This window comes from Lissotriton vulgaris, chromosome 7 (genome assembly GCF_964263255.1).
Source record: "Lissotriton vulgaris chromosome 7, aLisVul1.2, whole genome shotgun sequence".
Taxonomy (NCBI): domain Eukaryota; kingdom Metazoa; phylum Chordata; class Amphibia; order Caudata; family Salamandridae; genus Lissotriton; species Lissotriton vulgaris.
This window is the reverse complement of record NC_141695.1, coordinates 16,978,834-17,050,922: the sequence shown is the minus strand read 5'-3', so window position 1 is coordinate 17,050,922 and position 72,089 is coordinate 16,978,834. Positions and strand designations below refer to the sequence as shown.

Genomic DNA, 72,089 nt, shown 5'->3' with positions numbered 1-72,089 from the left:
AGGGTCGGCCGAGGACAAGGGGAGAGGTCTCCAGGGAGAGCCGTCTCCAGCGATCGTACAGACGAGTAACTTCCCCCCCACAGATGTACACCACACAAAGATAAGGTTCAACGTTCTTTATAAGCAATCTTTAAGTACGGTGGAATGGTACAAGGAGGTCTGGACTCAGGGGTCCCCTCGATTCTAGTCTCTTGGTTTGGGAAAATGGGTAGCGGGACAGTCTTGTTACCAATCTGGTAGATGCGTTGATAAGATGGATAGCTCGCAATCCTCGAGCTCGGCGTTCTAGATGATCGGGCCGTGGCGGAGCCAGCAGGTCCCGAGATGATCGATGATAGCGACGGTCCGCGGCGGAGCCAGCAGGTCCCGGTGAAGGTGGTAGTTACAAACGGTCCGCGGCCACGCCAGCAGGTCCCGACGAGGATGAAGGTTTCAGAAGGTTGCGGCAGCGCCAGCAGGCAAGACAGTAGTTCGCAAGGCAGGGCTACGGCAGCGCCAGTAGTCCGTCAAGGATGAGTTCTTCACTGCGTCTCTCGACTCCAGGATACAACTGCCTTCCTGCTCTGGAGCTGCCCCAGTTATAGGTCTGGCGCCCTTTGATGTCCGGACCCTCGCACTTGGAGGTCGGGAGGTCCAGGATGAGGGAGTCCAGACACCCAGCAGGGGGGTGGAGCCAGCGCCTGGGGGAGCTGGGGGCGATCGGCACCTGGCGGGGGAGAGCCATCGACACTTCTTTCTCCCATTGACCTGCCAAGTGGTCCGTTCACCTCCTGGGTGGGTGGTGGTGCCGGGATGTCGGGGCCTGGCCAGGCCCAGGGTTAGGGTCGACCGGAGGCCACGCGGCCTTGTGGTGCAGTGTCCAAGATGGCGCCCAGGCCGGGCGAGGGGGCCAGTAGTGATTCGGGCCCATGATGCAGAGATGTCCGGGGGCAGGGGTCCCGTATGAGACGGGGAGCGGGTGGTTTCTGTGGGTAACACCTGGAGGGCCGGGCTCGGGCCTTGTCATGCGGGGAGGGAGCAAGCCCTTCACGTGGCCTGTCCAACATCATCCATCCTTAACCCTGCCATCAGACACCCATTATGCCTCCTCGCTTGGCGCCCCTTATCGCTATCCTAGTATGTACGTCTTTGCGCCTCCCATAGTCCCTCCGCACCTTCCTTACCTAATCTCCTGTTCTTATATTTAAGAGTTGACATCGCCCTCTTGCATACCCCTCCCGATCCCTTGAAACCGCACTTAACGTCTAGACGTAGACCCCCCCACCCTTGACTTCGGTCAACCGATCCGTCTTTCCAACCCGCTCCTCAGCATTCCTTCCCTTGACCCCCGCAGTCCGAGACCCCACTATTGCCCGTCCTGCGCCCCTCCACCTCTTGTCACCTCCCGAGCCCTCCCTTCCAAAACAGGGCCCCCACTGCTTGCATAGCTCCCCCTCGCCGACGAATTAGTACTTATCATCCTACCTCCAGCAAACCTGACACCCTCCGTGTCTCGCATGCCCAACCGGCATCTACATTTCCCCCACCCGCCCTGTGGCAGAGCACACCCCTACTCCCGGACCTCCCTGATATCGAGCCCTCCGTGCCGTTCTCTATTTACGTCCCCTCATTGTTGAGGGCCACTGCTCGCGCGGCACCCCGCGACCTCACCCTGTGCCGGCTGTTCTGCCCACACGCCCTCACCCGCCCCCCCACCAATCCTCCCTCCCCACTGTCCTGCCAACCCACCCTCCTGCTACCGACCCCAACCCCGCACCCACTGCCTCCCCTGCGCCCCCAACACTCTACCGCAGGCACCCTTTCCCCGCGCGCCACTCCCTGCGCACATGGCCCGAGGCCCGCCTCTTCCACATTTCACCCTTTTCTCATTCGCTCGACCTCACCCCCTCTGCTGTTATTATTGTTGCCTGAGCACCATGGCACCCCTGCCCATTCCGGCGCACGCCCCTGTCCCACACGACGCCCATTCGACCACATCTGTGTGCGAATCCTTTTGACACCATTACTTGGTACTACGCGATGGCCTTGCCCGCGCGCGGCACGAGCCACTCGGACAGTACCCCATTCCAGCCACAAAGAGCCTTGCATTTGCCCAACCAGGAACCAACCCCCAGAATAGCCCAGGACTGCCCCCCGCCCGCTCTTAACATTTCACTTGCATTACACCCTCTACCCCCTCTTCTTGCACCTCGCTCTCCGCACTCCCAGCCACCGCCACCCAGCCCCCCTGCTGCCCAGTGCCCTTCTCCCACCCATTCTCTCCTACCCCCCCCCAAGCCCACCCCTCCCCCACCTCACCTCGCACTATGTTGACGCCGCACCTCTTCTCCTGCCAAAATTCCCCAGAGAAAGAGGGCCTTGTGCCCGGTGCCACCCCTTAAATAGCCCCTATCTCCCTACCACATTCCTACCTTAAATTTATGGCTGAGCTGGCCCAGCCCCAATGCTTGGTGGGCCCGCTCTTTCACTTTCCCTGCCTTTGCTCCCCTTATCTCCCGCCAATCATTGGGTGCTCGGGCTCTGCCTCCCGGGGGTGGCCTCCACTGAGACCCCCGGTCCAGCCACTGGTCGTAATATCAATACATCTAAGTCACGTAAATACAAAACATGTTGCATTACAAATGCTATAGGTGTCACATTTGCGAAAGTTATAACTATTGGCATTGTAATGACAAAGCTATTAATTTAGCTATTTTCAAAACCAACACATAAATAAAAAAATTGTCATTTACAATACCAATAGCTCAAACTTTCCTAATGCGAGACCTATTGCATTGCAAATGCTTGTTTTCAATTCCCTTGGCAAAACACAATTGTCTCCAGTAAAAGACAGTGTTAGCCAAAGCTGTCAGACACATTGCAATCTGATGTACGCTGCACAGCCATGCAAGTAAACTAAATATTGTATAAAACAACAGTAATGGTTAATTATAAAAGCATGCAGCTTGATGTCCGAGCACTCAGAGCCCCTCTCCCCCACCAGCTCTTATCCTACCAGCTCCAGGATTCTAGTCCCTGTGCACATATCTCATTTGTGCTTCTGTTTGCTGGCTCCACTGCGAAAGCTCTGAGCAAGCAGAGAGGTGTGAAAAAGCACAGCATCGGTTGGGGACTAGTGTTTCAGTCTACCATGCAGGCACCAAGGGGTATGTGTGCAAGTTCTGAGGAGAGCCCCAGAGCTTTCTGTCTCTTACCTGAAATGGAAGTTAGGTGCAGGGGGGCTTTTGTCGGCTGGCAGATTCACTCAAAAATTACTTCTAAATAATCGGAATCACAGGTAGATCTGCGCATCTCCTATCTATAAGAGGCGCCAAGTGAAATAATTGACCTGCACAGTAATTAAACAGCTACGCGGCCTTTCATTGTATGCATGCACGCTTCAATCCTGCATGGATTACACGCGAAGCTTTGTTCCAGTAAAAACCTTAGCTAGACCTGAGCGTGCACCTCCGAATATGGTATTCGGGTGAGCACAGTTACGTGTTCTGTTTGCTGCCCTCGGTCATCAGCCAGGACTGGCGCTGCTGCCAGCATGCCCTCCAAATACTTTACTCTAACAGTCGCACATTCTCCCATCGCCGCTCTGCTGCTGCTGGCTGGCTCGGATACTACCATCCCGGTGTCCACAGGGTCGCACAAGCTGCGGCGCCACTTGTCTTGGCGGGTGTGGCATAGACAAATAATGTCCTATTACTTACCAGTAATCTTCATTACTCCGGGTCCCGTAGTCCTCAACACCTTCATACTAAACAAGTGGAGATAACCATCTCCCGACAGAAAAAAAAACAAGAGGAATGCTGGGACACTAATACTGCCCCTCCCCCCGGGAGTACATAAGCAGTACTTACCCAGCAGACCTCCTGTACTAACAGGCCCAGACAGGAAGGCTGGCCGCCCGGGAGGGAGGGAGGGGCGTATGAAGGTGTCGAGGACTACGGGACCCGGAGTAATGAAGATTACCGGTAAGTAATAGGACATTACCCCCAGGTCCCTCCGTCCTCGACACCTTCATACTAAACAAGTGGAGAATAGCAAAGCAGAAACCCGGCCTTCTGCACGCACAAGCACACCCAGGAAACCACAACAAAAGCAGCCACCCAAGGGAGCACAGAGAAGGAGGAAAGGAAGACCGCAGGAAACAACCGGCCCGCAACCCAGAACAGGACACCAGGGACAAGGGCCGGAGAGAAAGAAAAACCCCGGGCTCCAAATAAAGGAGGCTGCCAACCCGAGCAACCGGCAACCGAGACCCGGACCAGAACAACAAGACCAGCCAAAACAACCCACCGGAGAAGACCGCCCAGGCCAAAACCAGCAGGAAGGCACACAGGGCCAGGCAGACCCACCAGGAAGACGAGACAACCCGGAAGAAAAGGCCAACAGAGCGCAGGCACAAGCACCCAGCCCAAAAAGGAAGGAGAAGAACAGGCCAGAAACACGGCCAAACTCCCAAAAAGAAAGGACCCGAGCACAAGAGACCCGAGGAGGAAACCCCGCCATGGAGGCCCGGGAAGCAACAAGCACCCAGGAGCCGAACAGGACCGAGAACCCGACCCAAAAGACAGGGACGGAGAAGAACCCCAGAACCCAGCCGAAAGCCCACCAAACAAGGAGAGGCCAACAAGACCGGAAACCAGCAACAAAGAAAAACCCAACCAGGTCGGGAACAGAGAAAGTGACCACAAGCCCAGAGAACCCCAACCCCAAATGGAAGGAACACAAGGCAGGAGGGGAGCATAGAGCAACTGGGAAACCCCAGCAGCCGCCCAACGAGGCACAGAGGGCAGCACAAAGAAGGCGCCCAAAAGACACAGGACCGCCCAGGAACCCCACACCCAGGCCAGGCAAGCAGCAAGGGCAGGAGCAGCGGGAAAAGGAAAGCCCAGGGAGCACAGCACCCAGACCACAACCACAAGGCCCCAACCCAGCAATGCCGGAGAGGAGCCAAGCAAACCGCAAAAAAAGAGGCCAACAAACCCCAACAGAACCGGGAAGCCAGGACCAGAGCCAAGCAACCCGACCACGCAGGAGGAACAGCAGGCCCAAGCAAACCCCAGAAGAAGAGCAGAGGACCAAGCAGCAGGAAACCACAGACAACCCGCAGCCAGGAGGGAGGGACACGCAGAGGCACGAGCACCACAGAACAGCACCCCAACCACAGAAGGAGGGGCAACCAAACAGACCCACACCGGGAACAAGGCCCGGGAAAGCAAGGGAGGAAGGAGCGAGCCAGGACCACAGAACCAGGAAGAACCCGGAAAAAGCCGGCAACAACCCCCAGAGCAGGCAAAAAAGGGTCAGCACAGTCAGAAAACCCAGAAGGCACAGCCCGAAGCCACACACAGACAGCAAGAAGCCGGCAGAACCGCAGCCACAGAACCCGACACAGGCCCACAACACCGGGAAAACAAGCCCGGGAAGAGAACCAACAGCAGGAGAAGGCCGAGAAGGAACCACCAGGAAGCGGCCCCAACTCAGAACACCCAGCCAGGGCCCAAAGAGACACCAGTAGGGAAGCAGAGCCCAAAAAGGAGCCCAACAAGCAGGAGCGGCACGCCCCAGCCAATAACACAGCCAGGCACCCACCAAGGGAACCAGACGAGACCAGAACAACTCAGGGAGCAAACACCCCCAACAGGAGACGGACTCGGAATCCAACAGCCCCCAGCAGCCCCAGAAGGCCAGGCAAGGACCAACCCGGCCCGACCAAGCACAACACAGAGCAGACAGCGGAGCACGGGGACAGCACACCAACCCGGAGAACAGGAGGCACGACAGGAACTGACAGCAGCCCGGAGGCCCCAGTCAGGAACAAACCAGGCAGGCACCCCGGCAGAAACAGGAGGGACAGACAGCCAAAAGCCAGTCCAGGGGGAGCCAGCGCATAAGCTGCCAGGCCAAGCACACAGAAAAGCCCCCGGACAACACCAGAAGCCCCAAGCGGGAGCAAGGGAAGCCTACACCAACAGGAAGACCCAGGCAGGCACCACAAACAGGCACCAAGCAGGGAACAGACGAGAACAGGAGCCGGCAGGGCCAAAGCAGAACCGCCGAACCCAAGGCAGCACAAGCCACCCAAGCGCAGGCAGAGGGGGCAGACCACCCCAAAGAGCCCCCGGCAAGACACAGGCAAGCAACCATGAGCGGAACCAGGCACAGCCAAGGGACGGGAGGAACAGGACCAGGAACCAGGAGCCCCCAAGGCGACCAACCACACAGAAGCCAGGAAGCGAAGAACCAGGACACCCAAGCAGAGCAGAGGCACAACAGCCAGCCCGCAGCGGAGGCAAGGCCACAGAGGGAGAACAGCAGGGCAGGCCAACCAGAACCAGGGGAGCCCACAGGACCCCACCCCCGCATCGGCCCAAAGGTCAGGAGCACCGACCCACCACCAGGCGGGGCAGGCAGCCCGAAGAAGAGGGGGAACAGAGCGCACCCCCCACAGGCCATCGCTGAAGAAGACAGCAAGGCGCAAGCAAGCACGCAGGAAAACCCCAACAACACAGGGAACACCAGGAGCAAGCAAAGGCAGAGCCAGCGAAAAGGAACCCGCCACCACAGAGGCAACCGGAACCCACGCCAACCAGAGGCAAGCCACAAACAGAAAGGGCGAACGCCCACAGAGCCGCCAAGAGCAAGGGCACATCCAGAAGAAGAGAACCAAAGGGAGCAGATCCTCAGAACGCCCACCACCCACAACCGCAAGAACCGGGGCGGGCTAGCGGCAAGGGCCGAGACCAGGAACAAGCCACACAGGAGGCAAGCAGCGGGGACTCCAGAGACAGCAGCAGGACACCCCAAAAAGCAAAACGGGACGTAGCACAGCACAGAACACAAGTCCCCAACAAACCCCGGCACCCCCAGGAGGCACCGACCCAGGGACAAGACACACGCCAAAAGGCACACCTGACAACACCCCAGGACCGGCACCAGCAGGCGAACAGAGGACCCACCAACACCGGGAGCTCAGCGCCTTGCAGCACCTAGAAGAAAAAAGTGGGGGTGAAAACAGCCAGAGCGGGGGCCAACAACACAACAAGGCCCCCACCGCAAATGTGAGAAAAACACATACACATGCAGCAAAGTAACAAGACACCCCAGCACCCCATGCCACAGAAGCATGCCACATAGACAAGCCAAAAAATGGAAGGCAACCTAGGGTTCGCAAAACGACGAAAACCCAACCCCCGGCTCGTGAAAAAAACTCAGGGCACATGCAAACGCAGCACAGGCCACCGGAGAAGCCTCAGTGAAAAGACAGCAACTGTCAGAAAAAAGGACGAGCCAGGCAAAGGCGGGGGCATAGAAGGAGACCAGAAGGCACAGCCACACCGAAGGACAAGCCCACTGGAGTCCGGCGCCCAAAACCACTCGGCCCGTCAAGGACACCAAACCGAGGGAACAGGCACAAAGCCTCAGGAATCGCCAACTACTCCGACAGAAAGTGAAAAACACTAGCACACCAGCAAAGCGGGGAAAAGAGTAGCCAACAGAGGGCAGGGAACAGGAACACAAGGAACGTCCCACACACAGCGCCCATGTATCCACAGGGACTGAAGAAACACAGCCCCGGACACCAGGCACAAACCCCCCATCGAGACATTAGGAATGAAGCAGAGGACACCAGAGGCGGCCCCCGAACCAGACATCAGAGGCCCCCTCATGCCTACAACAGGAACATTCCAGCGCCGCCAGCGGCGTGGCGAGGGAATCCCACACTCCAGAATACAGCAGAGGCAGAGCGGGTGACCCCGCAGCCCCCCCCCCATCCACCGGGGCAGGCAGAGAAACGGCACAAGCAGAGTGCCACAGAAGCGAGGCCAGACGCCCGCTGCCATCAGCACCGGCCACCTGAAACAGAAAGAAAATGGGCAGCAAACACAGGCAGGCAGAAGAAAAAAGGGGATCCCGAAATCGGGACTCACCAGGAGTGGGGGCCAACTCCAGGAACAAGGCCCCCACAGCACCGCCGAGCAGAAGACCATCATGCCAGTGGACCCGAACATCAGTCTTCACAGATCAGCAGCCCCTGTGGAACAGAAGCACGAGTGCAAACATCCTGCCCTCTGGACACCCCGGCACAAATCCCAGCGCAGCTATGCACAGGCCGACAGCAAGGGAGAAGAAAACGTTCCCGAAAATCGGGACTCACCCGGAGTGGGGGCCAACCCCAGGAACAAGGCCCCCACACCACCGTCGATCCAGGATCCACCAGGAGCCCATCCAGCTAGGCACGGCTCCCCGGCCAGGCTCAGGAAGCCGAGCCCGCGACCCGGAAGCAACCGGGAACTCCAGCACCAGCCACAAAGGGCCGGTAGGTGCAAGCAGCACACAGCTAAGCCGGGAAATCCTCAATTCCAACACCGCCCCCAAACAGAGACTGACTCCAAGCAAGCCCGGCAGGCCAGGAGGCAGTCCAGGGACCCCGCGCCCGCACAGCCAGGCAGCCGGGCGGGGGGAAGAAGAGAAGCACCGCCACTCCAGCCCAGCAGGAGCAGCACCAGCACACCAGCCAATCTGTCGACAGACAGAAAAAAAGAACAGGAGGTCTGCTGGGTAAGTACTGCTTATGTACTCCTGGGGGGAGGGGCAGTATTAGTGTCCCAGCATTCCTCTTGGTTTTTTTTTCTGTCGGGAGATGGTTATCTCCACTTGTGTAGTATGAAGGTGTCGAGGACGGAGGGACCTGGGGGTAATACCATCACTCGTGCTGCTGCCTGCACCAAGACACTCATTTTTTCATAAACTCCGAAGGGCTGATGAAGTGGCAAATCATGTGACTCCCAGAGAGCTCCTCGGACCACAACTTATTTTTGACGTGCAGTGGTAGATACAATATTTCCAACTAGAATTCTTACACTGCGCCGGCCAGCCGACCCCGGGTCACCATAGCAACCACTGAGTTCTCCCCAGAAGAGGTGATCCAGTAGGCCCCAACGCTCTTTGTCTGACCTGCCATTGTTTTCCATCTAAGGCGCCTCGTCGCCAACGCGAGTGGTTTGAGGTCAACTCGGTGGCTTCAAGATCTAAACAAATGACTGAATAAAATAAAAACAAAAACAAAGACTCACCTCACTAAGGAAATCCGGCGCCCTCAGTGTCGGTGCACCTGAAAACCTCTTCAGATACAGATTTTTGCATGGATCCTTTCCTCGTGCTTCAAAGATAATAGACCCACCCCGGTTTCCTTGGCCGCTCCTTGCGGGAAGCCTCGCGCCAGCTCCTGGGGTCGAGCGGTGGCTGCGCGAACTGCGCGACTGTTCTTATGCTGACCTACGTAACGGAGGAACGTGTCAGGATTCATTGCAGGAGGCTGGGGTCAATGATCAATGCAACAAAGATTAACTAGTCGAAGCTCCGGGCGGGGTTGCAATGGTACACAAAGACGTAGGCTCCTCGGCTACCAGCAAGACCACAAAACTAAGTCTCACCCCAGATCAGTTGCCTTAAGCACTGTTCAGAGCAAATAGAGGATGGTGGGGGTGGGGGGGGGAGGTAAATACCAGCATCACATACAGAGGAAGATGAGAGCCCATCAGCAAGGGGGCCGATCGACATTAAAGATAGAAAGGGAGGGAGGGGAAAGGGAAGGCCAGTTAGGAGACTGCGGGGCTGGGCAGTAAAGAGGACTGTCACTGAAAACAGGGGGTAGAGCATGGCTGGTATCATGGGCAGCAACGAGAGATGTGCATGGCATCTTCGGCAAATGAGGGGGTAGCAATACGGCTGACGTCACAGCAGCAGGCACCATCGGTATCACAGGGATCCAAATAATAAAGAGAGGAGAGCAGAGCAAGACCAGGGTCCCAAGTAAGCGAGCAGAGTGGCATCAAAGGCAGAGGGCAGAGCAGGGTAAGTGTGGCGTCACTGACCACAGAGGGCAGAGGTCGGCCTGCGTCACAGACATACAGGTGAGCGGGATGAGCAGGGCAAGGCCAGCGTCATAGGTGATGCGGCGAGCACAGCGTCAAGGCTGGTCCCACGGACAGCATGGGCCTTGGCAGGAGGGAGCAGGGTAAGTCTGGCATCAGGGGAGGCAGGGGGAGGAGAACACAGCGGCATCACAGGAGACTCTTATGGGGGGCAGTGCAAGGCCAGAGTCAAAGGAAGCCGGAGGTGGGGGGCAGAGCAAGGCTGGGGTCATGCCTGTGGCGCAAGAGACAAATGGTGGGGCTTATCAGGGCTGGAGTATCAAGACACCAGGGGATGAGAGATGCTGAAGAAAAGGCCAAGATGGTTATTTTTGATGATGGACGGTGAAATAATGTGAGCCTGTATGTATATATAGATCACTTAGTCAAAACATCCCGGGACTAGGGCTAACCTACAGATAGCAACGCATTACCTGTGTTTCTCATAGTGCAGCTTCCTTGTGCAACATGTACTAACACTGTCTGGCCACACCAAGGGTCGCACTACTTATGCATCCTTTAAACACTAGGACCCTGCAATCTATTTACTTACCTGAAAGCAGTGTGACCACGAGCATCTCCAGTCTCCACTGAAACGCATTGGGACAATTTTCACCTCTACTCCAGGCCGCCCCTGTGCTGCTGGTGGTGCGGCGTGATAGCTGTCTCAACTTATTTTTTTAAAAATCTGTCTGGATCCCCTTTTTAGGTCGAGCTGGCGTAAGCAGCGCCAGCGAGCTCTATTGTTAGGGAATTGCCTTGGCAGTGGGACAGGAGATGAGCACGAGCTTTCGGCGATTTCAGCAGGTGCATGCGCACGTACAGCCACGCGCCGTGCACATCTCCTGTCCCTCTTCCGAGGCAAGTCAGCCTCATACAATAGCATTATTTTAACTAACACGCGCACACACCCATACACAGGCGCGCACACACACACACACCCTTAGCCAGTGCACGCAACTTGTCTTCAAACAGCCTGCAAGCTCTCACTTACCGGCTCGGTCCTTGCCCATCTCCTGGCACGCCGCGGGACTCTCCTCACCACTAGGGAGCCCCGTGTTGCCTCTGGTGCCATGCAATCTTCGCCTGGTCCCTCTGATGGGGCTAGGGACTTCAGCATTGAGCCTGCAGGGTTCCGGACTTTCTCCCGGCGGTTCCTTCCTGTTTCTTTTGCAAGCCCCGCCCACGTCCCAACGAAGGCTGCCTGACTCCTGCGATGTTGCCTTAGTTCTTCGGGTCAGTATGATCGCCATTTGTAATTTTGTTTCTATTGCTTGTTTTTAATGTGCAGTTCCAGTGCAGCACCGCATGCTTTCAATGCTCTTGCAGCGCCCATTTCATGAGTGCTGCCCTCTTTCTTTTCAGTACGAGGCTCTTTTCAAAACAACCTCACCTTCTTTTTTAGCCACTTGCAGGACGCCCCTTTGCCCTGTAACCAGACCTATGACTGCCTCTTGTCAAGTTGCCCAAACCAGTGCCCCCTTGTCCTACCCCCCCCCCCGACCGCCTCACCTTTGTGAATTGTGGTAAAAGTTTTAGGCGGAGTAGACCGTGATCAACACTCACCGGAACTGTGGTGCAAAAAAAAGGAAACATTTAAAAAGAAAAAACTCTCTAAAGAAAATCTTGGTGCCTTAAAGGTTTTTTTATTTTTTTTATTTAAAACCGGGCGGAGTTAGCTGGTGACTCTTGTAGTTCACTATCCCCATTATTGTGACTAGTCGCAATTTGTTAAGGTTCGCATATAGGTCAGACTATTACCAACCTTAAATATTGATTTCGTGAGCTTCTTTTGTGGAAAATAAGTTTCTGTTCGCCGATACACATAGTAGAATATCTGGCGTATTGTTCACAAAAGATAAGTTGAAAAACACAACACCAGCGTTCCTGCATGAAGAGGAGTGTCTTGGGTCAAAGGTGAGTCGGGTTGCAGGCACGGTTCATGAAGGAGCAACACCAACAGTTCTTGAACAGCAGTCTTGCCAACACAGATCTCATAAGCGGCTGTGGCGAACACACATCCTGTGCGAGGATGAGGACCCCTTGGCTTTGTGTAATAATTATGTAATCAAGTGTCTGGCTTAATCAAACTATTACTACCTGTGTCAGCTGTTTCTTGTCTAACTTATACCAGAAGGTCAAGAGAAGCGCGGGGGCCTAACTTACATTCTTATACAAAGTACCCAGCGTCGTAGTCCTAAGACAACACTCTCACCTTTGACACCATGGTCTCTACAACATATCGGATCTGGGAAAGTTGCAGACAGAGCCGAAGAGCCGTAGTGAGTGTCAGGATGAGAAAACAAGCATTTGCAATGCAATAGGTCTTGCATTTGCGAGATTTTAAACTATTGTAATTGACAATGCCTTTTATTTACGTTTTAAAAACCAACACATAAATAAAAGGCATTGCCATTTACAATGCCAATGGCTCCAACTCTAACAACTGCGAGACATATTGCATTGCTTGTTGAGTCTGTGTCCATTATTGGTCACTGTTGTACAATAAATGTCTTACACTCCTCTGTGTTAGGCCCACACTGCCACTAATAGAGCACTCTGGGTTTCCACTGAGCCCGGGACACTTTTGGGAGCCCCTGGACTCTGCGTTAGAAGCACCCAGTGGTGATGCCCTATTCAGAGACAGCTCTCTGCAGGGATCCCCCAAGAGCAGACACACAAAGCTCCTCGTCCAATGCTTCCAACGAGTTTAACAAATTCACACGAAAAACTCAAGAGTCTGATGAAAAGGACAGAAACCAAAACAAGGTTCACTCGCCCTCGTGGTCTCTTACTGCCTCGGTGAATTTACAGAGATTTCGAATCACAAAGCAAACGTTTAAATGTTTATTAACTGCAGGAATCGCCGCACAGACCGGCCAGGGTACAACCAGGAGCTCTGGAGGGCGGTTAAAAGAGCTCCATTCATGTCTGTCTTCAGGTCCTATTCTGTGCCTGTCTTCCGGTCCAATGCTTTGTCTATATTCCGTCCCTTAGCTGTGCCTGTCTTCCAGTCCGATGCTTTCGCTGTTTTCCGGTCCGCAATCTGACTTCCGAGCCGACGTGCTTCCTTCTTGTCCTCGTTGTCTATTTTCCGGTCCTATTCTGTGCCTGTTTTCCGGTCCAATGCTTTGCCTATCTTCCGTCTGTAAGCTTTGCCTGTTTTCCGGTCTGCAGACTAGCTTCCGGTCCTAAGTCAGGCTTCCGGTCCAATGCTTTGCCTGTCTTCCGTCTCTAAGCTTCGCCTGTCTTCCGGTCCCTCCTGCCTGGCCCGCTGGTCTTTGTTTCTCTTTTTCTTGGGTCCAGGGGCCGGATAGAGCTAGGCGTGGGCGGAAAATCCGTTCCGCTCGCGGATTTTGCGGATTTTCGGGAAATCCGCAATCCGCGAGATTTGCGAATTTCCCGCAAAATCCGCAAATCCGCGAGCAGCGGATTTTGCTCGCACTGCTCGCACTGTTCGCGTGAGTTCGCGCCCCGCGAATAAGTGCAAAATTGCAGAAATACGATCTTGGCAAAACTGAAAGTAACTACTTACCAGGTTCAAAAGTTCAGGCACATCATTAGTAGCCATTTCCTGTAGTGCTTCCTGAGGGGCCCCTCCAGAGTTCAGTTGCCAGTTGAAACTATTATGTGACCCTGCTCTGAACCTCAGAATAGTTACACATATGCCACAAAGGTCCTGAATTACAGCTAAGGGAGACAAGCAGGAGCCAGGCTGGAAGTTAAAATCCATTAATCAGCCCCTAATTCATTATTGTCAGTTGGGGCAGGGCAGGTGTTGTAACTAATTTTGCAACAATGAAAGCACTTAGCAAGTGCAAAAGATCACTAATCAGGGCGCACTAAGGAAGCAGGTGCCAGCTAAAAAAATATTCTGTGACACATTAATCAGCCCCAAATTAATTCAGGTCACTTGAGGCAGGGAAGGTGTGCTTTGCTTTGCCGAAAATAATGTACACTGGACAACCAGAGGGTGTAGTGATGAAACAGAGGGTGGCATGGGTGGGCCAGAGGGTGGCATGAGTAGTCAGAGAGTGGCAGTGGTGACAGAGAGTGGCAGTGATGAAGAAGAGTGTCCCAAACAGGCTGGACACGTAGAAACAACAAGTTCGCAAAACTTGCGACCCGACAGGTAAGTTCGCAAATTGCGAAATTGTAAAAACCCTCGCGAACTGGCAGAAACACGGGCGAACACAAAAAAAAAAAAATCCGCAAATTCGCGGGAATTCGCGGATTTTGCGGATTGCGAATCCGCAAATCCGCAAAATTCGCGGATTGCCAATCCGCAAAATCCGCTCATGCTTGGTGGCTGGAGTGGGAGGAGGCGTTTGAATGAACTGTGAACCCCCCCCACCCCTCGCGGTCCCCGGACCTGACACCTCCTCGAGACCCTGCAAACGGTGAGTAAAGACAAATCTTATCAAATATTTCATAAATATTCATAAACGCAGAGGGACCTGGTTTATTCCCTGTCCAACCGCCTAAATAGAGTCAGACTTGTGTTATTTAATGTCTCCTGTCCCCCTCGAGGGGACCCCTGAAGTGCTGAACCCACAGGATGGGGCCCTTTGCTGAGATTGTGACCCCCTCCCCCAGGATGGGGCCCTCCGCTGAGGATGTGACCCCCCCCCCCCCCCAGGATGGGGCCCTCTGGTGAGGATGTGACCCCCCCAGGATGGGGCCCTCTGGGGAGGATATGACCCCACAGAATGGGGCCCTCTGGGGAGGATGTGACCCCCACAGAATGGGGCCCTCTGGGGAGGATGTGACCCCCCCAGGATGGGGCCCTCTGGTGAGGATGTGACCCCCCCAGGATGGGGCCCTCTGGTGAGGATGTGACCCCCCCAGGATGGGGCCCTCTGGTGAGGATGGGACCCTCCAGGGTGGGACCTGCTGGGGAGGATGTGACCCTCTGCTGAGGGTATGACCCCCCCAAGATGGGGCCCTCTAGGGAGGATGTGACCCTCTGCTGAGGGTATGACCCCCCAAGATGGAACCCTCTGGGGAGGATGTGACCCCACAAACAAAGAAAAACCCTATGATGTCGTAATAAAAATGCCTCATGGAGCTAAGAGAGAGAACGGAGGAAACACTCTGTATATATATTTAGTGTTGTTTTCAATAATTATGCAGTCTCCAAATGTATACAAGGGCTCATAACATTAGGGCAAGGTGTCACTAATTACTAGACATAAAAGTCTGATTAAGTAAAAAAGAATAATGTTTATTAAATTCCTCCCAACCGAACCGCCGAACCCAAGGCAGCACTAGCCACCCAAGCGCAGGCAGAGGGGGCAGACCACCCCAAAGAGCCCCCGGCAAGACACAGGCAAGCAACCATGAGCGGAATCAGGCACAGCCCAAGGGACGGGAGGAACAGGACCAGGAACCAGGAGCCCCCAAGGCGACCAACCATACAGAAGCCAGGAAGCGAAGAACCAGGACACCCAAGCAGAGCAGAGGCACAACAGCCAGCCCGCAGCGGAGGCAAGGCCACAGAGGGAGAACAGCAGGACAGGCCAACCAGAACCAGGGGATCCCACAGGACCCCACCCCCGCATCGGAACCGAGGAGCAGGAGCACCGACCCACCACCAGGTGGGGCAGGCAGCCCGAAGAAGAGGGGGAACAGAGCGCACCCCCCACAGGCCATCGCTGAAGAAGACAGCAAGGCGCAAGCAAGCACGCAGGAAAACCCCAACAACACAGGGAACACCAGGAGCAAGCAAAGGCAGAGCCAGCGAAAAGGAACCCGCCACCACAGAGGCAACCGGAACCCACGCCAACCCGAGGCAAGCCACAAAACGAAAGGGCGAACGCCCACAGAGCCGCCAAGAGCAAGGGCACATCCAGAAGAAGAGAACCAAAGGGAGCAGATCCTCGGAACGCCCACCACCCACAACCGCAAGAACCGGGGCGGGCTAGCGGCAAGGGCCGAGACCAGGAACAAGCCACACAGGAGGCAAGCAGCGGGGACTCCAGAGACAGCAGCAGGACACCCCAAAAAGCAAAACGGGACGTAGCACAGCACCGAACACAAGTCCCCAACAAACCCCGGCACCCCCAGGAGGCACCGACCCAGGGACAAGACACACGCCAAAAGGCACACCTGACAACACCCCAGGACCGGCACCAGCAGGCGAACAGAGGACCCACCAACACCGGGAGCTCAGCGCCTTGCAGCACCTAGAAGAAAAAAGTGGGGGTGAAAACAGCCAGAGCGGGGGCCAACAACACAACAAGGCCCCCACCGCAAATGTGAGAAAAACACATACACATGCAGCAAAGTAACAAGACACCCCAGCACCCCATGCCACAGAAGCATGCCACATAGACAAGCCAAAAAATGGAAGGCAACCTAGGGTTTGCAAAACGACGAAAACCCAACCTCCGCCTCGTGAAAAAAACCCAGGGCACATGCAAACGCAGCACAGGCCACCGGAGAAGCCTCAGTGAAAAGACAGCAACTGTCAGAAAAAAGGACGAGCCAGGCAAAGGCGGGGGCAAAGAAGGAGACCAGAAGGCACAGCCACACCGAAGGACAAGCCCACTGGAGTCCGGCGCCCAAAACCACTCGGCCCGTCAAGGACACCAAACCGAGGGAACAGGCACAAAGCCTCAGGAATCGCCAACTACTCCGACAGAAAGTGAAAAACACCAGCCAAGTGGGGAAAAGAGTAGCCAACAGAGGGCAGGGAACAGGAACACAAGGAACGTCCCACACACAGCGCCCATGTATCCACAGGGACTGAAGAAACACAGCCCCGGACACCAGGCACAAACCCCCCATCGAGACATTAGGAATGAAGCAGAGGACACCAGAGGCGGCCCCCGAACCAGACATCAGAGGCCCCCTCATGCCTACAACAGGAACATTCCAGCGCCGCCAGCGGCATGGCGAGGGAATCCCACACTCCAGAATACATCAGAGGCAGAGCAGGTGACCCCGCAGCCCCCCCCCCCATCCACCGGGGCAAGCAGAGAAACTGCACGAGCAGAGTGCCACAGAAGCGAGGCCAGACGCCCGCTGCCGTCGGCACCGGCCACCTGAAACAGAAAGAAAATGGGCAGCAAACACAGGCAGGCAGAAGAAAAAAGGGGATCCCGAAATCGGGACTCACCAGGAGTGGGGGCCAACTCCAGGAACAAGGCCCCCACAGCACCGCCGAGCAGAAGACCATCATGCCAGTGGACCCGAACATCAGTCTTCACAGATCAGCAGCCCCTGTGGAACAGAAGCACGAGTGCAAACATCCTGCCCTCTGGACACCCCGGCACAAATCCCAGCGCAGCTATGCACAGGACGACAGCAAGGGAGAAGAAAACGTTCCCGAAAATCGGGACTCACCCGGAGTGGGGGCCAACCCCAGGAACAAGGCCCCCACACCACCGTCGATCCAGGATCCACCAGGAGCCCATCCAGCTAGGCACGGCTCCCCGGCCAGGCTCAGGAAGCCGAGCCCGCGACCCGGAAGCAACCGGGAACTCCAGCACCAGCCACAAAGGGCCGGTAGGTGCAAGCAGCACACAGCTAAGCCGGGAAATCCTCAATTCCAACACCGCCCCCAAACAGAGACTGACTCCAAGCAAGCCCGGCAGGCCAGGAGGCAGTCCAGGGACCCCGCGCCCGCACAGCCAGGCAGCCGGGCGGGGGGAAGAAGAGAAGCACCGCCACTCCAGCCCAGCAGGAGCAGCACCAGCACACCAGCCAATCTGTCGACAGACAGAAAAAAAGAACAGGAGGTCTGCTGGGTAAGTACTGCTTTTGTACTCCCGGGGGGAGGGGCAGTATTAGTGTCCCAGCATTCCTTTTTTTTCTGTCGGGAGATGGTTATCTCCACTTGTTTAGTATGAAGGTGTCGAGGACGGAGGGACCTGGGGGTAATACCATCACTCGTGCTGCTGCCTGCACCAAGACACTCATTTTTTCATAAACTCCGAAGGGCTGATGAAGTGGCAAATCATGTGACTCCCAGAGAGCTCCTCGGACCACAACTTATTTTTGACGTGCAGTGGTAGATACAATATTTCCAACTAGAATTCTTACACTGCGCCGGCCAGCCGACCCCGGATCACCATAGCAACCACTGAGTTCTCCCCAGAAGAGGTGATCCAGTAGGCCCCAACGCTCTTTGTCTGACCTGCCATTGTTTTCCATCTAAGGCGCCTCGTCGCCAACGCGAGTGGTTTGAGGTCAACTCGGTGGCTTCAAGATCTAAACAAATGACTGAATAAAATAAAAACAAAAACAAAGACTCACCTCACTAAGGAAGTCCGGCGCCCTCAGTGTTGGTGCACCTGAAAACCTCTTCAGACACAGATTTTTGCACAGATCCTTTCCTCGTGCTTCAAAGATAATAGACCCACCCCAGTTTCCTTGGCCGCTCCTTGCGGGAAGCCTCGCACCGGCTCCTGGGGTCGAGCAGTGGCTGCGCGAACTGTGCGACTGTTCTTATGCTGACCCACGTAACGGAGGAACATGGATTTATTGCAGGAGGCTGGGGTCAATTATCAATGCAACAAGGATTAACTAGTCGAAGCTCCGGGCGGGATTGCAATGGTACACAAAGACGTAGGCTCCTCGACTACCAGCAAGACCACAAAACTAAGTCTCACCCCAGATCAGTTGCCTTAAGCACTGTTCAGAGCAAATAGAGGGGGTGGGGGTGAAGGTGGGGGGGGAGGTAAATATCAGCATCACATACAGAGGAAGATGAGAGCCCATCAGCAAGGGGGCCGATCGACATTAAAGATAGAAAGGGAGGGAGGGGAAAGGGAAGGCCAGTTAGGAGACGGCGGGGCTGGGCAGTAAAGTGGACTGTCACTGAAAACAGGGGGTAGAGCATGGCTGGTATCATGGGCAGCAACAAGAGATGTGCATGGCATCTTCGGCAAATGAGGGGGTAGCAATACGGCTGACATCACAGCAGCAGGCACCATCGGTATCACAGGGATCCAAATAATGAAGAGAGGAGAGCAGAGCAAGGCCAGGGTCCCAAGTAAGCGAGCAGAGTGGCATCAAAGGCAGAGGGCAGAGCAGGGTAAGTGTGGCGTCACTAACCGCAGAGGGCAGAGGTCCGCCTGCGTCACAAACATACAGGTGAGGCCAGCGTCATAGGTGATGCGGCGAGCACAGCGTCAAGGCTGGTCCCCCGGGCAGCATGGGCCTTGGCAGGAGGGAGCAGGGTAAGTCTGGCATCAGAGGAGGCAGGGGGAGGAGAACACAGCGGCATCACAGGAGACTCTGATGGGGGGGCAATGCAAGGCCAGAGTCCAAGGAAGCCGGAGGTGGGGGGCAGAGCAAGGCTGGGGTCAAACCTGTGGCACAAGAGACAAATGGTGGGGCTTATCAGGGCTGGAGTATCAAGACACCAGGGGATGAGAGATGCTGAAGAAAAGGCCAAGATGGTTATTTTTGATGATGGATGGTGAAATAATGTGAGCCTGTATGTATATATAGATCACTTAGTGAAAACAACCCGGGACTAGGGCTAACCTACAGATAGCAACGCATTACCTGTGTTTCTCATAGTGCAGCTTCCTTGTGCAACATGTACTAACACTGTCTGGCCACACCAAGGGTCGCACTACTTACGCATCCTTTAAACACTAGGACCCTGCAATCTATTTACTTACCTGAAAGCAGTGTGACCACGATCATCTCCAGTCTCCACTGAAACGCATTGGGACAATTTTCACCTCTACTCCAGGCCACCCCTGTGCTGCTGGTGGTGCGGCGTGATAGCTGTCTCAACGTATTTAAAAAAAAATCTGTCTGGATCCCCTTTTTAGGTCGAGCTGACGTAAGCAGCGCCAGCGAGCTCTATTGTTAGGGAATTGCCTTGGCAGTGGGACAGGAGATGAGCACGAGCTTTCGGCGATTTCAGCAGGTGCACGCACACGTACAGCCACGCGCCGTGCACATCTCCTGTCCCTCTTCCGAGGCAAGTCAGCCTCTTACAATAGCATTATTTTAACTAACACGCGCACACACCCATACACAGGCCCGCACACACACACACACCCTTAGCCAGTGCACGCAACTTGTCTTCAAACAGCCTGCAAGCTCTCACTTACCGGCTCGGTCCTTGCCCATCTCCTGGCACGCCGAGGGGCTCTCCTCACCACTAGGGAGCCCCCTGTTGCCTCTGGTGCCATGCAGTCTTCGCCTGGTCCCTCTGATGGGGCTAGGGACTTCAGCATTGAGCCTGCAGGGTTCCGGACATTCTCCCGGCGGTTCCTTCCTGTTTCTTTTGCAGGCCCCGCCCACGTCCCAACGAAGGCTGCCTGACTCCTGCGATGTTGCCTCAGTTCTTCGGGTCAGTATGATCGCCATTTGTAATTTTGTTTCTATTGCTTGTTTTTAATGTGCAGTTCCAGTGCAGCACCGCATGCTTTCAATGCTCTTGCAGCGCCCATTTCATGAGTGCTGCCCTCTTTCTTTTCAGTACGAGGCTCTTTTCAAAACAACCGCGCCTTCTTTTTTAGCCACTTGCAGGACGCCCCTTTGCCCTGTAACCAGACCTGTGACTGCCTCTTGTCAAGCTGCCCAAACCAGTGCCCCCTTGCCCTACCCCCCCCCGACCGCCTCACCTTTGTGAATTGTGGTAAAAGTTTTAGGCGGAGTAGACCGTGATCAACACTCACCGGAACTGTGGTGCAAAAAAAAGGAAACATTTAAAAAGAAAAAACTCTCTAAAGAAAATCTTGGTGCCTTAAAGGTTTTTTAATTTTTTTTATTTAAAACCGGGCACAGTTAGCTGGTGACTCTTGTAGTTCACTATCCCCATTATTGTGACTAGTCGCAATTTGTGACTACCTAATTAAGGTTCGCATATAGGTCAGACTGTTACCAACCTTAAATATTGATTTCGTGAGCTTCTTTTGTGGAAAATAAGTCTCTGTTCGCCGATAACACATAGTAGAATATCTGGTGTATTGTTCACAAAAGATAAGTTGAAAAACACAACCCCTGCGTTCCTGCATGAAGAGGAGTGTCTTGGGTCAAAGGTGAGTCCGGGTTGCAGGCACGGTTCATGAAGGAGCAACACCAACAGTTCTTGAACAGCAGTCTTGCCAACACAGACCTCATAAGCGGCTGTGGCTTGTGTAGAACACACATCCTGTGCGAGGATGAAGACCGCTTGGCTTTGTGTAATAATTATGTAATCAAGTGTCTGGCTTAATCAAACTTTTACTACCTGTGTCAGCTGTTTCTTGTCTAACTTATACCAGAAGGTCAAGAGAAGCGCGGGGGCCTAACTTACATTCTTATACAAAGTACCCAGCGTCGGAGTCCTAAGACAACACTCTCACCTTTGACACCATGGTCTCTACAACATATCGGATCTGGGAAAGTTGCAGACAGAGCCGAAGAGCCGTAGTGAGTGTCAGGATGAGAAAACAAGCATTTGCAATGCAATAGGTCTTGCATTTGCGAGATTTTAAACTATTGTAATTGACAATGCCTTTTATTTACGTTTTAAAAACCAACACATAAATAAAAGGCATTGCCATTTACAATGCCAATGGCTCCAACTCTAACAACTGCGAGACATATTGCATTGCTTGTTGAGTCTGTTTCCATTATTGGTCACTGTTGTACAATAAATGTCTTACACTCCTCTGTGTTAGGCCTAAGTCTGCTCGCCCACACTGCCACTAATAGAGCACTCTGGGTTTCCATTGAGCCCGGGACACTTTTGGGAGCCCCTGGACTCTGCACGGTAGAAGCACCCAGTGGTGATGCCCTATTCAGAGACAGCTCTCTGCAGGGATCCCCCAGGAGCAGACACACAAGGCTCCTCGTCCAATGCTTCCAACGAGTTTAACAAATTCACACGAAAAACTCAAGAGTCTGATGAAAAGGACAGAAACCAAAACAAGGTTCACTCGCCCTCGTGGTCACTTACTGCCTCGGTGAATCTACAGAGATTCCGAATCACAAAGCAAACGTTTAAATGTTTATTAACTGCAGGAATCGCCGCACAGACCAGCCAGGGTACAACCAGGAGCTCCGGAGGGCGGTTTATAAATGGGAAGAAGAGCGGTATCCGTCAAAAACTGGCAGATTTCTGGCCTTATGCAGAGGCCAGAGGACCTTCTGGGGTGCTGACAGCAGGATTTTAGGTATCTTTAGTGCTTAATTTGAGCAGGTGGTTGCATGTAGGGGCTATTGGTACTCATTTTTGGAATCAGCACTTATGTTTCTTCAACAGAGACTGATCCAGGGCAAGAGAGAGAAAAACATAAAAGGGGGAAGAAAGAGGAATAAAAACATTGAAAGAGGCAGGGATGAAGAATGAACCTGCAGGTGTGTGATAAAGAGGCAGCGGATGCCTGGTGGTGAACTGATGCATGAGGTGGAATCAGGGATATACAGTCTCAGTACTTCTCGACCTTCATTAGAGCAGGCTTCAGAGCAACAATACAATCAGACTCATCTTTAGGTGCGAGCTGAAGTGTGATTGGCCTTATTTTATCATTTTATTCTGCCTGTCACCCGACGTCGCGCTCTCATAGTGGTGCATGTGTTTCCTCTTGTGTTTGCTGACAGCCCCAGGGCATTTTGTTATCATGTGTCCCCTTTTTCCCTGAAAACAGGGTACAGCTGTGCTTTGTGTGTCAAAGCTGAAGAGCATTCGACGACCTCGAATCGGCAGGAGGGCTTTTCTCCCTCTGGAACTGAATGTGAGTGTTTTGTAAGTGTACCTTTTTACAGTAAAAGCATGTGCATAACGTGTTTCCTTTTTATGTCATCAGCGCCTCATGTAACATACCTGCCAATGTTTCAGATTGCCTATGCGTGACATTTTCATAAGTGTGAGTATGTGGTTTTTTTTACAGAGCTTTTTCTGAACTAGGTCTCAAAAGGAAAGCTAGAAAAGCAGTGCTTTTAGAGGGCCCACCCCTGTCACTTCTCAGCTGCTGAGGGTGACAGAGGTGACCTGACATCGAACGGCTTCCAGGTGTAATAAGACACTAAATACTAGACCTTATATTACGGGTGCCACATTATTAGTAATTGGTAAAAACAAAATGCAAGTAGGATGTTACATGGCGAACCTGGGGAAGAGAATATGGTAGCGGAAAATATAGGGTGAGGTGAAAGCACATTGGGTTGGGGGCAGTTTGTAATTGGGTTGTGGTGAACAACAGAAGAAAATGACCAGTGGAATTTATGGGCGGACATGAAGGACGGACCCGACTTTGATCAAATAAGACAGCGCTAGGCTGGGCAGGTCAGGAATGAGAGTGTTAATGTCAGCAGTGTACCGGCACATTGAAAGTGCAATGTTGGGCAGCAGGGTTAATACCAGGGGTAGGGCTGTAAAAATTTGGCAAAAGAAATGATAAAAACACCCATAGATCTTGAGGTGAAGGTCCTAGAAGCTTAGGAGGTTAGAAGAAAAGCAGGTGACTAGAAGGCGACACGAAGGGGTAGGCCAGAGCATCAGAAAGTGAGTAGAAATACTGCGTTGTCTTACCTCTGACATTTGGTGTGACCTTGAAATTGTGAGCTTAAATTATCGGACAGAAGCTTTACCTGCCACCCTCCAGAGAATGGTGTTGCAAATAAAGTTCTTGAATCCAGTAAGTATAAGTAGGTATGATTTATTGTAGCTTAGTTCCCGGTAAATATAATAATAAAGATATAAGTAGATGCAAATATAAATTCCCACCAGGAGCAGTTCTTCTCTTGCTCAGCCTGCCTGCCATCAACTGCCTCTACTCAGAGCAGTCAGGTACCCAACATTCTAAGATGACATCATACATTCTACCAGATGCAGTGGCTAAGCAAGGGGAAAATCTATGCAAGGGAAATGCAAGAAATAAGCAAGATGTAACACATCCCCCCTTTCTTATAAAACAACAAACTGAAGGTAAGAATATATATATACAAAACAGAGAAAAGAACACAATGCAAAAAGAAAAGATCACATTACATTGCATTCTAAAGATAAGAAAATTGCATTCTGAAAAATAATAACAATAGCATTTTGCATATACATACAATTGCATTCTCAAAAATAACTGCATCTCAAATATAGTAACCCCATCCCCCTTCCTAGGGAAAATTAAACAGATGTTCATATAATCTTCAACAACTTCCATAACCAAAATTAATAAAATATGAACTACTCTATCCATTAGAGCACTTGCGTGGTTCATATCAGCCAATAGAGTAACTTGCGGCTCTTATCAAACTTAAACAATTGAACTCCTCAGAGTTCATCTCAAGAAAATTGAACAACCAGCCAATAGAGTAACATGCAGCTCTTATCAAACTTAAACAATTGAACTCCTCAGAGTTCATCTCAAGAAAATTGAGCAACTTACTGCTCTTTACAGCATTACACAATTGACTCCTCAGAGTCCAAAACCAGAAAATAGAGCGACCTACAGCTCTTCACAAACAAAGCTAGGAAAATGGAGCACCTCAAAAATGAGCACCGAAGTGGCTTCCCAGAAAAAATACAAAACCAATACAAAGCGCCTCAAACATGAGCACTGAAGTGGCTCCCGCAAAAAGTACACATGTACACACTCATGACCATGTAATTAGATGCAACTGCAATAAACATGCAATCTACAACAGAAATAAATGAAACAACTGAGCACCTCAACCAACGTTGAGCATAAATATGGCTCACTCAATCGAATAACTAAAATCAGAAATGTGAAAAAAAAATGACCGAGCACCTCAACATACGTTGAGCATAAACATGGCTCCCAGATTCAAGATACATCAAACTGTAGTGTTATAAGCTCTCAAACATACATGCACAATTACAATAATACTAACTCACTGTAGTTTAACTAAACACTTCACCCATCAAAGATACTAAGAGTTCCAGAACACACATGCAAAGTACACACATGCAAAGTACACACACTCAAAGTACACACATGCAACACACATAAGAAGCAAAACATGGCAATTAAAATGTTGTACAGTCTTCCCAAAGAAATACATAAATGAAAGATGCACAACATCCCTCTGAAAACAAGTTACTATGAAGATGTTAATTTTCCATAAAAAGATGAACATACACTCCGGTGAGCGATCTCTCACCCAAATGGGTTTCATTTATAAGTAGTAAGATTCGCAGTTCCAAGGAAAACACTGACATTTCTTCTTAGAAACAGTTTAGATGTTATGACAGTCCGGGACAGGAAGTTCACAACCTAAGCCTTATAATCACCACCAATGCCAAAGTCATGTAAGTAGATTCTTCACAATTTTGCAACTTTCCTCACAGAAGACAAAGCCATGACCTCTATTTATTTGGCTTCAAAACTGACGAAAATTCATGCGTGTTTCACGCGGCTTTAAAAATTGAACCAGAGTTCCTCCATGAAGTGTACAATGATAAGAAACTCACCACAGGACTCCGTTCCGCCATGAAATAAGAAATCAGAAACAGCAAAGTCCTTCTGCCAGAATAAAACAGTACCTTTCCTTGAAAATCGCATCCACATTTCAGACGCGGTTAAAGAATGGAGAGTTGGTGCTTCACAACGCGATATCTGTTCTCACATTACATGACGTGACGTTGTATGCGCGCAGCAATGTTAGATTGAGATAGCAATAACCATGGCAACCCTTCACTCCAATCCGTAGCATGGAAACTCCGTCACATGGAAACCCTTCATTCCTCGTGTGCGTGTGTGGTGAAAACGTTGAAACAGCAATCAAAGGTAAACACTTAGCAAAGTATATGAAATAATGTGAATCATTTTTAGTAAAACTCAGGAAACTCGTTTTTTCAGTAAATGGACAACACCCTCTCAGCACAGCCTTCATGTCCAAAACGCCACCAATCCAAAGCAGTATGCAGTGAACTTTAGCTTTTGGTACTTCAGCAGAATATCCAAATATTTTCAAACTTCTCCTTACATTGAGAGTTTATAAATGAATGAGTTCTTTGCTTGTAGAAATAAGACATCTTCAATAAAGTTGCTTTAAAAAGTGCTCTTGTTCACAACTGCCAGCATCCTTGTCAAACAGGGCTAAAACGCTGCTTATCTTCTGAGTTTTCAAATAGTAAACAAACACTGTGCATCACTTCTGTACAGCTGATAGTACATGCGTGTTTTCTTGAACAAACTCAAATCATGTGTGTTACTGGTCACAGTTCACATCAAGTTCTCTTCAGATCCAAGCCAAATCACGCAGCAAGAACTCAAACACCCTAGGGAAACAGGCTGTCTAGATCACATAAGACACTGGTGGGGTTGACTAGGGTGCTCACATAAAATACCTTTTCTTCCTTGGCTTGAATTTTTTTTAAAGTTGCAGTAGTGCCAATAGTCTTTAAGTTCTTTAGTTGCAGTAATTATCCATTTAATCAGTTTTCTTTCCACGCATAGGTTCTGGTCTGTACCTCGTTGCCAATCTGTTGCAAATAAAGTTCGGTATGATTTATTGTAGCTTAGTTCCAGGTAAATATAATAATAAAGATATAAGTAGATGTAAATATAAATCCCCACCAGGAGCAGTTCTTCTCTTGCTCAGCCTGCCTGCCATCAACTGCCTCTACTCTGAGCAGTCAGGTACCCAACATTCTAAGATGACATCATACATTCTACCAGATGCAGTGGCTAAGCAAGGGGAAAATCTATGCAAGGGAAATGCAAGAAATAAGCAAGATGTAACAAATGTTAAGTGGAGAACTGTTATAGTTAGCAGTACTTTCATCTGTTATTTCTAGTCCTTTAAAATTGCAACAGAGTGTGGCATGGAGCTCTTTTGAAAATAAATTATTAGAATTACTAATCATAAAGAACTCTGGTGAGGTATCTGTGTGGCGGTACTGGTAAGAGAATGGTACAGTGAGGAAGCAAGGGACAGAAATTGGGAAAGGGGTCAACCAGAGGCAGCAGTGCAGTGTTTAAGGCAGGTGCAGAAATACTAGAGAGGCCAAGCAAAACAGGCTAGAATAAACCTATACCTATATCTGCAAACCAAGTCCAGTGTGGGCAGTGAGAGCAGGGCTTTTAATAGCCAAAGCCCAGCCGCGGACCTCACTTGGGGATAGAGAGGAAAAAGCATAGTGTTTTATGTAAATTGCTACAATTTCCTGGCCCTTCCACAATCTCAAATCCACAGGAATATCTAAAATGTTTCTCTGAGGAAGGGGGCAGCCCTTCTTGCAAATGTTCAAATTAGTTGGGGTATCAAGTGGATGCTTACAATTATGGTCAGAACTCACAACCAGATGCACTCCAATAGCACCAATGGACAGGTTAACAGTAGTGGGTGTGATTAATGCTTCTGAAGCATGAGGGGTAGTTTCAAGGCAAGCTTCTCTCCCTCAAAGAATAGGTACAGCACATCACCAACAGTGCAAGTATCACTCACAGAGCAAACACATAAGTGGCATTAACAGTGCAAGCTTTCCTTTCTCACAGAACAGCTACACAATGTGCATCAGTTCACAAGTTTCCCAGGTTCATAGAAGTATACCACATAATCCCTCACATAACAGGCACAGCTCAGCATCACCATTTCAGGCTTCCATTCCTCATTGAACGGATACAGCAAGGGCATGAGTGCAAACTTCCCTCCTTTGCAGAGCAGGCACAGCATGGTAACAGTAGAGTAGTGGAAGCTTTACTCTGACAGAAAACCTTTATAACCGTATATCAGTACAGACTTCCTACAGTCACAGAACAAGTAAAGCGTAGGAATTATCAGTGCTGCACAGTCTGCAACAGCAGTGAAAACACCCTTGCGTATTTGATGCATATGTTTTAGTATGATTGTGTGGATTGTTAAGTGCTTTGATGGTTGAGCAAGTAAAGGCCCGCCCCATATTTATGTGAAAATGCTTTCTCAAATCTTATGTACCTAAAATGTGTATTTTTTGTGAATTATTGTTTTAATGTTTTAAAATTTAAATTGTACAAACTGTTTGGGGGTCCCCGGCTTCCAGTAGTGATTCCGAGGGGGTCCTCAGGAGTCAAAAGTTTGGGAACCGCTGCTCTAAGCAATGAGGTTCAGGTTAACAAACACTAAAATTAGTTGCCACAAACTATTAGCAATGACATTGCCAGTGCATAACTCAGTAGTAAAAAATGTTAAAAGGAGTACTGCTGTGCATGCTTCACAAAAATGCATCAGACACTAGCGGTCTGTCTGAGCAACAAACCATAGTCATGCAGAACATTAATAAGGTGATGCGTAACATTGCTATACTTTACCAGAAAATATGCGGATTCTGCTAGAATGATAAAATGAGGACAATGTTATCACATGGATACAAGCCTGGGGGTTTCACTCTATAGGAACCACCACAGATGTGAGTCCTCTGTTTGTCCTCTGCAGGACACCTTTCACCCTGCAATCGTTTGGAAACCATCTTCAGGTGAAACTGTAGCTCTCAGGTTGTGATGTCCACTCACACAACCTCCGCACCACAAGAGAAGCACAGGAGGAGTTGTTAGGCAGTGTACCATGGCCTTTCTTCCAGGTCACAGCATCGCTTTGGATATTGGCCTAGCCTAGCCCTGGGACACTCCCGCGCCGCACGGCCACCAGCTGCTGCGTGTGCCTCCCCCTCCAGTGTGCCTCGCTGCCCGACTGCCGCTTCGTGTCCACGCCCCCTCCTTCGAGCGGCGTGGTCCGTGCTTAGCGCTCTTCTCCCTGTGCCCCTGGTGCTGTTTGTACTGTTGCTAGTTGTTATTGTGGAATTGTAATTGTATGTAATTGTGTATGCCATAACTGTTGTTTTCCGCCGTATTGCCCGTTTTTACCCGCCCTCCGTCTTCCCTCCCCGCTCCCCGCTTCCCGCCATCACCGCTGACCCCGCCCCTTTTTTCCTTCTGTTCCCTCCCCGCTCCCGCCTCCCAGCTGCCCCGCCCACCCGCGCACTTCGCCATATATGGCGACCGTGCGAACGCGCAGCGGTCACGCGCAGCGGGCGCGCCGATTGTGCGCCGAAGGTGCGCCAAAGGTAAGCCCGTCTACGCCCGTCCGCGCCTGGACCGCGCCCAGTGCCAGGACCCCTGGCCCACAAGGACCCCGACCGACCCGCCTGACGTACAACGCTGCCACCCTCATCGCACTCAACACCGGCCGAGCCCCGGGATGCTGCAGAGCCACCCCACGACGCGTCCACGGACCCTTCAGCTGCAACGCCTGCAAGTTCACCTGCATCCGGACCTGCCCGACACCAGCACCTCCCATGCCGAACACCAGCAGCAACCACCTCAAGTGCATCCTGCTCAACACCCGCTCCGTCCACAGACACGCCATCGAACTCTGGAACCTCCTCGACACCATAGCCCCTGACGTTGCCTTCATCACGGAGACCTGGATGAACGCCTCCTCAGCGCCCGACATCGCCATCGCCATCCCCGAAGGTTACAAGATCACCCGGAGGGACCGCAACGCCAACCAGGTGGGAGGAGGCATCGCCATCATCCACAAGAACACCATCCGCATCACGACCAGCACCGACAACACCCCACCCTCTGCCGAACACCTACATTTCCAGATCCACACCGACCCGAAGACCACCCTCAGAGGCACCCTGATCTACCGACCTCCGGGACCACGCACTCAATTCAGCGAGGACATCGCCGACTTCGTCAGCCCGCACGCCCTCCCCTCCGCTGACTACATCCTCCTGGGGGACTTCAACTTCCACCTGGAGAACAACAACGACTGCAACACCAGCCCCCTGCTCGACAACCTCGCCAACCTTGGACTCAAGCAGCTGGTGTCCACCCCCACCCACCTCGCCGGACACACACTCGACGCCATCTTCTCATCCAGCAAAGACATCGCCTTCAGCCACGCCACAGAACTCCACTGCACGGATCACAGATGCATCCACTTCACCTTCAGAAGAACGACGATCCACCACCACCAGCAACAGGTTGCCCGAAGAAGCTGGAACAAGATCACAGCCGACCAGCTCGCCGCTTCCCTGAGCCAGCACCCCCCGGCCAGCTCAGCGAACCCCAGCCAGGCCGCCGCCAACCTCTCAAAGTGGATCAGCAAATGTGCAGACGAACTCGCCCCTCTGAGGATCCCGCCCAGCAGACCGGGCAGTAAGAGAGCCCCATGGTTCACCGACGAACTCAAGAGCTCCAAGAAGAACTGCCGAGCCCTCGAGAAAGCCTGGAGAAAGGAACCCACGCCGGACACCAGGACCACCCTCAAGCTCGCCACCCGGAAACACCACCAACTGATCCGCATCGCCAAGAAAACGGCTTTCAAGAACCGACTGGACAACAACGCACACAACTGCAAGGAACTCTTCAACATCGTGAAAAAGCTCTCCAACCCCAACGCCGGAAACAACGACATCACCCCATCGCAAGACCTCTGCAACTCCCTCGCCTCCTACTTCCACAACAAGATCGCGGACATACACTACAGCTTCAGCACTCAACCGACGCACGCCACGACCGCAGCAACGCCGCCCACCACCACCCTCCGCGCCTGGACCCCAGTCAACACCGAAGACACCGTTCACACGATGAACTCCGTCCACTCCGGATCTCCGACCGACCCCTGCCCTCACCACGTCTTCAACAAAGCCGACGCTGTCATCGCACCCCACCTGCGGGACATCATCAACTCCTCATTCGACACCGCCACCTTCCCCGAGAGCTGGAAGCACGCTGAACTCAGCGCTCTACTCAAGAAACCTACGGCAGACCCCACCGAACTCAAGAATTACCGCCCCATCTCTCTCCTCCCGTTCCCAGCCAAAGTCATCGAGAAGACGTCAACAAACCGCTGGCCGCCTTCCTCGAGACGAATGGATCCCTCGACCCATCGCAGTCCGGATTCCGTGCCAACCACAGCACCGAGACCGCCCTCATCGCCGCCACTGACGACATCCGAGCCCTGATGGACAACGGAGAAACAGCGGCCCTCATCCTCCTAGACCTCTCCGCGGCTTTCGACACGGTCTGCCACTGCACCCTAGTGCAGCGCCTCAGCAACGTCGGAATCCAGGAGAAGGCGCTGGAATGGATCGTCTCCTTTCTCGACGGAAGAACACAAAGAGTCCGCCTACCACCGTACAAGTCAGAGGCCACCGAAGTCATCTGCGGCGTCCCTCAAGGATCCTCACTGAGCCCGACTCTCTTCAACGTCTACATGAGCCCCCTCGCGGCCATCGCACGCCAACACAACCTCAACATAATCTCCTACGCCGACGACACCCAGCTGATCCTCTCCCTGACCAACGACCCAGCCGCCGCCAGAGCCAACCTGCACGAAGGGATGAGAGAGGTAGCCGAGTGGATGACGACGAGCCGCCTGAAACTGAACTCAGATAAGACGGAGGTCCTCATCCTGGGCTCCTCGCCCTCCGCCTGGGACGACTCCTGGTGGCCCCCCGCCCTGGGCACCGCACCCAAACCGACGGACCACGCACGCAACCTGGGTTTCATCCTGGACTCCTCCCTCTCCATGGCGAGGCAAGTCAACGCCGTCTCCTCGTCGTGCTTCAACATCCTGCGCATGCTTCGGAAGATCTTCTGGTGGATCCCCACAGAGACCAGGAAGACCGTCACCCAGGCCCTCGTCACCAGCCGACTGGACTACGGCAACGCACTCTACGCCGGAACCACCGCCAAGATCCAGAAGAGGCTCCAGCGCATCCAGAACGCCTCAGCCAGACTCATCCTCGACATCCCACGACACAGCCACATCTCCGGACACCTAAGAGACCTGCACTGGCTCCCGGTCAACAAGAGAATCACCTTCCGCCTCCTTACCCACGCACACAAAGCTCTCCACGACCAAGGTCCGAGCTACCTCAACAACCGAATCAACTTCTACGCTCCCAAACGCCACCTCCGCTCCGCCAGCCACGCCCTCGCCGCCGTCCCACGCATCCGCAGAGCCACTACAGGAGGAAGGTCCTTCTCCTACCTGGCCGCCAAGACCTGGAACTCCCTCCCGGCCGACCTGCGCCTGACCCAAGATCACCTCTCCTTCAGGAAGAAGCTCAAGACCTGGCTGTTCGAGCAGTAGCGGCACCCCCCCCCCCAAGCGCCTCGAGACCCTACGGGTAGGTAGTGCGGTCTACAAATGTCTTTGATTGATTGATTGATTGATTGGCCTGGCCAGGTCACGCTTTGATCTACTGCAACTGGTTTGTTTATAGTCCAGTGCAACTAAAGCTCCCTCATTCGTTACGATGAATCAAGAGGGAGGTCTTGGATTTACAAACTATTCTGGAAGGATGGAGACCACTACCTCCGTCTAGTGCTTGTCCTATGAAAAAGATTACACCTTTAAGGACTACAAGTTTAAAGCGGTGGCCCTAACATGGGTAACTCACCATACTTGTTAGCCCAGTACTCTCAGACACCCTGCATACATTCAACGTGAAAGTGGGGCTTAGTCATGATGTACTAAAATAAATTCCATGGAGAGCTTTAGGGTAGCCTCCCCTCTGGTACAAGGTAAGCACGTCCTGCACACTGCTACTATAGTCAGCTGCCACCGACTGATGGTAGTGTAATGGTTTGCTTGCAGGCAGAGTAGTCAACCACATTAAAAGTTGGACCCATTTGAGTGTACACAATAGACCCTGGTACTCTGCTGGTGAGCACTTTTACTGACCAGGGTACAAGTCAGTCAAGAACACTGTATCTAGGACTTGCCACCCCGGAGTGTGACATACCACCATCAGGATTTATTCCTCAAGCCCAGTATTTGTCACATTTGTCTGCACTCTGCAGAACGGCTTGCACAAGACTGTAAAAGGATTGCCAAAGTTTGCTGACCACCAATGAATACAATGACCAGATTGCAAGTATAAGACAGCTTCACTAGACCAGTGAGGTGGTGGCTTTGGGCAGCACTTTTTTATAAAGTTTACTTCAGAGTGAATTTATGATTAGGTGGCACACGTTTTGAAAATGGTCCCCTGAATCTTGAAACCAGTTTTCCAGAGCATTCTATATTCAGCGGTGATGATCTCATGCATTTACACACTTGCCAGGGGCACAAGAACAATTCCTCTGGCTGGCGTTGTGGGTCTCTGAAGCATTGCTTTACTTGGTGGAGCTTTCTAAAACAAGAAAAGAGGACACTGTAAGCAGTTAACTGTGACAGACATGCAAATTGTACACTATACAAACAAATCATACACATCACAGCGCCTTACTATTAAATTAGAAAAATGTGCTGCATTTCCTATGATTGTTTTGAGAATAATTTATTTAACCCTCAATTACCCCCAGGTGGCCTTCAAGGACCAAATTGTTCCTTCACACCCGATCCTCTTGTGCATCTCCGGTTGTTCTATCCACAATTTATTCGAATGACAACAAAGTGAAAAAGGAATATGGTTCACTTTGCTCCTGTTGCCGCTGCACCAAAATGAACTGTTTATTTGCGCTTGAGTTCACTCCTCGTGATTCAATGCCGTTGTCTTGCATGTGCATGTATTCTAGTTAGTTCTAATTGTTAGAAATGGGATTTCCGGTTGGCTAAGGCTTGCGCCAAAGTCAGGCAGAAACCACCAATCCAGTCAGGGTAAGGGTGTTACACGCCAAGATAACCCCTGCTCACCCCCTTGGTAGCGTGACACGAGCAGTAAGGCTTATCCCAGAGGCAATGTAAGTTAAGTATTTGCGCACGCACCCACCAGCAACAACATCCTAGGCCCCCCACAAAAGGAACTCCACACAAGGTTATATATAAAAATAGCCTTTGTATTATACCAAACACATTAGATAATAACCACACAATTTACACTGTGCCACTGGCACGGGCAGAATTTACAGGGGGTTATATATACATAGGACAGGGCCACATGGACCACTGTCAGGAATAAGCACTATTAGAACTAGCACTTTGAACATGGGATAATTGTAGCACCAAATCGCAAATGTAGCACACAACCAGTAACCACTGGCAACAGGTAGGTACACTCTACGCAACCCTAACCACCTTAGGCATATATTACGCAGGGACACCACCTTACTAGTATAACTATACTAGGAAACCCAACCTCCTAAGCATAAAAATACATTTAGAGGTATCAAGACGGGGTGCGCAAAACATACTACACACAGTACATTTCCTAACACCCAAAAAGTAGTACATAAATCACAGTAAGATCCAGGTTGCGTCACTGCGCAAAAACCTAAACGTAGCAGCTGCCCACTACTTGCTGGGCAGCTGAGGACAAGAACAGGGCCTAAACGCTGCAGCTGGCACTAAGTAATGCGCACCTGGGGAAGGCCAAAGTAGGGGCGAAGGAGTGTGACTCACTCCTGAGTCCAGAGACAAGTCCCTAGGAAGGAAAAACTAAATGGTGCAGCTGCCCACTACTTGCTGGGCAACTGGAAAGCACACTGCGACTTGGGCCCTCACTGGCCATTAGGAGCAAAACTGAGCCATCTGGCTCTAGAGATAAATGTAGCGCACAGGGGAACCCTCTAGGCTCTCAAAACATCTGTGCCCATTGGAGCCTCGTGGGCTCCAATCACGACAATGCCCCCTGAAGCCTCTCAGGCTCTAAAACAATGTGTCCCCAGGAGCCCTCTAGGCTCTTAAAAATAATGGGGCCTGTGGGAGCCATCTGGGCTTCTCCTTGGCGGGCGGGCCTTCCGGACACACTTCTCTTCGTGCTTCCATCCGCAGACCCCGCCTAAAACCAGTTCTCGGCGGCAGGGAACGGATCAATGAGGGGTGGACTCCCTCTAAATTAAGAATAGAAAAAGCGGAGTGGGCACCCGTCCTTTTAAAATAATCAAGGCAAGAATGCAGGGTGGCACTTGTAGGAAAATATTTGGAAAAAGGGGACCCCTATATAATACAGTTGCACTTGCTATACATAGGGAAGGAACAGAGTTGGGAAAGGTCTATAGCCAAGTGACAGACAATAATTAGATAGTTTAATTTATGGTTTTATGAGAATGAAAACCTGTGGTATATTCAGTCCAACTGTATACAGAAACCAACAAGCATAAATTGTTTCTGGTATTGCTTTATTGTTTATTGTTATTGATTATTTTTTCTTTGTTTTCTTCTGTTTTTTATATAGTTTTTATAAGTGATTATATGTTTTGGTTGATAAAATATTGAATTAAAACTACAAAAGAGAAAATACAAAATCAATAGACATGAAACGTATATACAGTGATGAAGGCAAAGCGGTAGACACCACTACGCGCGTTTCGGCTCTTGAGCCTTCTTCAGGTGACCGTCTATTGTTAGAATTTCAAAGAGTCCAGGACTCAAAAAATGGTGTAGCGTGGACTAGATAGGTCAGTCGGTAGAAGCAGCTTCTCAGAGTCTTAAGATGTAGGAGGATATAGTCCTATAAAGTATCATATGATATTATGACATCAAAGAAGGGAATATAGTGGAGATAGCTCTAATTCAGATCGTTGCTCATATTGAAATCTCCACACGGATGACTTCATGTGAACTGATGGTGAGGTGATGAGAAAAATAGGACAGGAAATGAGTATTTTATCTCCACAAGTAGATAAAGTAACTGGAGGTGAATAATAGTGATATCTGATTGTCAACACGAATATTTTTGATCCATCTAAAAGTAAGGTGGAAAAGGTGTCCCAGGAGCAGGAAACTTAATGAAGGATGATCTGGTCTTTATCTTGTCCGTGGTTTTTACTAAAGATGGTTATGCTCCTGGTATCAAAGGACTCGCAACGGGAGCCGACCGCCAAAAAAGCGCACACCGGTATGCTGGATGCAAGCAACCTTGTAGGAAAATATGCAATAAGCGGGATGGGCACCCGCGAGGCCGGTAAGATCGAGGGAATCCCTACGTCGGGGTTCCCTCGAGAAGGAGATCAGAGCATTCCTCTTCAGTGGCAGAAATGGCTAACACAAAGGGGCACAGCGTTTCCCTGCATCAGGAAAGGAGCCAGGGGCTCTTAAAATAAAAGCAAGGTCCTGTAGAGTTCAAAAGTACAGCAGACAGGGTTCCTAGGGCAAGGAAAATGAGCATTCAAAGGGCTTCTATAAATGTGGACATTGTGGGATGTGCAGGCATGCCAAGGATAAGACAAAGGTTTTTCAAGTGTCAAATGGTAAAAAATATGAAATAAGGACTAACATAACTTGTAGCACAAAATATGTGATCTACATTATAGAGTGTAAATGCTCAAAGATATATGTGGGCAGCACAATTCGCATGCTGAAGGATAGGGTGAGTGAACACTTGAGAGCGGTGAAAAACAATGATATGCGGTATCCAATAGCGGAACATGTACATACATGCAACAAGCAAGATCAAAGTAAAAGCTTTAAATTCTATGGAATAGATCACGTTTACATTGACCCTAGAGGGGGTAACAGAGAACTGAAATTAAGGCGGCAGGAGGCAAGGCGGATTATGAAACTGCGGGCTGTGGAGAACGGCCTAAACTTTAATCGAGAGCTGGAATTTTTTTTAGGTGATTAATGATTATAAGAACATATATGGATGAAAGCCTGAATTTTATTATCATGTTATAGCAGTTATAATTAATGTGAGTTGAAAATTGCTAACTTTAGAGTTAATATTAGATTCATGTTACTGAATGTACTTGTGGATATACATAACTAATATTGCAGTGAATAAGATTCAGTACATCCAAATTAGAGTGGGGTTTTAGGAATATTAGCAGCATATGAAGCAATGATTAAAATGAGTAATTTATGTTAAGGAGTAGGAATATATAGTCACCCGACACATGAGAGGGACCGTAGAATTTTCAAGTTTAAATATATATATTGTGCAGCAGAGAATATACAAGGCTAAATATTTATACTGGGTAACTAATATGCTAATTTAGGAATACCAATATTAATTGAATTTTGAAAAGCATTAAAATGCATAAATAACGCATATAACGGAGACAGGCAGTTAACATCCTAAATTTAGGAATACCAATATAAACGGAACTTTGAAAAGTATTAACAGCGCATAAACAAAGATAGACTTGCATTGTTATTAGAACGAGAAAAGGGATACAGAGTAGATTTCCCCACTCTAAGATGGCGCCCAAGATTTTACAGGGGTAGTCAGTTTTCACTGTCAAGGGACGCCACTTAACGGGCGCGAGACAGGCTGATGTTGCTGCCTGTACACGGGACGCCGTGAGAGTGTAACAAGGTAAGGGCGTATATAATAGGGTTTAAGTTCATAACAACTAGCGGCTGTAACGCTATAATAATGATGCGTTTTGGATTAACAGTTGATGGGTGCAGTATGACGAAGGCAGCGGAGTGAAAGACTGATATCGGCACAAAGCATGATTTAGAAGGTACTGTGATTCTACGTGACTTAATAGACGTGATGTCGTTTGTTACTAATAAATAAGGGTACAGGAGTTTGAATATGATTATGGCTCTTTGCTTTTAGGAAAGGTGGAATTGGAATCTTTATATAAGGTGATATAAAACAAGTGGAGTTCTTTCGGATGCTATAGATAAAAGTGCAGGTGAGACCTTTAATTGTTTAAATCTTTGGAGTGATGTACAGGTTTAAGAAAAAGGTTAACAGGGATGCTGAGAGATGGCTTCATACAAGGATATATATTTTCTTTTAGAATTCGCAATATAAGGACAATATTCACTCCGACTTAAGAAAGTGCAGCAAATAATATTTACAAGCACCCTTACAAAAGACTTGAGGTACGAAATCTAAATTACCCTTAAGCAACAATGTAGATTGAGTGATTGAAGCTGTTCTAAGTCCTCCGTTATGCCATAAACTTGAGAGTAAGGATTTGTTTCCCCTTTTTGGCAGGTTCAAATAGAACATAAAGTAAAACATTGCTACAATAATAATCTGTTGGGCATAAGGTTATAATAAATGAAGAGAGCAATTTCACATGAGGTTTTTTCACTTGCAATGTGCATGAACATGATTTCTGTATAAAGTTCACCAAAAGGGTATGAGGTTCTGTTTCCTCACTGAAATTTGTAAATATTAATTTGATTTGTTGATGAAATAAGTTGTTAATGTTTTTAGACGCATGTATTCACTTCTGTAAAATAAGGACACATGTTTTCGCATGGGCCATGTGGGGCTCTATCTGTTTTCAAATTTACGAAAATGTACATAATGGTAAGAGTATATTATTTTGTATTATTTCCAGCCCTGACGAAGCCGACAGGTAGTAAATAACCTCAGCGAAACGCGTTGGTTGGGATTGGATTGGAACAAAAGAATAAAAAGATAATTCTTATGAAAATCGCTTTTGCTTAGATGTTTCAATATGAACTAAGCTAAATTTTGGCTAGTATAAGTGGAGTGCTTCAATCTGTGTATATTTTGTTCAGACCCATCCTGACTCCTGGAGCCAGACACACCAGCCAGCTCCAGCCAATCACAAGCCAGACAGTCAAATCACATTAACTGCACCGACATGCTAACTTCTAGACGTGGCACTTCCACACTAGACACAATAAAGCCGCACACATAATCGCGCAGCATTTACTCTCACGAGTTCGCACATACCAAACTCGACCCTGCACTCCCTACACACCAGGAGCTACCATGGACACACATATCCCCCATGCATTCCTATGGGAGGGCAGGCCAATCTCGCACACGCACTCAGAGAGCGCACGCACTTTACACTGCGCCACCGTGCTAAAGTGCACAAAGACCAGAAATCACTATAATGATGTAACATTAAAAGGAAAAAAGTTCAGGGGTGACCCTGCCAGAAGGGCCAAGTCCAACACTAATCTTTTTTGTTTGTTTGTTTTTCTTACTTCATGCAGGGTTCAAGACTGGACATGAGAAAACGAACACTTGAAGAATAAGATCGAAGAACAGGGTTCTGGAGGTCCAAAGCTGGTAAGCTTGTTTTGAGTGCAGACCTGGAGCAGGCGTAGACATTTCCTCTGACGTTTGTAGAAGAAATCCAAGAGCCAAACCATACTTAAAATACAACTGCACCCAAGATGCTGCCTAATCTTTTGCAGGTTTGGAAATGTCACCGTAGTCTTGTGAGACCTCAGGACCGGGCATTCAAGACCAGGAGCAGTGCACTGGCTGGGGTGACCACACTGCCAAGGAGAGTATGTGGCTATGGAGGCCAGCTGTGATGACCAGGAGAGCACATCACAGGCAGGATAGGACTTCCAGGACGCCTCAGAGCTGAGGTTTTGGGGGGTTGACATGTAAAGGGCTACAGGCCAGGCAATCCCTTACAGCACCCTGCCAAAACCACCCCACTGGTGGGGTCTTTGCTAGGTTTTGGGTATAGAGTAGACCGACTAGCTGTGTTTGGAGGTACATGTGCTATTCGTTCTCAAAACCTTTCCTCTGGTCTAAAACCTTACAAGTGAACCTTACAATGTAAGCAACCTTTTAATGCCCTTATTAGGACCAGCCTGGGAAATAGGCCGGATTTCCTGAAACCAGAGTAACCAGCACTCCTGTATCAGTTGACGAGTGTGGCCATGAACTTCCTTTAATTAATGAGAAATTACATGAGGAATCAGGTCCCATTCCCCTGTTAGTTCCTCATTTTGGACCAGTCTTTCACCCTTATAAGCAGCTGAAGACTCCGGGTGAGAGTAAAGAGATCTGCAGCTATCCCACAAATCTCATTAGTTTGATTGGAGATGCAGGTAACTTCTGTTAATGGTCCCCTCGTAATTAAGGGGCAATTTGTAATGAGGACTTTAGTCTTTTAGAATCTAGAATGGCGCTCGCTCAGCTGAGCTAAGCGAGTGCGGACAGAGCAAGAAAGGAATCACTGCCCCAGACCGTCACTTGGATTAAATACAAGTTCTCAAAGAGTACCCCTGGGCCTTGAATTGCCCGAAATGGTTACATGCGAGTGTATTGCATCTTTGATGAGCTTCCTCGTATATGAATTGATCGCACCAAAATGAACAGTTTTCTTGATTCAACGACATAACAAACCAGGGAGTCAATACCTCGTATCAGCTACAGAACTACCAGTGGCTCTACTATAACCCCACCTGGGTGCGCCCTACTGGGCACCCGTAGAGGCTGTTATCCCCCTCCCCCACGCCCTTCCCAGTCCTGATGAAGACCCGCTTTGACCCTTTAAGAGGGCTCACCCAGGGTTGAAACATTGACACTCCAATACTTTGGACCAGCACTAAGGACTCTGTGAGAAGACCAACGGATGTGGTCCTCAGAAGTTCCTGATAACCTTGTGCTAATGGCCAAATTCCCCTCCCTGTCCTCCCTCTTAAACATCACTGTATATTTTGACACCTTCACCAATATCACTGAGCACTGAATGTCACCTTGCTTCATATTTTGATGCGCCATTGTGTATTTTGTACAGCCTTTTCATATTTGAAATCAGGGTAACTATAAATTAAAAGAATTTATAAAAGTATTTTTTACCCTAGTTTGTTTGGAATTGCATTCTTTTCTCGTAGATGAACTCACCTTAAAATGTATGCATTCTTTCTTCCTTAATGAAAAAGCTTCTAAATGTTTTTATTGTTTATGATTCAGTACAACTGAAACTAATAGTACACACCTGACAGAACCATTTGTATACTTTGAGCTATCTGTGGAACAGCAGAGGACAACATTTTTAGGGGAGGGGCTGTGGGTATAGGAACTCCTCACTCGTCTTCATCGTTCGTGAGTTCGTACGTCTCAGTGAAGTCTGTAGCCAACACAAGTGGACAATTCCCACCAAATACTCATCCTTTAACTCGATTATGGGAGATTCTACATTCCATGCGGAGCTTTGATTGTAAATGTTAATTCATTTAAGATAAGGACCAGGAGGAGTGGAGATGCCCCAAAAGATCGAAAAAGCTTTGTTTCCAAAGTCTTTATTTTATAGGATAGGCATGATTTTAGCCAAAAGGCCAAACCTTCAGATGAATCAGCAGAGGCTTAGTGCTGCTGCAACTAAATCATATTGTTCCCCAGATCGGGAGTCTCTAGGGTGTTTAAAATTGGGTCCTTCATTAAGGTACCTAACAACTTCCCACAATAGGAGTTGGTAGATGCCTGATCTATGCGTGTCTTGAGTGAGCTGTGGCAGATGCAGGGTCATAACAAAATCTTTGATTCCAATAGAGCAGCTCGCACCAACCGACATATGCCTGTGACTCTTCTAATGAAGTCGCTGATTGATGCTTTCTGGGCTGTGTAAATGGGGCCGGACTGGCCGTAGTGGGCACTGGGCGTTTCCCCGGTGGGCTGGCAGGGTGGGGGCATGTTTAAGTCACTTGGGGGGCCGTTTTTGTTATTTGCGGTTTTGCTGCACAGCTGCAATATCTGCTCCCTGCAACATAAGCAAAAAGCAGTAGAAAGCTTTCTACTAGCCCAGATCCCCCCCCGACCACACCCCCAGGGGCCAGCTGAGAACTTTGACAGGGCCAGTTTCGGTTACCATTCCGGCCCTGTAGGTAAACCATGTTGTAATATCAATAAGAGATATTGTGCTTTTTACCTGTTGCACTGTGATAATTCAGCATCACTTACTTTGCAGGTTTTCTTATGATTATCTATACTACTATTAAAAAGAGAGAGAGCTGAAACCTTTGAGGCGGGTAATCTCGAAAAGTATAGCACCAATCACAACACCCAACACAGCATTGGAAAGGGGAGTTGCAGCAGATGGACATAGGCTATACATCTGGCCACCATATACAATAGAAAGGTCAAACAACCTTAGGGGTAAAGTAGTCCCTTGTGGGCGTTGGCATTCTGCTTTCAGCGATGGGCGTGTCAAAGTAGCGTGGGAAGTCAAAGTAGCGATGGGCGTCTCAAACTACACTTTGTGGGCATCACCGTTGTCAGAGGGGCCTGGCCCAAAACAAAAAACGATAATAAAATATGCGCGCACATTCACGCTCCATTACTGATACTGATAACACTCACAGTACTTGCAGCGCTAACTAAAACAAAGCTTTACTCATTTGTGAGCCTCGGCGTTGGCAGAAGGGGCAGGCAACAAAAAAAAGGGGCGCTGCTTTCAAAAGTGCACTATTTACTCGGCGCAACATTCACGCCTTTGTGGGCGTCACTGTTGTCAGAGGGGCCGGGGCTGGCATAAAAAAATGGCCGCCGATTTCACTGTGCAAGCCCATTCACACTCCATTAATGATAGCACTCACAGTATTTGCGGCGGGAACAAAAACAAAGCTTCACTCATTTGTGAGCCTCGGCGTTGTCACGGGGGCAGGCATAAAGAAAGGGGCGCGGCTTTCACAAAGTCGCCGGAAGCATTGCAGAGAGTGGGAATAGCGTCCTTGGATTTTAAATGGCCGCCGATTTCACTGTGCCAGCCCATTCACGCTCCATTAATGATAACACTCACAGTATTTGTGGCGGGAACAAAAATAAAAGCTTCACTCATTTGTGAGCCATCGGCGTTGTCACAGGTGGCAGGCATAAAGAAAGGGGCACAGCTTTCACAAAGACGCCGGAAGCATTGCGGAGAGGGGGAATAGAGTCCTTGGAGTTGTGGCGTTTGGCAGTGATGCTTTGTGGGGCGTCTATGTGCACCAAGCAAGTCTTTGGGGAGTGCGTGAACCTACTAAGGTACACACCCTCAGTGTGCATGCCAGGACTGATCAGGGGCGTCAGCAGGAGCGGGCACACACGTTCGCATCTGCGGAAAGGACAACAAACCGCAGAGCACAAGCTCACCTTCCGCGCAACAGAAAGAGGGGTTCTGAGCAGCCGCACAGGCAAGTCGCATGAAACAATAAATGTACTATGCCATGAACTTTAAAAAAAACTTTGCCTTGCCTATTCTAACCATTTAAGACATTCTTTTTCGTACCCGGACAACTTCGGGACAGGCTGCTAGTAAAAATGTTAAATAGAGCTTGAACTTGGTTAACATATCACAATTGTGACAGCTATAGCAATATCTCATGAAGGATACCGAAAGAAAAATAGTATGCATATATGTATTAGCTAAACCAATAATACATCTCTGCATCCATAAGTCCACGCACAACAACATCCAGACAGAATATCCAGATACTTTTGTTTTGTTTGAGTCTCAACTCTGTCATGTTCTCTCTATTTGTATTGACGTTTTTAATTATGTGGAAGTAGATTTCTTTATGATGTGGCTGTATCGTGCTACTGTTGAACTGTAGTTGTGCTGTCCGATCCCAAACCATATTGCTGGTCTGGATCTTGTTGGCCAAATGATTGGGCAGCTATTTTGTGATCAGTAGTTTTGCGATCTGCTGTGAAACTGCCAAAGAACCTGACTATATTACGCAAGGAGACCAATGGCGCCACTCATTAAGTGTTAATTTCTTCAGGGGGCCATGTGCCTTAAGAACTGGTCACAAAATATTTGGTGCAATTTGCGATCACTATTTTTGCAACCAGTGTGCTAATATAAATATTGAACTATGTACTAATAAGTCGGTTCAGAAATTGCTGATTCCAGTGGGTCACACTTGGACCTACCTAGGTCGCAAATTGCGCCCCCTTAGAAATTGCAGCCATCACAGGGATGGTGAAATGCTGAGGTCAGTAGACCACCTTGTCTGTGTTTGCTTTTAAATATACTTTTCTTTTTTTAAATGTAACTCATTTCCATGAAAGAAATCTGGATGCAATTGGAAAAAAACTAATACAAGTGCACGTTTGTATATGTGGGTAAGTATGGGACCACTGCTTAATCTTAAATTGTTTTTGTCACTCATTCAGAAAGCGGAATGGGTCCACTTGGGTCACGTTCCCATCAGACTTAGGGCCCATTCCTATTTATGAATGTCCTACCACCTCCTGTGAAGTGGTGGTAAAAGAATAAGATTTTGCAACCAGCATTTGGTCGCAGACAATTAATACATACCAATCTGATTCGGTTACTAGACAGAACTTTCTAAATAAGCCCTTTCCAAATGGCGAATGGTTTTTGCCTGCAAACCTAAATTGTAATTCGGTAACAAGTTACTGAATTGCAATTTAGATTTGAAGTTAAGACAAATGCTTTTTTACAATCGGCACGATTCTGCGTATTGGACCCTTTGCGGCTTCAAAAAGGCTTTGTTCAACTGGCCCAAGTTATTTTACTTCACAGACTGTCAGACCCCTACTGCCCCAGTGCTTCTGTCAGGAACGTGACTCTAACTGATTCAAAACATATGCACACGTGTCTTTGTAGTGCACAAGATCAGATCTTTAATGTTGTTTGTGTTTTATTGTACATGCAGAAAGCTAACAGAGAAACTATTTTAATCCAATAGGTATTAAAGCTTCAGCAGAACCTGATACAGTGACGCCTGTGTTAAATCACCTGAAGAATGACACTGCTAAAAATGTAATGAAAAAACATGTGAAGGTGCAGCAGACACCACACTGGAAGCTACATGTGGTCGGAAACTAATCAGGAACTGAGGGATGAGAAGTTAACAGAATGTGAACATGGTTTGAGTCGCCCATCAATTGAGTGGTCACATCAGAAAACCACCTCCTCGAGGCAAGACAAATCTAATTAATTCTGGACTCTTTGAGTCTATATACCTTTCCTTCTATTACATATTAGACTTTATACTGAAAAAACACGGTGTGGGTTTGTTAATTGGTAAAATATCTCAACCAGCAGATAGTTATTTCTAAACATGAAAGATGCATTTGACTGTGAAATTATGTGAGTACACTTATGCAGGAGCGCTCCCTAGACATAGACAACGGATCTCATTAGCGACAGCCAACGTAGCTTACTATACACAGTTGGCAGAACTCACTATCCACATCCAAGTGAGCGTACTCTACACAGCAGATAGAACTTAAGGTCCAAAGAAGACTGAGCTTACTATATGCAGCTGACCGAACCTTATTGCATCTGGTTTCAGAGCCTAGTATCCACAGGAGATAGAGGTTGCTCCCTGTCATACGGTGCCAGAGCTCACTATTCTCTGCTGACAGGGCTTACCACCCATAGGTGACAGAGATTACTGTACACAAGAGATGCCGCTGAGTGAGCAAGTACATCAGTGCTCTGAATGTAGCAAAAGGTTCAGGTTTAGGCACCAACTAATCATCCATGAGCGAATACATACAGGTAACAAGCCATTCCAGTGCTCTGAATGTGGGAAAAAGTTCAGGTTAATACACCAACGTACTGTCCATGAGAGAATACATACAGGTGACAAGCCCTTCCAGTGCTCTGAATGTGGGAAAAGGTTCAGGGTAAAAAACCAATGTATCATCCATGAGAGAATACATACAGGCAGCAAGCCCTTTCAGTGCTCTGAATGTAGCAAAAGGTTCACTTTAAAGCACCAACTTATCATCCACAAAAGAATACATGCAAATAACAAGCCCTTCCAGTGCTCTGAATGTGCCAAAAAGTTTAATTACAAAATCCATCTGATCTACCATGAGAGAACACATTCTGGTTATAAGCCATACCAATGCTCTGAATGTGGAAAAAGATTCTGTCAGCGGGGACAGCTTTCTGTCCATGAGAGAACACACACTGGTGAGAAACCCTACTCGTGCTCCGAATGCAGCATTAGTTTCAGTGCTAAAGACAGTCTAACTAACCATGAGAAAACACATACAGGGGAAAAACCTCATCAGTGCATTGAGTGTGGGAAAAGGTTCTGCCAGAGGGGAAGTCTTACTGTTCACATAAGAAGACACACAGGAGAGAAGCCATATCAGTGCACTGAATGCGAGAAAAGGTTCCACACAAAGGTTTCTCTTATTAGACATGAGAGAATCCATACTGGAGAGAAACCTTTTTATTGCACTGAATGTGTCGAACGGTTTTATGATAAAAATGACTTGAGGAGACATGAAAGAAAACATACAGGTGAAAAACCATATCGGGCCAATAAACATGGTACAAACAGTGCTGTCCACAGAAGAACACATGTGGGTAAGAAGCTACATATTTGCAGTGAGTGTGGGAAAGGATTTGGGTGTAAGCCGAATCTCACTGTCCATTTAAGAATGCATACGGGTGAGAAACCTTATCAGTGCTCTAAATGTAAGAAAAGCTTTAATAGAAAAGGAAATCTTACTGTCCATGAAAGAATGCACACTGGGGAGAAGCCTTATCAGTGCTCAGAATGTAGCAAACGATTTAGTTCTAGTGTTAAACTCCGCATCCATAGTAGAATTCATACAGGTGAAAAACCCTTTCGATGCTGTGAATGTGGGAAAAGTTACAGTCAACAAGGGGATCTACTTAGGCACAAAACTATACACACAGGAAGAGAAAAAATACATCACTGTACAAAATGCGGGAAAAGCTTTTTTGACAAACGCTATCTTATTCAACATGTAAAAATACACACAGATGAGAAACCATGCCAGTGCAGTGAATGTGGGAAAAGATTTCGTGATCAAGTTTCTCTAACCCAACATGTGCGAACGCATACTGGTGAGAAACCATATCAGTGTGCTGAATGTGGAAAAAGCTTTGGTGTAGTAGGAAATCTTAATGTCCACATGCGTTGTCATAATGGACAAAAGCCTTATCAATGCACTGAATGTGGCAAATGTTTCCGGCGTACGCACCATCTTACTAGTCATGCAAGAACACATACAGGGGAAAAACCATATCAGTGCACTGAGTGTGACAAAAGCTTTAGCCGTAAATTCATTCTTACTCTGCATGAGAGGACGCACACTGGCGAAAAACCTTACAGATGCACTGTATGTGGAAAAAGCTTCAGTTATCAGGGAGATCTTAGGAAACATGAGGATATACATTCTGTAGAAAAACGTTACAAGTGTACGGAATGTGGAAAAGGATTTAGTCAGAAAAGATGTCTTACTTCCCATGAAAGACAACATATGGAAAGCATACCAAAGCTATGAAGTACAAAGAGCTAGAACAGCGGTTCTTAACCTCTTGACTTCTGTGGACCTCCACTTAATCTTTACTGGAATCCAGGACCATCCCTGAGTCATTATTGGAAGCCAAGGACACCCTGTCTAAGCAATTTATTAATTTGCTCCTAAAAATATTATACAAAAAAACAAGTATATAATAAACAAATGCTAAAAGAGTTCACTATTTAGTTTAATTCACATTATATAAAAATAAGTTTCAAATGTGCTTCTTTATTTGTAGATACTTTATTAATTTAAATTTGTTAATTTTAAAGTTAGTTAATTTTGTAAACATTTGTGCACCACCTCAGTAGGCCTTGGAGACTCCCAGGGGTCCTCGGACCACAGGTTAAGAATCAATTTATAATGCAAAACTGAACATTAAATTATTCTTATATTCGTGGTGCTGGAGAGCATTATCTTCAAGATTAACTTTTGTGTTGCTACATATTTGTATGGAAACTGTCGCATAACTCTAAGACAGTAACCCATTAGTAAGAATTGTATGTCAGGACCGGAGATTCAGATTATGTTTAACTTTCTTCCTTTTTTTTTTTATCTCAGCAGCCATTAAACCATCACAATCTTAAAATGCAGGACTACAGTTCCCATGAGTCCAAGTATAGAACTTTCCAATTCACCAATCACATCAGCTGCCACCACACAAGAGCATCCTTTAAGCAACAGCACTTCTCTTTCTTTGTTGCTCAGCAGCCAGATGAGTGCTCTTCCTTGTTGATGTTCTTATGTGTGACTAATGTGCGCTTATTGGCATGTTATTCCATTTTACTGCTGTGGGTTTGTTCCATAATTTAGTGTTTGTATACTGACCCACTAGCAGACTCGTCGAGGTTTCCTCATGTGTTATGCCCTTCACCACAGGTGCCTTCTGTGAGTGAAACACAGCAGATATTCTCAGTTGCCCGTAGGCTCATCTGCGCTATAACTCGGACCCCCGCGCTACTGGAGTCCAGCTAATAATCCTTGCAGGTGGCCCATTTCAATGGTGAGCTCGTAGAGCGTGGTTACACATCAGCACCACTAGTCGGCGCCAACATCAAGGAGACACTTGTACTCTTGTCTCGCTTATCTACCTATCCAATTGCAGTGTGTGAGTGTACGGTGCACGTCTACTCGGCATACTTGGCTGTGTGTAAATTAGTACTCCCTCTCTAAGTTACCAGTATTGGCTGCTACCGAGCAGGGTGGTGGGGTTGGGGGAGAGAAAGAGGCGGGATAAAAAAAGGAATTAAAGCACTTACCTGAATACCGCCGGCCGCCGCCTCTTCTTCATCCTCATCTCCGCGGCAGGAAGCATACAGCTTCCCAGAATTCCCTAGCCAATCACAACGTTGCCTTACAGCAGTGTTGTGATTGGTCTGAGCGCCGTGGTCCGGCTCTCAGAGAGGGACCAAGAGGGTGTGCATGTTCTCCACCCAGGCTGTACAATACAGCCTGTGGGGAACATGCAAAGTGTGCATGACATTTGGCCGGCTACACTCTCGTGTTCATTTAAGGTGCAGCCACCAGTCGTCCTCCCTCGATGTCACGGAGCCCGGTCCGGCCCTACCCTAAACTAACCTGGCTTCAACTGCAAGCTCAATACAAAAAATTAAATTATAATAACGGAACAGTATTATCATTTTATATTTTGTATTGAGCTTGCAGTTGAAGCAGTGGGTCTTTGCTCCTCAGCTGCTGCTGTAAGTTACCAAATGAATTGCCATATTCATTAGGGACAGTCTACAGAGAGGCGTCGCTCCTTGCTGATCAAAATGGACCTCAAACTGGGGGAACTAGGTATTTTGAAAGCAGGTGCAGTGGGGGAAGGCAGCCTCTTTGGAGACCCTTTTGTAAAAGAGCTATGAAAATGTGTTACCACCTTTTCCTCGTTGGACGAGGCCCAGCAATCTATGAAAATAGGTTTTGGTGAGGCTGGTAGAGGCAGGGAGTGCGTTTCTGGCTGCCCCTATTCCTCAGCCTCCCAAATGTTCCATTAATCCGGGTATACCGGTTTCAAAACCAGAAGCGTTTTGGAGGCTTCTTCTGGCCTAGAGGTGCAGACGCAGGGGCCGAGGAACATTGTTTGGTTCCACCAATGCCCCCGCGGAACTTCAGGTGAGGGATACCCATTTTCCCAACCAAAAGTGGGAGGGTGCCTGGAGATGTTTTTCCCCAAATGAAGGCAAATTACAATGGATGCCTGAGTGTTACAAACACTATCAGGTTTCCAGATGGAGTTTTACAAAATTAAAGTACAGCCCCGGAGTTTGTCGGAAGGAGGCAGCTACTTAATCTTTCTAGAGGTTGATTACCTACTACACAAAGGAGCCAGTGTTCCCTCAACTTTACACCATTGGGTTTATTAACAATCTTTTCTTTATCACAAAGAAAGACAAGGACCTTTGTCTGATGATAAACTTGAGGGAGTTCAACAAGTAGGTAGTTAACTACCACTTCAAGATGGAGAACCTCCATCTCCTCCGGGACATGCTACTTCCTGATAATTGGATTCCAATTATTGACCTCTGATTTACAATTTAAAAAAGTGAGCAGGCCAACTGTATGAATTAACTGGAAAAAATTGCATGTAAAAATTTAGAGCGTCGATGGCGTGCTCATTACGACCCCTCGATAAAGCTATTATATAAAGCTGCCCTAGCTCAATATCATGCACACTGTAAGATAGCCAGGGCTGAATATACCAAATTACCTATTGAGAATGCACAAAACCGTCCCAAGGCACGTTTTAAAATAGTGCAAGAACTCTCTGGTGCTACCTGTCAACCGAGAGCCCCATGTTTGGACTCCTCACAGTGCAATGCTCTGGCAGAATTTTTTATAAACAAAATAGATAACATCTATGCAGATTTCAAAGACCCAATTTTTCCTTCAATAGCACCTGAATCTCCCAAAATGATTTCTCACTCTGACAATGCTGTACCGGACCCATCTTTAAATGACACCTCTCAGCACTTAGTAAACTGGGACTCGCTCAACTTGTCAACATTACGTGAGATCTTTAATAATAGCAAATCAGGTTCCCCTCTGGATCCCTTTCCCCCACAAGTCCTTTTGACACTCGACACCCCCTGCCTCAATCTCATTCTGGAGCTCCTTAACTCCTCCCTAAGGGAAGCTAAAGTCCCCAAGGCATGGAAACATGCTATGATAGCACCCTTGCTGAAGAAGGCTAATGCGGATCCAGATGACCCTTCTAATTTCTGCCCAATCTCGCTTCTACCCTTATTTTCTAAAATCTTGGAAAAACACATTGTCACTCAACTCACTCACTTTACGGAATCAAGGAATCTCCTTCACACATCCCAGTCGGGATTTAGGTCGGGATTCTCAACCGAATCGACTCTTCCAGGGGTCTCTGAGACCATACGCCGACAAGTTGACAATGGGGAAACCGTGGCACTCATCTTACTCGACCTCAGTGCCGCGTTTGACACGGTTTCCCACCCCATCCTCCTTAACACCTTGCAAGTTTGTGGCATCTCTGGATCTGCCCTTGCATGGCTCAAAAGCTTCCTCAATGACAGAACTTTCCAAGTCTTCTCTTCCACATCCTCCTCAAAACCACATGACTCTCAATTTGGGGTTCCTCAAGGCTCGATTCTCAGCCCCATATTATTTAATTTGTAGATCAGTCCCCTTGCCACTTTAGCGGAACAAGCCGGGTTGACGATTTACTCATACGCTGACGACACCCAGCTTATTTACTCACTTTCCGCTAACGCACACTCTAACCCGTCTTCCCTCTGCTCCGGCCTTAACAACATTGCCAAATGGGTGCACGATAACAAACTTAAACTCAATGGGGGAAAAAACTGAATTGCTTCTGTTTGGTAAACACACTGCCCTGTGGGGTCCCCAACATTGGCCACCTCAGATGGGACCCACACCCTCTCCTTCCAAAACCGCTCGCAATCTTGGCATCATTTTTGATGACCAAATGTCCATGAAACAACAAGCGGTCAGAGTTGCTGCCACTTGTTTTACCATCCTCAAGTGGCTTAGGATGATCATATGGATGCTCCCCCAGGACACACAAAAAACCGTTGTCCAGGCTCTAATCACATCCAGACTGGACTATGGCAACATCTTGTACCTAGGAGCCTGTAAGGAAGTCACGAGGAAACTTCAAACAGTACAAAACGAAGCGGTTAGGCTGCTTTGCAAACTGCCCAAAAAATCTTCCACCTCCTCTGGTTTACGTAATCTTCACTGGCTTCGAATCGAAAGCCGCACAAAATTTAAAGCCTTGTGTTTCATGCACAGAATAAAATCAGGTAAAGCACCATCCTACCTGAGTACCCTTGTTCACCAATACTGTCCCTCAAGAACCCTCCGCTCCTCAAGCCAACATAAGTTTCAGGTACCCAGGATTAACCGAGCAAGAATGGGTGGTCATTTCTTCTCATACCTTGCCCCGTCCCTTTGGAATTCCCTCCCTATCTATCTTCGCACAGACCCATGCTACCTCCAATTCCGCAGGAACTTGAAAACATGGTTGTTTAACCAATAAACTTTCTATTAGGCCCTTTTGTCCCCCTACTGTATTCTCGCTTAACGTGTCTTTAGCGCTGGGAAACCTCCGGGTAGCTGCGCGCCCTATAAAAATAAATATAATAATAATAATAATGAATTCTTAGCACTTCCTTTCGGCCTCTCTTACGCTTCTTGGGGCTTCACCAAGGTCTTGAACCCTGTGGGCAGATTATAAAGTCCAGGGGAGTGAGACTGATAATCTACCTGGATGACATTCTCCTGTTAAACCGGACCTCCTCCCCCCACCTAGAACCTTTGCAGATGGCACACACACTGCTACTGGATCTCGGGTTCATTATCAATGAACAGAAATCTCAGTTCACCCTTTCACGATCAATATGCTTTCTAGATTTTCTCATAGACTCTATTGTTAAGAAAAGTGCCACAACTCACTCTGAACAAAGAATACTTATGTCTCAGATATCTTCCCAGGACAGTAGGGCTAATAGCGACTTCTTTTAAGGCAATGTTTCCTGGTCCTCTACATTATCGAGCCCTCCAAGTTTTAAAAGGTTATGTACAAACAGGTCTCTCTTATGCTACAAGGGTCCAGTTATTGAAAGAAGCCAGGTCAGAGCTCCAGTGGTGGATGGACTACATTGTGGTGTGGAATGGGAGCGCCATCATAGGCTCTGCTCTGGACATGGTGATCGTATCTGATGCATGCTAGTCTAGTAGGGTGGCCTGTTGCATGGTTATCACTACCAGAGGCCACTGTTCAGAGTATAAACGTGTGTTGCACATCAGATGCTTAGAACTACTTTCAGGAGCCTTTGTGGTGCGGTCACTCACAAGAGACAGTGTCCTGTTCCATCCTCCTAAAGATGGATAATTTATCAACAATGCAATACTTCAGCCACCTTAGCTGCACATGGTTCAATGTTCTGGTGAATCTTGATAGGGACTTATCGCACTACTGCCTGGACCACAGGATCTCAGGTACTACAGAAGATAAACTTGAAGGATTACAGTGCTTGGAAACTGGACCTGGCCATATTCCAGATGTCAATAGCAAGCGGGACAACTGTTAAGTGGGCCTCTTTATTTCGCATCTCAGTCACCAACCTCGCCTATTCCTCAGTTGGAGTTTGGACTGTCTGGCATTAGCATTGGATGCTTTCTTGCAGGTTTGGAGTCAGCTCAAACCATATCATTTCCCCCCATTGTCTATGATAACCAGGTCGACAGCGCTGGGCAGGAGACATTTGGCATCATTAATTCTAGTATCACTGGGGTTTGGGGATCTCAAGTGTGGGTTCCAGTTCCTCTGGAAAGTTCTTTAAATTTTTCAATCCTACTTCCCCAGAATCCGAACATTCTGATGGATGTGAAGGGCAACATACACCCGCTAGTGGTAAACGGCTCGCTCAAACTGATGACTTGCTGATTTGGGACACTCGGGGCTCTATCGGAACCGGCTTTGATCACATCAGAAAGGCGCAGGCAGACTCAGCTAATAAACAGCATGGCTTAGCTTGGCACAGGTGGTCCTGTTGGTGTGTAGGATGGGAGGTGGATCCTGTAGGGAAGGTTTAGTGCATATGCTAAACTTCCTGTCCGAGTTGTCACAGGTTGAATTGACTTATCATACAGTCAACACAGGTCAGAGATCATAGTGGGGTACGAACCTCCCAATGGGATTTCTGTAGGGGAACATCCCTGAGTTTGTCACCTCCTGAGAAAGATTAGGTTGTTCAGACCTGAGCGCAAGTATTCACAACTCTGGGATGTTAATGTGTTTCTCCCCCTCTTGGAGTTCTGGCAAAACAATAGATTTTTGTCTCGGAAAGGACTAACAGGTAAGCTTGCAATGCTTCTATACTTAGTTTTATGTAAGCGATTGGCAGTTGTCCAGGCCCTAGAATTTTCAACATGGTATCTCAAGCAACCGAAACCCATGCTAGGTTGGTTCATTAACCGGCCTTCCCAGACCTTTTGAAACCGTTTCTGCTTTGAAGCATCAGAGCATATAAGGAATCGACTGAAGATATTAGACCCGCAGGTACTAGACAGTTGCTGATCTCCCTGAACAACATTTAAGGCAGTGTCTTCTCCCACAGTTGCTAGATGGGTTACATGTGTAGTGTCAGAAGCAGTCATTGATACCTCTGTGTTTGGGGCCACACAGTGAAAGGTGTTATGGCTTTTAAAGTCTTTTTAATAGAAGGACAATTGGAGGATATGTTACGGGTATCTAACTGGGTGTCTGAATCCACATTTAAAAGATTTTACGTTAAGCCATTTGTTGTATCGGGTTTTAACGAACCTACATACACTGCAAATAACTCACGATACCTTAGAATAGAAGTTGGCACGGAAACTGAAATACAAAAGACAAGTTTATTAAGATCCCATGGGGTGGTGGTACATTCTAACAGTACCCTTCGGTAATGAAAGAAGTATCACACCGAACAGAAGGCACATGGTCCTTTTACACCCATACAAGGGTTTGGAAAGTGGGCGGCATACACATAAGACGATTTCATGTACATATAGGGACATTTTTGGAAATCATCCAACATGTGGGAGGAGTTCAACAACTTGACCACTTTGGGAAAACATCTTTCAACAGTGATCGATTAGTAACAGATGTGGGTTGTTTGCACATGTGCGAACCTTGACCATAAGCTAAATGTAGCCTGTTGCTGGGCAGACCATGCGGTCGACTAGCGAGGGGGTAGGACAAAGAGCGTGGTGACCACAAGGTAGTGTAGATACTCAAAATGGACGCCGTGAATACAAAATGGCCTCTGAAAACCGGCCAACATAACAATGAAAACTCGCGTAGCTTCAGCGAATGCTAACAAAATAGCTGCCAATTTACAACACAGTGATGGGTACTTCATCATTGGTAATCAGTAGCGTTAAACGAGCATAATCCGAGCCTCTGGTCCTGACATAGAATGTAAAATTTTGAAGCTATCATGAAGGGAGTTTTCAATTCTATTACGAACACTGAGGCGAGGATTACTCAGCCTGAGAGGCTACCACAGGTGTTTACCCTTCCTGGTACACTACGAGCATTCTGTTAGGATGGGTATTTCTTACCAAATTTTCAACATTTATCGAACTGTGATGGTCTCCAGGTTGTGACATTGCATGTAGTTTATTACATGGTTTTCTAATATGTTTTATGCAGCATTTGCGTTGTTGTATCGTATGGCATGGCTCTCTGTGGTAATTGTGTACTTGTTTTTCTAGGAGATGAACAGAAGTGAAATCACCATTGAGAAACTTTTATTGTTCAGGCTCTCGCACAAAGAAAGACGAAGTGCTGTTCCTTGGAGATGGTCTTGTGTGGTGGCTGATGTGATTGGTGAATTGGAAAGTTCTGGGCGTGTATTCATGGGAACTGTAGTCCTGAGGTGTAAGGTTATGATGGTTTAATGGCTGCTGAGCTCAAATAAAGGAAGATAGTTTAGCATAATCCTTGTTTCTGTGTCCTTAATAGAATTGAAACTTTCCTTCACAAAAGTTAGGAAAGTTTACATTGTATGTCACTATTATTTTCCTTATATTACTCTTGCGTTTCAAAAGAGAATCCTCATTGGACAGAAGGGAAAAGCATTCCGATTCATCTACAATGAAACCACTCCATTTGAGTGGTGGAAATTAAGAGGTGATTAATAATGTCAACATTCTCCCGGGAAAGCATTCCATATTTCAGCATTTCTGGACAGTACCATGTGATAGGCAGGTGGAGCCACTGACTCCAAAAGCCCATTGCAGCCACTTTGCCTCTTCCACCGGCAACCGTGCATGTAGGTGTCTGGAAGGAGCGAAACAGGATGCCTAATTATGGCATCCTCTCTACTAATAGCTTCAAACCTATGTGATTTGCCATACTCTGCTCTCTTTTGAGGCTACAATTATTTATTAACAAAATAATTATGTAACAAAAAGAGTTTATTTGTCAAACTTACAACAAAACAAGCTTTTATGAAATAGAATAGTAGAACTCACAACAACGTATATAAATAATAGTATGAAACCTAAAAGATATTTTAATGAGGAAGGCAACATTTGGAATGTCTTAATCCATTAACCAAGTTCATCCCTGTAAGTATGAACAATGTGGACCAATACATTGTAATACAATGCGGTACCATATTGTTAATCTATAACACGTATGTCGTTCTTTAGATCAGTTTGGTAAATGTTTGAACTGATCAAGCAATGGGCCTGATTTAGATCTTAGGGACTGGTTACTTCAGCACAAAGGTGACAGATATCCAATCGGCCGAAATATAAATACCATAAGGTTCCCGCCAAGATTTAAATCCAGCCCTATGTCTTGATAATAAAGGGCATCTGACTTGGATCGCGTCCACCTTTAACCTTCGTATGGATATCCGTTCTCTTGCAGGGTTTGAGGTGTCACTGATGTGTCTTGTTCATTTAGTTTCACAGTGTTCAATGACCTCCGTAATGAGCTCTGATGCTTAGTGGCAGTTTTCATGTAAAGGTTCTTTAATCACACTTACAAAACATGCTATCTTGTCTTATCTCTTTTCAAGGTAGCATCTGTGTGTTATCTCCTGGCATTTAGCTTTTCTTATCAGGTCTAGAGGCCTCTGTACAGTTTACAACACCCCGGTCTGCTTTCTGTATGTATAGTAACCATGAAGCCCCCACTGCATTGTTGACAGACTCGCACATGATATAGCAAAAGTAACACACTGTGTGTACTTTTCCATTTCTTTAGCATCTTTATTTGATTTCTGTGAGATATGTTACTGCTTTTAGTTTCTGTAGAGATGTTTGGTTGCTGACCGTGGGACTGCTGCATATTATGACTGCTAATACCTAAATAATAACTATAATTCTGATGCATAAAGTTTATGCACAGGTAATGCATAATAAACCACTGACTGTTGTAAAATATAAAATATGAATAACTGTGTGTGTCTGCTATTTATAGGGATCATGAGAGGGGTGTGTGGTGTGTATACATCTAAGGCAAAGTGATGTAATAGTGAGGCCTGGTACTAATTTGAAAAATAATGCTTAAAAAACTAAAAATAAAACTCTGAAATTTACCAGTTCTACTTTATTGGCCTAACTATATCTTGAGTCCCCCACAAGCACTGCTTATGACCTCACCCATTACAACACTCATTATCTGTTAAATGACATCGCTGGTGCAAACACAAAGAGATGATGGATGGAGCGCTGAAACTTTTCAGACACTCGCCCCCAGTCACAGATCTGGGTTGAATCCATCAACGTTCTTAAGCTCACTTCGCCACCCCAGTTCAGACCCAGCATGTGCAAATCAGTCTGGACCCTGTGCCTCTTGGGAACCGTCCAGCCCGAACTGCCAATTCAGGTCAGGTCTTCCCTGGACCGGAAACAAGCATCTTGGGACCTGTTTCGGGGTAACACCGTGTTGTAATAAGTCATGAAAGTTCAGCAGGAGAATGAGTTTAATGCATAAACATATCACCATCAACTCTTCAGTCAGGGCAACTGTCAACCACACGGAAGGTTTGTTCAGTGTCCTTCACTACAGGAAGATTCCATAGGGTCGGGAAGGGGGGGAATAGTGACAGGGAGAATAACGGGAGGAAGGAAAGTGGAACAATCCACACCCGAATGCAGGTGAATTACAACACATTTCCTTATCAATACAAAAGTTGATAGACAACAATCAAAAACTATAAACAACAATATTCTAAGATACTTTGAGAGGGATACTATAGACCCTTAGCCTGAAAGAAGAGAAAACAAACAAATATCATATACGACAAAATAAATAACAAAAATATTTCACAGTATATACATAAAATGTGGAAGGAATTAATATATTTTGAAGTCTTTGTGCCAAACAGGTGTATGTCTTAATCTTTTGATTATATGTGTTTCATGGCTATTGTACTTTATGTTATCTTGTTTAGGCGTGAGTGGGATTGAGATGGGGCAATGCGTCATATTCTTGAATTTGGAGACCTTGTCCATAAATAAAGCCTGACCATTTTCTAATGTGACTACATTTCTTCCTTCCCACTTTATTTTCATTGGTCTGGAGAAATGACTACCCCCCTTTTTTAGGTCTTGTCCTATTCCATTCCGCAAGGAATGAATAGGACGAGACTATTGGGGCTAAAATAAGAGCTGAACTAGGGTCTTAAAAATGCGGATTTCCAGAAGTGCATGTGGTCTCGTGACCGCGCATTCCCCACATCAAAGCCATCACCCTCCCTCCCACAGGCTTCCCCAGCGTGCGCAGTGCGCGCTGGCCTCACTTCTCCTCCCCCTAATTGCATTTTTTCACGGCCGCCAGGCTGTGACCTACATCAAAGGGTTTGGCTCCCCGCCCCCTGCTTCACGGGCGCTTCTCAGGCCACCAGCCTGCCCAATGCTTGTTTTTCAGTCTATTTTGTTTCCCACACAGATGGCCCCCTGCCTACCCACAATGGTAAGCGCTTGTTCTATCTGTTCCTTTCCAGGGAGTCCGACTTTTTAAAATGCAAGGCACACGGCAATGTGATTGGCTGTAATAAAACCCCCTTTCTGAAAACCGATGCCAGTGCAAGCACGCTCAGAGGTGTATTATGTGTCTTCAGGCTGTGTGCACTACTAGGCAGTGTGCCCATTGCACATAGCGCTTGCACATCACACAGAACAGAACCCGTACAAAGAGATCTCTTGTGCTTATCTGGGGCAGCTAAAGGCTCTGGGAGCTGCCCCTGCTACATTGACGCACACTGGAAACAGACTGTCCCTTCTGCAGTGACAGCACACTGGTAGCTGTAATTATTAGTCGTATTAGATTTGCATCGAGTCACTCTTCTGATATTCCACTTGAAGCTTCTCTCATGTCTGTGGTATTAGGCCGGAAACACTCTTTGACTGCACTTTTTCTTTACAATGTGACCTGCACCAGACTGTGTATATACTGTAGTGACCGCGCAAGGAGCTAGCCTTTAATAGAGTGATGTCACACTGGGTGCTAGTAACCCACACTGGGAGCTAGTCTTACCCCAGCAACATTCTACCGGGAGCTTGATTTTACTGCAACACGAGCACACTGCCAGCTGCGCTCACTCCAGGCCAATCACACTGGGAACTAGCCCCTGCTACAGTCACTGAGCACAGGATGTTGTCCCTTACTGCAGGGACATCACACTGAGAGCTGCACTTACGATAGTCCATCATACTGAGAGCCCCTGCTGTAGTCTCCAGACAGTGACAGTGGTCTTTACTTCAGTGATGCTATTACTGCAGATCATTCACCGACCTAAGACCACCGTCCACCTTCACCCCCCATACCGCCATGACGGACTAAAGAATCTTGACCTATGAAAGTCTGGTCCTCAGGGATGTCCTCAAGGCTTGTAACAACAAGAAATACGTGAAACACAACGTCACTAAGGAAGAGCGAGCCGCCCTGGAAGAACTTAAGGAAAACAGAACACTGGTCATCAAGCCAGCCGATAAAGGGGGAGCAGTGGTCATTATGGATGTCAATGACTACAGACAAGAGATTAACCACCAATTAAGTGACAGGACAAGCTACCGGCCGGTAGCTATGAATCCCACAATGGAGATTCGGCGTCAAATTCAATTGCTTACTGAAAAAGCCAAGGATGTTGGCTTTCTGACTGAAAAAGAATATGCTTTCCTAAATGTGGACCAACCTCGCACCCCCACCATCTATGTGTTACCAAAGGTTCACAAGAATCCTAGTAAACCACCCGGCAGACCGATCATTTCAGGGTGTGGATCCCTCCTGGAACCACTCTGTAAGTACATTGACATTTTCTTGAAACCCTTGGCAGAGGCAACCCCCACCTACTTGAGGGACACCATGCAGGTTATCAACCTCATGGACCAACAATCCTTTGACAAGAACACTCAACTCCTTGTAACAATGGACATCATGTCACTGTACACAAGTATCCCTCAGTTACCAGCTTTGAGTACTATACGAAGAGCACTGTCCACTAGGCCCCAACCAGCGGAGGTACCTACAGAATTCTTGATTGACCTTTTGGAGATCGCGATGACGAGGAATTTCTTTATATTCCAGGACAAATACTACATGCAATGTAAGGGAGTGGCGATGGGGGCAGCATTCGCCCCGGACCTAGCCATCATATATATGAGCGAATTCGAGCAGAACTACATCCTTTCACCCCATAATCCATTTGCCAATAAAATCAAGGAATACCGCAGGTATATCGATGATATCCTGATGATCTGGGCTGGACAAGAGGAGGAGCTTGATGAATTTATCCGATGGTTGAACACCCAATCACAAGACATTCAATTTACCAGCAGCAGCAGTAACCACTCCATTGATTTCTTGGACATTAGCATCAAGGAACGTGAAGGACTACTGTATACCACACTATATAGGAAGCAGTCTGAACGGAATACATTACTGAGATATTCAAGCCACCACACCAGGGCCCTAAGGGACAACCTTCCCTTTGGACAGTTCCTCCGGATCCGGAGGAACTGTACCATGAAGGATGATTACTTTTCTGAATCTGATGATCTTATCTTTCGGTTAATTGACAGAGGATACCCCAAGAGACTGGTTAAGAGAGCACGTAAGAGAGCTTGGTTCAGTGACAGAGCATCGTTACTGGTACCCAAAGAACGCACACCATCTGAAGATAAGATGATCTGTGTAACTACATACTGTAGCAAGAGCAACGAGATCCGCAAAGCGATCAACAAGCATTGGCACATCGTGGCAGAGACAATAGAGACACCCAATCCTCCGATGCATGCATTCAAAAAAGCCAAAAGCGTCAGAGATTACGTTGTACGTTCACTACTCGACACCCCTCCAGCACCCACCATACAAACTATGTGGAATCTACCCACCATAGTGGGTAATTACAAATGTACCAAATGCAAGGCCTGCGCAATGTGCATAGAAACGAAGGCAATCACACATAACAATCTGACCATTCATCTGAAAACACTAACTAACTGCAACAGTCAGGGAGTGATTTATGCCATTTTCTGTCCATGTGGGCTAATCTACATAGGCCAGACCAAACAAAGGGTAAAGAACCGGATACTGCAACACTGTAGCAGGATAAGGTGTCAAACCACAGGGGCACCCCTAGTTGAACATTTCATTACGATGGCCCACACACCTGAATCCCTCCAATGGGTGGTCATTGAGAAAATTACACTTTGTGCACGGGGTGGAGATATAGACTCAATCCTAAACCTACGTGAATGTAAGTGGATGCAGTCACTTAATTCTGTGCAGAATGGCCTTAACGAGCAGGATGCCACCTTCTCTCAAATGGCACTACTCAGTCAATAGCGACAGGACATGTATAAATGTGAACCTTATCTGTGTGTTATGATACCTGTTTTTCTATGCTCAGAGGATGTTCCACCAAGACTAGCTATACTTTGTTAGCGGTCATGTACTATTTAAAATCTGCTCTTATCTTTAATATGGGACAGCATTAAGCTCATAACCATCCAAGCCCATTAGATGACGCAATTGTACATACAATGTGACACTTGTTTATGTATTTCGCAATAGAAGATACTGTAATAAGCCTTGCTTTGTCCCCATCTTTATATGTAATGACTGAAAGACTGTGCTTTCCTTAGATATATGCATTACCGCCAATGTTCACTCTACACGCAGCGTGGATGCATCAGAATCTATTCATTTTGCTGTATAGTCCCTAACGTGCTCATCAACCAGTAGGACTTTACAGACGCTCCCCTACGCCCATACGCTTTGATTGGCTATGAGCAGTCGAGCCTCCAGTAAGTATCCGGCGGCTGCACCTCGCGGCTTAGACACAGCCGGCATACGAGGAAGAAGCATTTGAGAGACAGCCACTGCTGTCAAGACTTTACGGTGAGCCGTTTTCCTGCCTCGGGTCCCAGCAATTAGAGAGACCTGGTGCGCGATATACACAGCAGCGCCTCCCAGCTCCCATATGTAATGCTAGATGCCAGCAAAATGTTACTGTGTAATTTTAGCCCTATGACTAGCGCTGCATTCGAGCGCCGACCTTTAAAGTATAAAATATCGGCATTTTGATAAATGTGCCCTGTATACCGAGGCAACTGCCCTTAACAACCAGCGATTTCCTCTTTCTTCAGAATCGCTCGATATACACAGCAGCGCCTCCCAGCTCCCATATGTAATGCTAGATGCTAGTAAAATGTTACTGTGTAATTTTAGCCCTATGACTAGCGCTACATTCGAGCGCCGACCTCTAAGTATAAAATATCGGCATTTTGATAAATGTGCCCCGTATACCGAGGCAACTGCCCTTAACAACCGGCGATTTCCTCTTTCTTCAGAATCGCTTGTGGTGCGAGAAACAAGACCACATATACGGCGAATTAGCTGTGAACCTCCATGAAAGAGAAACAACCCTTTGGACGAAAAGCTTTTAATCCCAGTAAGTACCCCCTCAGGACCTTTTGATAATTAATGCGTACACTACGCTTTAAATAAGTTTGGCTAGTAATTTTACTCTCCCCTTTCAGATAAAGGCGGAGTAACCACCCCAAAGGAAAGGAACCCATGGTGGTCCTAACATTACGGCCACATAAGGGCCTCTTTTAAAGTAAGCCATTCATAATCATTGATGTGTTTCCGCAGTGTGCCTTTCAGTTTTTCTAAATATATGATACACTCATTCAGAATTATTATTCATAGGCGCTCCTGCTCTGCCCCGTCCTGATGAAGACCCCACTATGAGGATCAAACCTACCCTTTAAACCTGGGGGTCGAAACGTAGACCTGATCACAACCAATCTCCAATCATAGGATTAAATCTACAGAGTAATACGAATCCTATGTATATGTGTATATTGGAACTGCAGATCGAACTACAGACTGTAAAGGGTTTATTTTATTCCACTGTGATTGCTTCTAGTCACAACCACCTTTACCTAGTCCTCACCTGTTTCCTATCACACCCATCCCACCTAACTATTCCCCTATTTCTATCACTTTGAGCGCGACATTCATGTAAATAATTGGCGCAAAATGTTTGGTTTTTCTATATGAAGTTTATGAACGGTGTATTCAATATAAGAATAACACCTACTGGTGTACAGATGTTTCAATGACTTAATTGATTAATGTATCTCCTGTGTCTGCATGTAAAGATACTTCTTGTGTCAAGGTACCTATGGAATTGAACCAGGTACCTGATTTATACTATGCTGAATTTAGGAATAAATAGTGTAAGCACACTTTGGATATAACATTGTCTTGTTCTATATTTTTGATTAATTACTTGCTTAACATTTATTGCTTTCACGAATCGATAGACTCTGACCACTTTTTCTGTAACTGCCATTACTGCAGTTACAGCACACAGTATTCTGTCTCTTACTGAAGCACACTGGGCACGCCTTCGTTACATCAGTGCCACACTGCGAGCGGCCTTCACTGCACAATTATTACCCTTTGCTGCCCACACTTCAGTGAACCGATGCCCTCTCACACCAGTGACACAGCACTTGAGAATTTTGGTCACAGCGGAGAGAGACGAGACTGCGTTCTACGCTACTCCCACCCCAGCAATACCCAGAGCATCCCCCTGTGAAACCACTGCAGCGAGGATAGCCTCCAACGAGCCCTCACCTCACCTCACCGCAATGGCCCCCATGATCTCCCTCGGGCACATCTCCCCCCCCCCACCCGCAACCCCTCAGCAGCTCTCTGTCCCACTGCACTTTACGTCTGCCGACCTCTGCGGATCTTGAGTACCCGCCCCCCAGTGTACATCTGAGGCTTCATCAGATCGTCAACTCTACTCGTCTGCACATCTCCTCTGGGTGCCACTTGCCCCTTCTTTACCACTTTCCCCCTCTGATCCATCGCCCTAGTAGATCTCGCTCCTTCTGGATCCGCTCACTTCTCCTCCCCCCTCGCTGAGAGCTTCACATTTCAAAGAGCTCTTCCCCGCCTCCTCTCCCCTGCCCCACTCTTAAACTGCACTACTTCTTCTTAACACCCTCTCCTTCTTAACACCCTCTCCTCGCCGCTGGCTGGCACACGTTGCTGCTTTTTTTCCCTAATTCTCTCTCACGCTATCACGTGCCCTCTCTTGTACTGTTTTCTCTCTCAGCTCCCTCTTTCTCTATATCTTTATGTGCCAGCTGTGTCTCTCTCCAGATTATTTGCCTACCAGTTTGTTTCATTTCAGTTTGTCTGTCTTATTCGTCCCTTTGTTTTCTTTCATCATATGTGCCAGGCTGTCATCCCTCATCGCTCTCTTTTCAGCCTCTCTGCATTTGCTTGACTCTTTCACTTCCTCAGCTTATTAAAGCATAACCCAAGACAGAATACAAACCACTTTATCCATTACCATTATCCTTTTTATGAAATGTATTAATCTACTTGAAGTTGTGCGGGGCTTCTCCGAGAGGTCATGAGGTGTCAGCATCTGCTGGGGACCGAAGAGGCTTCAAGACACAGAAGATCCTCAATTAACTGAGCGCCAACAAAAGTGGACTGGGACCAAATCGATTAAACCCTTCAGATCCTTGATAAGAATCAATGTCATCATTTCATACAGCTAATCCCCAGTGAGGGATGCGCGCACGTGCGGCTATGCCGGCGACGTGCAAGACGTGCAAGAAAGGCGCGGGCACAGGAACGCGTGAAGATCCTTACAATGAGACACAGCGTTAATAGGTGCGCGTGATGTGCAAGGATATTATGATATGCAGTGAACCTTCCATAGTTACTATTAAACATGCATCTTTCCCTATGCAGACATGCACAAACAGTGGAAACAGGCACGGTGTTGTTGGCCAATACACTGACTGAATACGGCCATAAGCATCAAACAAACAGAAAGCCACAACCTCAGCAACCACCAAAGAAAATGATCGTTGCAAGCATATCCAGGTCCTTTGAAGTTTGTGTAGGGGCTCATCACACAGCAGGAGCAAAGGCTGGGATCAGTCCTTGGCACTGCCTGCTGCTGGGCAACGAGAAGGCACTCAAATATTAATAAAGACTATTAGATGGCAATCAGCAGTTGAACTAAGCCAGAACACAATTTGCAGTTTTTTTTAGAGGTTTCTTACTTCAGGTTTGCTGGTTTGTGGCCAACTAATTATGTCATTTGTATAGCTTATTTTTGGGCCATTTATTAAAGTCGTTTTTCCATCACTAAAACTTTCACATAGTCATTTTGGCTAGCTTCAGTGTAATGCCTCCATTAAAACACCAGAACACATATTCACTGTAATCAAAAATAATATCAACGTAGCATAAAAGAGTAAGCATTCGCCTAGAAGGAAGGTGAGCTCTGCTAGTTATTGACACGAGCCACACTCCTGGACATAGGGAGCTCAACCGCCCAGGAAACACATCACAAAAGTTTCTTTGCCTAGTTCATTCGCTCAAACAGCGAAACTCATTCATGGAAGAGCAAATGAAGTGTCTCAGACACTAATAAGATGAGTGATTGCTCAAATAAGCAGATCTGAGGTTGATGAGCGGTTTCCAGCTACCAAGACTATCATACATTGCATCCTAAACCTTAACTATGAGGAATGAAGACTCCTTCGATGTGTAGTTCAATTGGTCCAACCTCATCAAGTGATGCTACTTGTTGAGTGGTGGTACAAAAGGGGGTGGTGATGGACGGAGCATCTGAATCAATCAAACACTCACACCCAGTCAAAAGATCTGGGTTTAATCCATCACCGTTCTTAAGCCCACTCTGCCACCCCAGTTCAGACATGGCTATATGCAAATCAGTCTGACCCTGTGCCTCATGGGAACAGTCCAACCCGAACTGCCAAGCCATGTCTTCCCTGGACCGGAAACAAGCTTCCGAGGACCGGTTTCTGGCATTCCAGCCGTCTTCAGCCCGGCTTGCTTGAATCCAGTGGTAACGTGAGCAAGGGACTCACGTCTGAGCATACCCTGCCACAGCTTGTTTCCGGACTGTTCCCATGAGGCACAGGGTCAGACTGATTTGCATATAGCCATGTCTGAACTGGGGTGGCAGAGTGGGCTAAAGAACGGTGATGGATTAAACCCAGATCTTTTGACTGGGTGTGAGTGTTTGATTGATTCAGATGCTCTGTCCATCACCACCCCCTTTTGTACCGCTTTTGGCCGTCATAAGTGTGGCAGGGTATACTCAGACGTGAGTCCCTTGCTCACTTTGCCACTGGATTCAAGCAAGCCGGGCTGAAGACGGCTGGAATTCCAGAAACCGGTCCTCGGAAGCTTGTTTCCGGTCCAGGGAAGACATGGCTTGGCAGTTCGGGCTGGACTGTTCCCATGAGGCACAGGGTCCGACTGATTTGCATATAGCCATGTCTGAACTGGGGTGGCAGAGTGGGCTAAAGAACGGTGATGGATTAAACCCAGATCTTTTGACTGGGTGCGAGTGTTTGATTGATGCAGATGCTCTGTCCATCACCACCCCATTTTGTACCGCTTTTGGCCGCCATACGTGTGGCAGGGTATACTCAGACATGAGTCCCTTGCTCACTTTGCCACTGGATTCAAGCAAGCCGGGCTGAAGACGGCTGGAATGCCAGAAACCGGTCCTCGGAAGCTTGTTTCCGGTCCAGGTAAGACATGGCTTGGCAGTTCGGGCTGGACTGTTCCCATGAGGCACAGGGTCAGACTGATTTGCATATAGCCATGTCTGAACTGGGGTGGCAGAGTGGGCAAAAGAACGGTGATGGATTAATCCCAGATCTTTTGACTGGGTGTGAGTGTTTGATTGATTCAGATGCTCCGTCCATCACCACCCCCTTTTGTACCGCTTTTGGCCGCCATAAGTGTGGCAGGGTATACTCAGATGTGAGTCCCTTGCTCACTTTGCCACTGGATTCAAGCAAGCCGGGCTGAAGACGGCTGGAATGCCAGAAACCGGTCCTCGGAAGCTTGTTTCTGGTCCAGGGAAGACATGGCTTGGCAGTTCGGGCTGGACTGTTCCCATGAGGCACAGGGTCCGACTGATTTGCATATAGCCATGTCTGAACTGGGGTGGCAGAGTGGGCTAAAGAACAGTGATGGATTAAACCCAGATCTTTTGACTGGGTGTGAGTGTTTGATTGATGCAGATGCTCTGTCCATAACCACCCCTTTTGTACCGCTTTTGGCCGCCATACGTGTGGCAGGGTATACTCCGACGTGAGTCCCTTGCTCACTTTGGCACTGGATTCAAGCAAGCCAGGCTGAAGACGGCTGGAATGCCAGAAACTGGTCCTCGGAAGCTTGTTTCCGGTCCAGGGAAGACATGGCTTGGCAGTTCGGGCTGGACTGTTCCCATGAGGCACAGGGTCAGACTGATTTGCATATAGCCATGTTTGAACTGGGGTGGCAGAGTGAGCTAAACAACGGTGATGGATTAAACCCAGATCTTTTGACTGGGTGTGAGTGTTTGATTGATTCAGATGCTCCGTCCATCACCACCCCCTTTTGTACCGCTTTTGGCCGCCATAAGTGTTGCAGGGTATACTCAGATGTGAGTCCCTTGCTCACTTTGCCACTGGATTCAAGCAAGCCGGGCTGAAGACGGCTGGAATGTCAGAAACCGGTCCTCGGAAGCTTGTTTCCGGTCCAGGGAAGACATGGCTTGGCAGTTCGGGCTGGACTGTTCCCATGAGGCACAGGGTCAGACTGATTTGCATATAGCCATGTCTGAACTGGGGTGGCAGAGTGGGCTAAAGAACGGTGATGGATTAAATCCAGATCTTTTGACTAGGTGTGAGTCTTTGATTGATTCAGATGCTCCGTCCATCACCACCCCATTTTGTACCACTTGTTGAGTGGTAGCGCACTTGCATTGGGACTATCTCTCAGTGAGATGCTAGAGCATCCCTCTCAGACCCCACCTGAACTGTCCGCAGTCTTCTATGTGTGAGAGAAGGACAGTGATCTAAAGGAAACACCTATTCAATGTTCCATTTCAAACACAGGTCTATACAGCTGCAGTTCAAACTGTAATGAATAATCAAAATGCGTTCTTAGTATTACAGGTTAGAGGGATTGTGCCACGCATATTACCATACACCTCCACGGTTCACAAACAAAAAACAATATAAAAAAGATTTTATTACACCTCATCCAAATGATTAAAGTGTCTGTCAATACTGGTGCTCACAATAAACTCTAAAATTCAAATACTCCTAAAATTACTTATCTGTTCCAATATTTTACAGTTTAACTGTAATAAAAAAAATACAAGTAACTCAAGGCAATTGAATTTACCAACCTTAAAACAGAACTTACCTTCCAACTTAAGTTTGTCATCAAGACATGTACAACATAAATAGATGACACCTCCCTCTTTGCCTCAGGCACAACTCCCAGCCCTTCTTACACAAGACACCAAACACAAGGATGGCCAGCCATCCCAAATTGCACAGATTTCTCCAGCAATCGTGGCTACTGCACAGAGGCACTCAAGGATACCTATTGTTTCTGCATTTTAGTTCCCGTCACTTTTAACCCCTTCATAGGACAAGAAACTTTCCGTCTTTCAGTTCTATATGAGCTGTAAAAGAGATACCTGTCTTGGCTAGGAGGGAGCAGCTGCATCAGATATGGGGGAGGGGGTGACTAGATAATTTATCGTTTTCTTTTCTTGCAGCAGTACAGATGGGAATAGAGAAGTCATTAACCTACATGGAGGTCTAGGTCTGGCTTGATAGTGCAACTGAGACCTGTTTTTTTGTTTTTAAACCTACACCAGTATTACCATATCTGTTCCAATGCTATTTACTTGTTTTTTGTAGGCACAGGGAGATTAAGTGATTTGCCCAGAATCACAGGCTGTTGAGTCGACACCGAGATTATTCAGTCCTTGCTCTTCAGTCTATCAGGTTTAAAAACGCTCGTCACCGCAGGAAGCGGCCTCTTGTGCATTTCTGAGTTATTTTGCTGACCCACGGGTTCTCCAGTGATCTACCTCCTCCTCCTCGGGAAGCAGAACAGGCAGATTTAGGCAGCCATCCTATTGGCCTCAGTAGAACTTGCAGGCGATGAAATCCATTTATTGGTTCATATAGCTAATAATAGTATCTTCAAAAGGGGTTTTGTTGCAACATATTTCTTTTTTATTCTGCTTATTGTAGTGTTTGTATACCCTTGCCCTCTTCAGATCTCAAAGAGAAAGCAGAGTGTTTTTTCCCCGAGAAAAATAACAAGGTTAAAACCAAGAAAAAAGATGGAGTTGCGGCGTTCGACACGGTTAACCATGCCACTTTATTACATCGTCTTAGTGGCATGGGGGTGTCGGGCGTGGCACTGACATGGCTGACCTCCTTCCTGGAGGAGAGCTTCTTCCTGGTCTTTGAGGGAGACATTGTTTCCACTAAGCAGCCACTCATGTGTGGGGTGCCTCAGGGCTCTGCCCTGAGTCCCACCCTTTTTAATATTTACATGAGACCTCTGGCGGAAGTGGTCCATCCTTTTGGCGTCAAAATTGTCACCTACGCAGACGATACCCAGCTTGTGGTTTCATTAAACCAGGCTGGGGAGTCGTCTAGCACCTTGGGCCCCTGTTTGGAGGGGGTCGCCAAATGGATGGAGCTCTCCTGCCTTAGACTCAATGGGGGAAAAAACTGAAATTATGTTACTAGGCAACCCCGCACCCAACATTCTGGTCCCTATGTGGCCGGAATGTATGGGACCCCCTTCCTCCCCAAAGACACAGATAAAAATCCTGGGAGTCTGGCTAGACAGTTCCCTGGGTGTTATGGCCCAGGCCACTAAGACCTCATCTACCTGTTACGGTTTGATGAGGATGCTCCGTAAGATCCTCCCTCTTCTTCCGTTCCAGGCAAGGAGAGTTATGGTTCAGGCCCTAATACTCTCCCGCCTGGACTACGGCAATGCTCTCTAGCTAGGCGCCCCAAAGGCCACAATTAATAAACTTCAGGTCACACAGAATTGTGCCGCCCGACTGCTCTACCAAATCCCTTGGAGGCAATCTGCTAACCTTGCCCTTAAGAAGTTACACTGGTTGCCCATAACAGCTAGAATTCTGTTTAAAGCTATGTGTATTACGCAGAAAGCAATCTGGAGGACCGGTCCTGCTATAATGCACCCTTTGATTACCCCATACCTCCCCCATAGAGCCTTGCGCTCCAGCTCATTCCATTTGACTACCTCAAAAAAGCTCGTTGGGGAGGCCGCGCATTTACATCCAACGCTGAAAATTGTGGAACGCCCTCCCCCTCTCGCTTAGAAGGACCAACAACCTGTTGGCATACAGGAAACTTCTAAAAACCCACCTATTTAGTACATCCTGCTAGCACGAAATTCCTGTACCCTTCTGTTTCAGACAAAGCGCTGCGAGGCCTCAGGGTAGTTTATGCGCTTTACAAATGTAATTTTCAATTTCAATATCAATTTCAATTCAATTCAATTTCAGTTGTCAACATTTTTTGCAACGGAAAAAGAAAGAATGCGCTGTTCGCCCTCACTCTATCTGTCTATCTATCTATCGCCCTCACTCTATCTATCGCCCTCTATCTATCTGTCGCCCTCACTCTATCTATCGCCCTCTCTCTATCTATTGCCCTCACTCTATCTATCGCCCTCACTCTATCTATCTATCTATCTATCTATCTATCTATCTATCTATCTATCTATCTATCTATCTATCTATCTATCTATCTATCTATCTATCTATCTATCTATCTATCTATCTATCGCCCTCACTCTATCTATTGCCCTCTATCTATCGCCCTCTCTATCTATCGCCATCTATCTATCGCCATCTATCTATCGCCATCTATCTATCGCCATCTATCTATCTATCTATCTATCTATCTATCTATCTATCTATCTATCTATCTATCTATCTATCTATCTATCTATCTATCTATCGCCTTCACTCTATCTGTCTATGTATCGCACTCACTCTATCGCCATCACTCTATCTATCTATCAATCGCCCTCACTATATCTATCTATCTACCTATCGTCCTCACTCTATCTATTGCCCTACCTCTATCTATCAATCGCCCTCCCTCTATCTATCGCCCTCCCTCCATCGATCTATCGCCCTCACTCTATTTATCTATCTCATCACCACAGCATCACTCAGCTCCACCACAGCATCACTCAGCGGCACCACAACATCACTATGCGCTACCACAGCATCTCTGACCGTTACAGCATCACTCATCGCCACCACAACATCACTCAGCGCCACTACAGCATCAATCTTTGTAACCATTCAACAACAACTGGTTCAAATATGTTCTCTCAATGATTCAAGCTTTATTACAAATGTCACAAAAATATGTTAATATTTCACTTCTGTGCTTGGGTTTTCGTCACAATAAAATACACTGAACATAACCTTCACACAAGTTATTTAGAAAAGTTTAAGCTATTGCCATTATAAATTACAATAATTTTTACTTAAGTATTAATTATAAAAAAAATTAAAAGCCATTGTTATTTGTAATATCAATACATCTAAGTCACCTAAATACAGCTCATATTGCATTACAAATGCTATTGGTGTCACATTTGCGAAAGTTAAAACTATTGGCATTGTAGATGACAAAGCTATTAATGTCACTATTTTCAAAACCAACACATAAATAAAAAATGTGTCATTTACAATACCAATAGCTCAAACTTTCCTATTGCGAGACCTATTGCATTGCAAATGCTTGTTTGTTTTCTGGCAGTCTGATTTTCACCCAATCCCATTCCTTAAAGGTATATTTCATAGTACAGTGTTTTTTATCGTATCTCTTTTTATATTTATTCTGGTGACTATGAATTCTGTCCTTCACATGCTCTCTGGAGATTGAAAATTGAATTTTTTATTTTTTAAGAAAATTAGCAGATAGTTTGGTTTTAGGTTGTCTACCCTTAAGGGAAGCAAAAGGGGACACACCAGGGATAGTGTTGGGGTTGTACGGTATGCCTATATGGTTACTTGGAGCGCATTGGCAATGGGAACATGACTTATTTCTGCTCTTTGCTGCATGAGTAGCGCTATAAAAAATTACATGTTTGAAAGGTACTATAGAGAGATGAGGTGCGTTGTTGGTGAGTGGTAGTGAGGGAATTCATGGAGAAGGAGGAAATGGGGGAGGAGGTGCCACCAAAAAATTGTTGCAGCGCGTGCGACCAGTGCTAGGGCCAGCCCTGGCTGGGAGTGTTAGCCCCCTCGAACTTTGGGTCTGGTTGCGCCCCTGGTGTGCTGGCAGGGTCAAAGAGGTTGCTAAAAAAAAAGCCGAAGTGTTTTGTGTTTTCACAGTCATGCAAGTGTCTATGAAATAATGCAATAACAGCTTAGCTGGATAATAAATGCAAGCTAAACTAACTGGTGATAAATGCACTCTTTTAGGTTAGGTTATGAAACCTCAGTTAGCGACTACCATCACTGCAGATGCGGTTCATTTGTTCTACCATGCTATTTGATCTGGGGCAGTAGAGGGCTGTTTTCTTGTGTTGTATGGCTAACTTCTCTAATAATTCTTGCATTTGGTATGAGATGAATTGGACACATTATCTGTGATCGGAACATTTGGGGTATCTTAAAAAAAAAAATCTTTCAAAAACGTTATTTGTATATTTGTGGTTATTTAATATACACACTTAGTTATAACCCAACATGTATGGTAGTCCGTTAATACTAATATGAACCGCTCTTTGAGTGGTTTGCAGTTCAGGGAACCAATGATATCTGGGGTTAACTGAGACCACGGTTTGTTGGGACTTCCACAGGACAGAGCAGAGGTTTGCGTGTACTTAAAACCTGGTCTTTTATGGCACAGTCGCTGCAATTTTTCACTCGTTTGTCTACCATAGAATCCATTTGGTCCCACCAATAATCAATTCTAATTTTGTTCTTTGTAAGGCTGCCCCCCAAATGTCC

The 72,089-nt window shown here is 47.7% G+C and overlaps 1 protein-coding gene and 1 long non-coding RNA gene across 3 annotated transcripts; both read left to right on the top strand.

The window, feature by feature from the left end:
• The first annotated feature begins 14,217 nt into the window (after positions 1–14,217).
• LOC147700529 (uncharacterized) lies at positions 14,218–56,096 on the top strand. Of its 2 annotated transcripts, none has more exons than XR_015297391.1 (5): positions 14,218–14,311; positions 22,514–22,600; positions 38,643–38,718; positions 44,088–44,320; positions 54,448–56,096. It is a non-coding gene; the product is annotated as an uncharacterized LOC147700529 (long non-coding RNA). The 2 variants fall into 2 exon arrangements; XR_015297390.1 differs by having other exon boundaries at positions 22,514–22,611.
• On the top strand, positions 44,375–46,744 carry LOC147700530 (uncharacterized). Its single transcript, XM_086929686.1, has one exon. It carries the CDS (start codon positions 44,812–44,814, stop codon positions 46,672–46,674), a length of 1,863 nt encoding a protein of 620 aa, XP_086785812.1. The 5' UTR covers positions 44,375–44,811; the 3' UTR covers positions 46,675–46,744.
• Positions 56,097–72,089: the final 15,993 nt, after the last annotated feature.

Coding starts and splice junctions, on each gene's coding strand:
- LOC147700530 (XM_086929686.1), top strand. CDS start 44,812: ATGCCGCTGAGTGAGCAAGTACATCAGTGCTCTGAATGTAGCAAAAGG.